Source organism: Protopterus annectens, chromosome 4.part0 (genome assembly GCF_019279795.1).
Source record: "Protopterus annectens isolate FY-2018-M chromosome 4.part0, PAN1.0, whole genome shotgun sequence".
Lineage (NCBI taxonomy): Eukaryota > Metazoa > Chordata > Ceratodontiformes > Protopteridae > Protopterus > Protopterus annectens.
In genome coordinates, this window is record NC_056733.1 from 590041566 (window position 1) to 590113654 (window position 72089).

Here is a 72089-nt window from a genome sequence, read left to right on the forward strand (position 1 = left end):
TGTAATAACAGTACTTTATATAATAATGACTACAGGGCCGGCCTTAGCTGAAATGGCGCATTAGGCGAAGTAGTACTCCAGCGCCCCTTAAGCCCAACCCACTCCATACTAATGCACACCCCTATAAGCCACACCCACAGGTAAGCCACTCTCTAAGAAGGCCACTTCAGTCTTTTCCTTCAATTATTTAAATGCAATCATTCACATTTCAAATTATCCTGGCTAAGCTAATGCATTGCCCATGGAATAAACTCTTTTTTTTTAACTCAGGGAATGCGAACTTGCAAAGTTAAATATGCATTATTGAATGTTGGATTTCAACTGATGTTAGAAACAAAGCCAGCATTAGAATGCTTAATATTAATATTTAAAAATCACCTGTTTTTTTTTCTTAAAATTGAATGTAAATTTGAGAAAGGCAGTTGTATTGTGTAAGTGTTTGATAAAATCATAGACATAAACTTCCACCCTGTCCCATAACATAACAATATTGTCCAGGTATATTAAATATAACTTGCAATATTGACAAATAAAAATCATAATTAAAATATTAAATACTTCCCAAGTATAAAGTAGCATGTTTGCATAAAGTGGGTCATATCACCCCATGGATATTCTTATCATTTGCTTAAAGGTTTCCCCTTCAAAAAAAAAAAAAAAAACAAACATATAATTTTTGTCCAAAACCATGGAAATGAGATCCATATTATGCTAATTTCTCTCCATCTAATAACATCACAAGTTAGAAGGCCTTCAGGAATAATCTGCTACCCTCCTCCATGGGTTTACAGGTAAAAAGTCCTATAAGATCAGTTATGAGGGAAACTAAATCTTCATTCCATAGGTTATCCTTTAATTTCCCTTAAAAAATACAACAGTCCTTTAACATATGAGTATGTTTGTGAAAAACAGGTTTTAGGATTCTAAAGACTTCACTATAATAAGTGGTCTAAATGGTGGCTGTTCAATACCTGATGCACTTTCAGTATCCCCAAATTAGTGGGGGGTCACTGGTTTGGAATTTTTCAAAAACTTACAGCTATTAAGTGAAATCTTCCTGTCAATAATGTAATCATCTAATTGTAAATCAGTTTTTCTATATGAAATATGAATTAGTTTTCTAGACACACAGGTGTAAGTCCTTTCATCTTGCAAAATATTAAACATAACACCAGAATAATTGATTGCATCAGAGATGACAATACCACCTCCTGTCAGATTTCACAATGCAAATTGATTTGCCAGTCTTAACAGAACCTAGAACAGTGTAATTCCTAAGAGGTTGAAGGTGGTAACATTTAGTTTTCTTCCTGCTAATATATAAAAATCATCCTCAAAGGCTTTTTAAATGCCTGAACAATAGGGTACAAAGCATGATTAAATACACTTTTCTTTTGAAATCCTGCACCCCTATATGTATCACCAGATACTTCTCTCTGTGTACTTCATTAAAATATACTGCTTGATTCAATTTTTTGATGTACAGTTTAAGTTCCAGCAATGACTCAGTTATAGAGTTCATAGATTAGTACTAGGTTAACTGCCTTTGTGGACCATTTTAAGCCTAGCCAATTACCCCACATAAGAATCAAACCCTTCACCTTTGGTTTATAAGGTAAATGCCTTAACCATTATGCCAACCAGAGGGATATCCAAAATTGTCTAATAAAATAGACAGATGGCTATAGTTAAAAATATTAAAAGTATTATGTGATAGCACACTGCCATCAAAATCAGATTTAATTACTTCCTCTTCCCTCTTTCCTTTCCTCTGCCCCTGTCCTCCTGCCTCTCAAATTCTGGCAGGGGATACATTGGAGTCCTTGACATATCAGGTGTGATTCTATGTTTGAGGTCTTTTCATTTGGTGGCCTGAATGAGTCTCCAACTACTCCATCTTCTGAAGTGGAGGAAAATCCCTGTGATTATTTAAATTACAATCATAATCAACCTCTTCCCCCATTAGCACTTGCCTCATTCTCTCCAGGGAACTGATATTACTAATAATATTATCATTTCTACTGTAATGTTTAGACCTTTGCACATTCTCACCATCAATCTCATGATGTTTTGTATTTTTAATAGGATAACCTACCTTACTTTCATACTGTTTAACATCCTTATCAATTTTCATTTTATGCTTATTAAGAATAACTGCACTTTGCTTATCTACTTATCACATACATTATTGTACAGTCATGCATAATTGTCAAATAATAAATCATACTTGATTTTGCATGTAAATGTTCAATTTCATAAGTTCAAAATTGTGACAATCAAACAAATTCACAAAAGCAATGTAAATAAGGCTCACCATTCCCATATTATTAGGAAATTTAGTAGTACATAGACCTTCAGATACAATCTTACATCTCAAGCACTTAGTCAGGTAAGCGTTAAACATCTGGGGGAGGCTTCCTGCAGCACAGACAGTTGGGTTAATAACTGTAGGGGTTCTGCATAGTACTAAGCAGCACAATATGGACTAATATTTGGACTAAACATTTTTATAATTTTTGATGCTTTGGGTGTGATGTTCAGAGTCATATGAAGTGTTAGGTTCTACAGAAAGTTTAAAGACAGGAAAATTAATTGAGGGTTAATTACCCCAGTATTGATGCTGATTTATTAGGGAGGTTCAACATTATAACAGAAAATGCCTTCTTCCTGCCTACACAAGGCTAAGGGAAGGACTTTTAATTAACTATTTTTAAGCTCTATTTATGTGCTAATTTTTGGTTAAATTTAGAGGGTCTGGCCTTCAAAGGAGCATATGCAATTAAAAGACTGATCATACTGCTTAAATGCTTTAAAGATTGTTCAAAGACTTTTTCACAGACAGATACGCAGTCTGACAGTTACTTCACTTTTGTACTAGCGTTTATCAACTAATTCAGCTAATGGATTGCTGAACAGAAGTTACACTTATCGTTAGAAGCATTGTGTTACAGCATAACAAAGTCCAATGCTTTGTTGTCGTTTCTTGCAGGCATTGCTGTCTGTGTGCACTTTGTAAATGTAAGAAAGTAAACTAGGAATTTCAACGTGAGTGCAACAGTAAGCATCAACACATAACTCACACTTAATAACAAGGAAACTGCAATTCTGTTGTTCATTAACTGACTACTAACAGTACTCCAGTGCTTCGTTAACAGCTACTTTTATATTCCACTTGGGATATTAATGGCATCAGTGGTTCACTTAAGCACCTCAAGTACCTCATAGGATCTAGTGTGAGCAGAAATTACTTAAAAGACAATTGTAAAATGATTGAATAATACAGTATTTATAGATAGCTATGGTCTATGGCAAGAATTTGGGCTTTTAGAATTTGTCATGTCTAACATTCTAAAGCTCAAATCTTCCTCAAACATGTCTGATAAACTTATCTGTGTCTCTCATCAGCTAGCTCCTATGATAACTACATTATATCATTTTCTAGCTTTTCTTTTCTTGTTATATTTTATAGACTAAAGTTGCAAATGCACTAGTCTGTTGTCATAGACTGTAGCTGGTGTAACACCGTACTCTCTGAATACTTATTCATATATATATATATTTATATATAAGCTGAAAGACACAAACAAACTGATTCAGTTTAACTGAATGAGCTTTTCATACTGCAGTAGCGTTGTCACCCCACAGTAAGACGTAGTCCCGTTCGATTCTCAGCTAAAGCGTCTTCTGTGTGGAGACATGCATGAAGGGGCGTACCTTCGTTGAAGGTTGTGCATCAAGGCTGGGCTCCTTAAGGTAACAAACTCGTGTACCGTAATTTTTTTTTTTCCGAGCCAACCTGCAGCTGTAAGTAAATGGGAGGGCGCTCACCCCTCTCTCGCTATGGATCAGACTTCCTGAACAAGGAGCCAAGCGAGAGGAATTTTATTAATTAAAATAAAGAAATAGTTAAAAGTAGCTCCCTTTCTGAGGCTGGCCTGTACAGCGCCCTAGGCGGTCGCCTAGTTCGCCTATGCCTAAGGCCGGCCGTGAATGACTACTTACCATGTGCTTGTCTCATCCTGGCCAATCTGCTGGCATGTGACCTCATATCTGAGACCCTCTCTCTGCAGCTGTGGAAAAAGGGAAAAAGAAAAAAAAAGTAGTATGAATACCAATTTCTACCATATTCAGCTTGAATATTTACAAGAAAGACATGAAAAGCATACATACACATCTCTGGGATGTGTCCTGACTGACACTCCCTGATCAAGCGATCAAGGATATCCCTTTTTCTGTGTCTCATGTCGTTATAGTGGTGACGACATTGTACCCCAGTATGAGGGATACTAGTTGCACTGGTAAGGGGCCTGGCCAAACTATCCCAGGCTTCTGACTTTTACTGGGAGTTGGTGTAGTTCCCTTGTAGCAGCTGGGGCCAATGGTCCTTAACCAGGAGTCCAGTAAAGACCCTGGATTCCTGGACACCTCATCACTGTGCCCTAAAATGCACTCCTTCACAAACATCTGCCATTGCTGCATAAGGAAGATCTCAAACTGTCTATAACACAATTCCCACCTATTCACCTTTAAATAGCACGTTTTCCTACCAATTGTGCTTACTGAGAGTACGCACTGTCTACATTTTGATACATTCAAAAAAGGCGCACTGCTTACCATCACGCAAACATGGCAAGGCAAGTTCATTGTTTTGTGTGTGGCTAAGCAGTGTGCACCTTTTTCAAATGTATCCATAAATAACTTGCAGCCAATTCTATTTCAACTTTGTTTCCTTGCATTACCGCTTTATATGTATATGCTGCAATATCAAACACTATAAATAAAGTTTGCATACCCTGGACTAGAACTCAGGACCATCTGCACTGCAGTCCAGCACTCTACACATCACCACAAGATTTGTTGCATGTAGTCACATATCTTAGTAGTCATTGTTAAGTGGATGGTATGCACTTTGCGCAGCCCTGCTTACCGGGTTTGTGTGATGCCCAGCTGTGCCCACCTATAGCAATTGAAAGCATTCAGTTTCTATTTTTGGATGTCTGTGTTATGTCTGATATATGGGTGGTCCTGGAGTGCAAATGTAAGCCTTGTCAAATGCCGCTGCATGCTGCACAAACATGGTATTACACACACAAAAACAAAACACAGAAAACTCAACTATATACATATAACTGATTCTGACAGTCTTTTCATGGTTTTGGTTGTTATTTTTATGGTGTTCCTCATAAAATATGTGTTTTTAAAATAATCATTCAGGATGGAGGGCAATAAATACAGACAAATAGTGTTGTGTAGGACTAGGAGGTTGGGAGATATGGGGGGTGGGACACTGGTGCTCCCCTATATATGGATTCATTATCCGTGTTGTTCTATGAGGTTTTGCAGTCAACACTACTGGTGCTTGCCATGAAACCTCACTTAGGCACACCACCCAACATTAATATGCATTGGGTGTTGCCAAGAGCACATCATGGCCATGTACATGGATACACGGAGTTTATTGAATCCTGCCGAAGGTTTTATTTAATCTAGAATTGTGTTGCAGTACTAAAAATGATTATGTTGGAAAACTGGAGTTGATGTTTCTTCTGGAGATTCAACAGATATTATATTCAGCTCATTCACTCCAACGGGGCTCAGGAAGTTTGTACTGTAACTTCCAATGGGCAGAGCCTAAGCCTTTTGACAGAATCAAATTATGCTCTCACATTTCAAACAAATGTTCATATCTCTGGAACCATAGGGATTATGAAAGAAATATAAACGGCAAACTTTTCGGCACAAACCATTTTTATAGTGCTAGAATTCTTTAGGTTCTAGGTCTTATACCAAATTTTATAAGTCACAGTAAACACAGTAACCATTATTTTTGTAATATTTTCTAAACAACATATAATATCTAGGCAATCACTCAAGTTACACACATACTGTCAGCAGCATTTTATTCAACTAGCTGAGAGCTTTTATATGAGGCTAAGGAGTTCTGTTTGGGTTACTTGGTTGTTGAGATATTTAGAAAAGTGTGAAAATTATATCTATATAAATTAATATCATAAAAGCAACAGTTAATATCTATTCACCTGCACTAGACATAGGTCAAATATTAATGCAGTTCAGTTTGCCACTGTGTAACCTTTAAGATGAAATCTTTTAAAATATTGTCCATAGCATGGTTTTTGGAATTATTGATGCAAATATGAACAAGTAATATTTGACGCCTAGAGGCGTCAGTAGGAGTTAACTGCAGATACACCTGGAAACATCACTCGGATGTAATGAGTTAGTATTTAAAGCAATATTAATCAGTCTCTGAATATTAATAGCAGTTTCAGGTTTTGGAAACTGCTACTCTCTGGCAGTTATGTTTCCTTTTGTTAGTGGGGAATTCATAGGAATTTTTTCAGGTACTTGGGTTGATTTCTTTGGTGGAAATATTAAATACTTTACTGCATATTTGCCTTTGCCACTAGGAACTCTGTGCAAATTTATAATATTGTCAATGACAGAGGTTTGTACTATAGAGTATTGGGTTACGGCAGCAGGCCATGCCTTTGTTTTTAAAAATGCACTTGCAGCTTCTGGTATTTTGAATTCTAATTCTTGCCTTCTGTTATGACGATTGAAATAGCATGGTATCTGACTTCATTCTTTACACTTATACTGACAATTCTTTAAAGGACTTTCTTTGATCTAAGAATAACTTTAATGAAGAAGGAAGAATTCTGGCTAGAAAATCCAATATAATTGCTCATTGTCATTTCATAACATGAAGTACAATTTGTTTCTCTTTTTAATCTAAGAGTCTAGATAATCAATGTTTTCCCATTCTTGATTGATAAGTATGAGGTCTTTCAAGATTTAAAATTCTTAGTCTGAGGTAAATGTGACTGAAAGAATTGCTATATTATCTTAATTTTCTAGTCATTGCTTTAAAAGGATTGTTCAAGCATTATTTCTCCAGGACCTTTTCTCTAAGTCATCAGATGTAGTATAGTATTTGACAATCAATCAGTTCTGAATATTTCCTCATTCACAGTTAAAGGACATATACTGAAGGAAGTTCCCATGAGTGATGCTCTAGCTGTAAATCAATTTATGTCTAATTGTTGTTAACTTCAGCCTTTACACATCTTGAAGAATACTGGTAACTATAACAGTTGTAGTACCTATTGTTTCAGAAACCATCTTAAGCTTTGAATTTCTACCATCCAGTTTCTTCTCGCCACACAACTTAACAGGACAACGTTGTCTAGAAGTAGCATACAATGACAATTATCTCTCCAAAAAACAATATTCAAACTTGTTTGAGCTGTTTTTTGTGGGTCTATATTAGATCATCGAAGTGTTAATACTTTGAATGGTCTAATATTGACCTGAAAACAGCGAACACTTAAAATTGCGAAGCTGCAGATAACCACATTTTTTCCTAGGGAAAGAATTTGGTTGTCCGTTACTGTGGCTTCGCTATTTTCAGCACTGTGGTAGAAAGTTACGGGTTGGGTTCAGGTAAGTGTGCGATTGTGCGGACGTTAGGGTTAGGGCAGGGTATGTGAGTTAGGGTTAGGGCGTGAGTGAGGTGAGTGTGCAATAGTGATTCACTTTAGGGTTAAGGCAGGGTATGTGAGTTAGGGTTAGGGCACGGGTGAGATGAGTGTGCGATAGTGACAGACTTTAGGGTTAGGGCGGGGTATGTGAGTTAGGGTTAGGGCGCGGGTGAGGAGAGTGTATGATAGTGACGGACCTTAGGGTTAGGGTTTGGGTTAAGGATAGTGGATAGATAATACTGTATGTACAGTTTAGTGTAGGATTACATGTAGGATTTTAAGTGTATGTGTGTGGATTGCTGTTTTTTTGGTGTGCTTGTGTTGTGTGTGTGTTTCTCGGAACAGTGATTTTTTTCTCAGGGAAAAAGATTCGCTGTTCTGAGCCTTCAATGTTTTTAGAGTTTGTGGTTAGCAGTTCGAGGTTGTGGTATTCGATGTTGAGCTGTTTCGATGAACTGATATACAATAGACCCGTTTTTTGTATGAGAAATTAGGTAAGAGCCAAACAATTTTAGACTAAACTTGCTAATAAGACATTTCTGGAGAGATTCAGTGTATGTGAAGCAGGTTCTTCACGCTGGTTACCCCAAAAGTGCTACCATTCACACAGGAATAGATAGTATTGAAATATGCAAACATTTTTCAAAAAGAGATAACCTTCAAAACTCAATATCTTGATTAAAATCAATCCTCATAGATAGTTTAATGTACAAAAATCAAAACGATAAGTTTTAATTGACAAAAAAATAAATAAAAATATATGATATGCAAAAGAGCTGCCAATCTGTCTTTGTTCTTGTGCAAACCCTGTCTACCAGAAGTAAAGCTGGTAGCTTCAGAACAAACATTCACTGACTGACTGACAAAAACTGGCATTCATGCATTATTAAAGCATTGCAGCTGAAGCATGTTCAGCTTTTAGTAGGACTGATAATGATGCAGAATATTAGTACAATGAATGCTGAACAAAAAATGCTTTATATCTTGACACTGTTTAATTGTTCTAGCAAATGCTGACTGAGCAATTAAAATGAATGCTTGTTTGTTCAGAAGAACAATGTCTTTCAATGAATTTCTTATACTCAGTGAACATGATTTTCTTGTTTGCAAAAAAGTGGTGATGCTGGACTGTATTTCGTTTAGGCTGTCAGTACACTTCCATCCTTTGCTACCTGACTTTATCTTCCCATTTTCTTTGATTTGCTACTTGTTTTTCCTAGAAATGGAGGATGGTAGTTATGCATAGAGTTTCTGGGGGACTATTTATATGTGATTCTGGTTTTTGCAAAATGTATATCATAATTGCCTTTGTCAGATAATCATTGAAATGTTACAGTTTGAAGTATACCATCATGGGAGCTCTTTGAGGCAGATAATTGTTTTAACTCACGGTAGAATCCTGAAGGTGGTTGCCTTTCCTTCTTGTATAAATGTATAAACATACCCATCTGTAACAATGTAATGACTTGAAGATGGCATCCTGAAGAACAGGAAAAAGAATGTGAATTGTCTGGTATGTGGTACATTCTGAAGGCAGATATGAGCTGTTAATAGTTGAAAATGATGATGCCTTGTATCTATCAGGAGAAATACAAGCAATCAAATGATACATTAGCTTTATCAGTGTGAGGTAGTGCCTTTGATTTCTAACCTAACTTCTTGTTAATTCTACACCTACAGGAGAACAAAACTTGAAAAAATTGCGGATTCTCTGATAAGGTTAGCTCCTGGTCTAATAATTACCTTCTTAACAGAACCCTCACTATTGGCATTGACAACTGACGGCCACATATTAAAACCCTTTCTACTGCCACCCCTTTCCTGCTAAAATGGGTATTCCTCAGAGTTCTGCTTTTGTGTGTGTTTTTTTCTCATTGTTCATTAATGATTTACCATGGGAGCTGGCTAAGCCAGACATTATTCATTACACTGATGATATATACTTATAACCATGGCTTCAAAATCACAGTTTGACATTACTGAATCTTTATAAAATAACTTTAAACTTCTCTGAAACTTGATAAATGTCAATGGACAAATTCTAAAAACTAAAAAGTCTGCTTTAATATTGATTTGAACTAGTAGAAATGCTGGCATTAGCATCTCCTGTATGCATCCAGGATTGCGAACAGAAGTCTCTACCAGTCGTAACTTAACAAAAGTAACTTGACCTAGCACTTTATCAGACTTTATCATTTATACCACATATGGAATTTCAGTGAAAAATGGTTTTTATTCAAGGTAAAGTTGCCCACAAAATGTCCTATCTTTTAACAATGATGCTAGTTAAGCCATAGCTATTAAAGCTCTTTTGCCTGTTTTTGAATACTCCCTTCCAGTCTTTGCCTTGCAGTCCTCCCAAAACAGTCATAACATTCTAAGATTTGTCCATCTTAGGCCTTACTGTGAACACCACTGCTCGACATTAACCAAAGGCAACTGGTTTCCAGCTGAAGAAAGGGTTTCCGTACTCCTGAATAACCGAATGTTCATACTTTTAAATGGCTGCCACAGTCAGCCACTGAAGAACTTCCTTCTTATTAGGAGTTCAGCCTACATACTCAAGAACAGAGACAATAATCTCCTTGTTAGACCTCCTGACAGTCTTGCTATAGCAGGAAAGGCATTTGTGAAATTAGCATCATATTGGCTCCATTCTTATAGTCATTATTTTCACTTCATCTGTGTATGACATCAAGGCATACATATCTCAGCCTCAGCATATTTTATTCATGCAGTCTTCTGTGATTTAATTTCTGATATATCACCTATTATATATAGTCCCTGGACTGTTCATAGTTGTATACTAGGCTAATGATTACTGGGCCATTATAAGCCTAACCATGCATCCCAACAGCATCCTGCAATTTTTGAGGCTTTGGGGCTATTTTAAGGGGTATACGTAAGACAGGGTATGATTTACAGACTGCCTCTGTTCATTAGAAACATAAGTGCTAGACCTAAGGTGAATTTCTGATTTTCCATCTACTGGTCCAGGTTATGCTTGAATAAGGTTAGTGAAGAACTCTGCTTCACATGGAAGGGAAGCCTGTTCCAGAGGAGGGGGATTACCTGAGACACATACCTGTCCCTCAGACATGTCCTATTTATGTTTTAAGCAAAGTTCAAGTCCCTAGATCCAGTAGTTCTGATGATACTGGTTTTGTGGATGTGCAAAAGAACCATCAGACTGGGATCCAAGGATGCCTTGTATTTCAGGCACAAATCTCCTCTCAACAGTCTGTAGGAAACAAGTATAGAACCAGGGCTTTGAGGTGATCTGCATAAAGCATGTTGTTTACACCCTGCATTTGTTTTGTGAGGAAATTTCTGTGGACATTCCACTTGCTGCATGTGCCTGGTTAGGTACATACTGAACGGGGTGTTACACTCAATGATGGGTCCGATGATGGCTGAATATAGAGGAACGATGACCTCCTTGAACCTAGATGCCATGCCATAGAATGATTTCCTCACTACCTTAGATGCATGTTGGTTGAAAGCCAGGCTGCTAGCCACATATGTCCCTAAATCCCAGACTACTGGGTCCACTCTTAGAGGCGTTTTATCAATGAGGTAGTTTCCTAGGGTGGCCAACTTTCTAACAGGTAGTATTATGCATTTCTTGGCACTGAGTTTTAAGCTATGGCTTTAGCATCAGTCATTTGTCTTAGTTCTTCATGTGGGATGTTAGTGCCTTGGAGGAATTCTATGACTGCTCCTACTTTGTAGTCATTAATGAACTTGGTCAGCCAGAGACCTTTGATATTGACTCTGACTTTCAAGAAGTAAATGCCAGAAAAGAGTACTCCCAGCACAGAGTCCTGAGGAATTCCCATGGTGACTGGCCATTTTGTTGAGGTGGCTTCCCTTATCCTAACTTTCTGGGTTCTTTCTGACAACCAGTTGGCTATTCAGAGCATAACATAGGGGTTAATGCCTAAATCTGTGACTTTGTTTACAATGACTGAGCGTTGTATTGTATCAAATGCCTTATCCAGGTGAAGGTAGAAAATATGCACTGTTTTGCCCTCATCAATTGCCTTAGGGACTTTTTTAAAGAAGTCCACCATGTTGAGTAGGCAAGATCTGCCTTTGACATAGCCACACTGGATTGCATCCAGTGTCTCAAGGTTTTCTAAGTCATTATTAATCATATCCATGGTAATTCTTTCCATGGCTTTGCAAGGAGACTATTCAGATTTATGGGTTTCTAGTTCCCAGAGTCCATTGATGGACCACCTTTTGCTGAGGGATAACCATTGCAGTCCTCCATTCATGTGTTACAAAGCCTGTCTGGCAACTATAGTTAAACATTAACTCCAAATGTTAGGATAGGCCATGTTACTTAATTGTAATTGATTATTTTCTTGTATAGTTATCCTACATGTCTCAGCTTTTCCCTTATGTCATTTTATATGATGTTTATTGTATATATTTTCTGGACTATTTCTCAATTGCTTGTGATTATTGTCTTGAAAAAATCTGGTATTACCATACACTATGAGGGAAATTGAAAATTAAGGCACAAAAATGATCTTCGTGTGTCTTTTGGGGTCTACTACAGTAAACCGACAGCTCACAAGACCGACACCGAGATCACCGACACCACAAAACCAAAAGTTCAAAAACACGAAAGTTCACATGCCCAACAAACCACAATCCCGACAGTCAACAAAACAAAACAAATTCCTTTTCCGAAAAACACACACACAACACAAGCACACCAAAAACCTTACAAACCTACACTAAACCTTACATACACAACTATCTATGCACTAACCTTAACCCAAACCCTAACCCTGAGGTCTGTCACTATCGCACACTTACCTTACCCGTACCCTAACCTTAAAGTCCATCACTATCGCATACTTACACAGTCACGCTCGTTTCGCATGTCGGTGTTTTCAGCATTGGGACTTCGAACTGTCGATTATTTCCGTTGTCAGTCTTCCGGTGTCGGTGATCTTGTTGTCGGTCTTGTGAGCTGTCGGTTTACTGTAGTAGACCCGTCTTTTGTTCTTAAAACTGAAAACCTGTAGTGGCATTCGTACTTCCATGCTTCACAGATGCATAAAGAGAATCTTGAAATTGTGCCACTGTTTAAATGAGCAAAGTGTGAACAAGCGGCACTGGTTTAAGGACTTCTCAGCATTGTGAGGGGAATGTCTAGTATGCTCTCACATATCTGAATTGGCAATGACTGACATGAATCTATGTTTTTATGCGTGAAAAAATCCATATGTAAGTAAAGACTTGAATGTTGTCATGTATTTTCTTTTTCTTAAACAAGAAATGTCTTTATTGAATTATCACTTATGACACAGACAATCATACATTTATATAAATGAAAGCAAACCATATTGACATACTTCCTGTTGCAAACATTATTCAACACTTATAATCTTCTGTACTATCATTATCAGTCAAACATTACATATCTCATTCAGTTCCTGCCTTCTCTTAAATCTCATTCCTCCTCCAAAACATTATTCCACATGTATTGTTCCCAAAATCCTCATTTTTCTATGTAATTTGCTCCTACCCTTTTCTAAAGATCCTATTTTTAATTCTTTATCTCTGTTACTATATTTAGTACTTGTAGTTTGGTTGGTTTAGACTTTGATTTCCATATTTTAGTAACTGCTGTTTTTGGCAGCCATCAGAATTAAACTCAGCAAGGCCTTACTATGTCTAGGTGATTCCAAATCTGTTTCACAGCTCAATTTGCTCACCCAGTATTTCTGACAGAATAGTGTGCAGGAAATTTTTAGTCTGCTAACTCATTACACTCCCAAAACATATGTTCCCAGTTACCTTTTTCTTCCCAATCACACCTCCAACATTTTCAATTCACCTGAGGAAAAATTGTTTGGAGTCTGCTTGGGCTATAAAATACCCCTATGCAAACAATTCAAAGCAAAAATCCTGAATCTTCTAGACTTTGTTGCATATTTGGGATGCCATACATATATACTCCCATTGTTTCTTTGTGAATTGTTTATCCAGTCTCTCTTCTCATTCATTTTTGACTCCCTCTGATTGATTCTTATAGTTATCATGCAATATTTTATATGCTCTACTAATTATCTCTTTTTAACAGCAGCTTATGTTCCGGATTCTACTAAAAATTCTACCAGTGCTAGTCTTTCACTTGGGACCCCCCCATTCCTTTTTCTTTGCCTATACTCTGATATCAGTCCTTGATAGGGAAGGCAATCTCTAGCAATGAATTATTGGTTTCTTTCCATTCTATTACCTTTGCCTCTCCAATTACTTACTCCCAGTACCTTGGATCCTTTGCCAGTTTCTCCAGAAAATTCCAGTCCACTCTTGCCTATTCTGTGTACCTCTAATTACAGTAATCTCTACTGGCAGAATCTCCTTTCTCCATTCCTGTGTTGGCTTAGTTCTTAGAATACTTTCTGCTACTTTATGAATATAATATTCTGCATGGTTATTGCTATTCTCAGTAAGGATCTGCATCCAAAATCCCAGCCTCTCCTTATTTCTTGAGCTTCCCCCTGTATCATCATCATCCCTTTCCAAGTTGACTTGTAGTTTTCTGCTTTGGCTATGTATCCTTAACTGCATAGTTCTGAAATACCCCTTCAAATCTGGTAATCCCAAACCACCTTGTTCTGTTGGAAGGATCAGCTTATCCTATTTGACTCTTGCCCTCTTCCCCTTCCAGATAAAACCAATCAATTCTTAATTGTTATCCACAACTTCTCCTAAAATATACCTACCTGTGTATAAAACTAAAGGGACTAAAATATTTTCATTGGTTGTATCTTGCTATCCATATCCACAAAACAGAACTTCCAGTTTCTTAGTTTTTGTATTATCTTATGTTTAATATCTTCCCACATATCCTTAGCTGCCATAACACAATCCTTTTTAATCCATACTCCAAAGTACTTAATTTTATCATGTCTCCATAAATATGGGTATTGCTGAACCAATTCAAATCATGTCATGCATTGCAATCAAGAGTTGCAGACCATGGACCTGTGTGGATCTCTCAAGACTTTCATGAGATCATGCACTTAGTGTGGTTCAGTGCCCCTGCCCTTAGCTTATCAAAGCTTTTATTCACTCCGTGGATGCCCTTATAGAGAGACCATGTTATGGATGTCATAAGGTTGGAAAGGAAGAAGATAGGACAGTCAGAAATAGGGGAGAGAGCAGACAAGGAAAACACAAAATGAGTACATTAACAGGGTTGTACAGTACAGTGGGATAGAATCAGTACTATGGGGGTAGACCCCCATTGTAACAATTTTTATAAATGAGGGGATTGGGAAAGGAAAAAAAGCAATGTGTATAGGAGGGAGGGCTCAGGAAGAGTTAAGGATGGTAAGACGTCCACAGTCCAGACTTTAACAGCAGATCAGGAGTACCTTTTTTGTACACATGGGTGTTGATTTGATGCTGATGAGAATGCTGCAGGCATCATTTCAGGTGGTGTTAACACCAGTACTTTCAAATACCTACAACATCCACACTCAGGTAGTTCAGAAGGTTCAGAAGGTTTGTGTTTGGTTGGCTCTGCTAATTTCAGGCTAGGTCTACTGGCATGGTATATGTGTACATGTAAATCTTAAATGTTTCCTCATCAGATACTCCATCAACATCAGGCATAACACAGGCTATACAGACAGTGCATGACAAGTGTGGACATCATACTTTTAAGAAAAATATTATGTAAGTGTCACAGGTGGGTGATGCAGTGGCACAGTGGATATGTTTTCACCTCACAGTGTGAGGTTTCCCGGTTAAATTCTCGGCTGGGGAGCCTTCTGTGTGGAGTCTGCATGTCCTCCCTGAGTGCGTGTGGGTTTCTTCCCACATTCCAAAGACATGCAGTAGGTGGACTGTAAACTGTAAACTGGTCATAGTTGTGAATGTGAGTGTTAGTCTGTAGAGTGGAAGAACTATTGCAGCAGGGCTAGCCACCCAGCAGTGAAAACCTTGGCTCTAGATGATTGTTACTGGTGAAGTGACACCCTGACCCCATCTACAAAAAAATGGGAAAAACAGGTTGTGGATGAATGGATGGATATAAGTATCATAGGTCACATTAACCACTGTAGTGCAACCCTGGAGTTGGTATATATAGTAGGGGAGGGGTGGAGGGCACCACCCCCCACAACGGGGGGTGTGGGGGGCATAGCCCCCCACATATTTTAAATGTGTTACACTATATACATGCATACTTGCAATTGCAATCTGTTACTCTTATCCAAACATGATATATACTTGAAATATATGGGGGGTCCACCCCCACATGCCCCGATGTGGGGGGTGGTGCCCCCACACCCCCCTACTATATATACCAACTCCAGGGTCACACTACAGTGGGAACAAGGCCACATACCATTTTCGGTGAATTGTGCTTTCGATGATTTGTGTTCAGTGATATGTGTTTTGGTGAAATGTGCATTCGGTGAAATGTCCTAGATCCAGGAATTTATATTATTTATATAATGTTTATTTTGCCACTCTGTATGTGGTTTTTAGGCCATACAGGCAAGTGATATAGACATCATGTGTACATTCTTTATGGTGATAGGGATACAGTGGGGTTATGAAATTAACTTTTTCCCCACTGTAGTGTGATCTCAGAGTTGGTATATTTAATTTATGGGGGGTGTGGAGGGAAGAGCACCCCACATAGGGGGTGCAGGGGGGCTTGCCCCCCTGCAGAAACATAGTAAAAAGTGTATTAGTTTGGTGTTGTTATAGGTGGAGGGGATATTATTTTCATGTGATTTGTAGTGTTAGATGTTGTGATGCAAAGTTTTGATGTTATGAGATTTGATGTTATAGGTTTTAGATGTTCTGGGTTTTAGATGTTGTGGTCTCGATGTTTTGAATTTAAATGTTATGAGTTCTAGATGTCTTGAAGTGTAACCAGTTGCATGCATGGCATTCATGTTGGACTCCACGCGCTCATTAATAAGGACATACCAGATGCTTATTTGAGACACAGCTGGAGGTGAATGAGGGACAGTTCATATGCATTATGGGTTAGTATCCTAGGAAAGTGCTGCAGGCATTCATATGGACTCCCAAAAGAAGAAGAAGAAGACAGTCAGGCCTCATCAGACTTCTACAACACATGGTAGAACCTTTCAGTCAAGGTCTAGGCCCTGCAGCCCTCTTAGGTCAATATCAAGAGGTTCCCCTGCATCCAGTAGATTTCATTATCCCCAAGATCACATGGCTGCACTTACTTATGATCTCTTGAACCATCAGCCACACTGTCTTTGGTGCACAGTGTATATGACACATTCGAAATCTAAGTTAAATTTTGGCCATTATTTGCACAGAACTTACTCACCAGGAAGTCACTTTCACACAGCACAAATGCTGCAGTTTTTCCTCGTGGCTGAAAGAAAGGAGAGAGACAGCAACAGAAAAAGAAAAGTCAGCAACAGTGATGTATCTTATTACTGAAAACCAACTAACTTTCTTTTAGTAGATAAAATACACATTCAGAAAATAACCCTGCAGTGAAATACTCATTGAATAACCCTAAACACCTTTCTTAACACCTGCTCTTTCATCAAAGTCTGCCTATATAACTAGCACTTGTGCCATTGAGCAGTGAACATGGCAGAAAGTACGATGGTTAATACCTACTGAAAACAAATGTTTGTAATATATCGAGAAGTGTTTGATGTACAGTAAAAGTTGGCTATGTACCACTCAGCATAGTCAACAAATAACACTGAATGCATAAAGTATTGTATTTGTAACTCCTCACTGTCACATAGTCTATGTCATGGCTTACAGTAGTGGAATAGATGCTGCATCTTTGCCTGTACAGCTGTGTACTGTGCATGAGTCTGTTGGAGGGGCTGGCATGCTACTGCTGTTGGTTGGCCACATTCATCACTGGTAGGACAAGTAATATTGGGCACTGCACTGTAGCCATTGTCATCACTGGTGGGACAAATAATATTGGGCACCGCACTGCAGCCATTGGACATTGACTATGACAGTTGTGCACCAAACTGACAAATGATAATCTTGTGCAGAATGCAGCAGGTGGTCAACATCCTGCATGCAATAACAGGCTTATACTGAAGGGCCACCTTGACTTTTCTAGGCAATGGGAGATAGGCTTTAAGCACTTGGTCAGTGACTATCTGCATCTGGAAGAGGGCAATGCTAATGTGCTCCTCAGTAGTTCAGTGAGGGGTAGGGACTGGTGTCTTTATCCAAGATTTGAGTGGGTAGCCTGTGTCACCTGGAAAACAAAACAGGGAGGGAACACATAACAAAACAGAGTGATTACTCAGTACTGCCTATGCAACTATATAGACAGAGAAATAAATATGGTTAATAAAGACAGAATAGTTTACACTTATCAGTTTGGTGACCATGAAGTATCCTACCATGAAAGAAAGGTAGTACATTGAGGGTGTGTGCCAAATATGAGAATCTTGGGCACTTTCAGGATGCTGAGTTGACATTTTGGTGGTGCATCTCCATGCATTACAAACTATTTGGCAGTTAATAGAATGGTAGCCCTTCATGTTCCAGCACCACTTACCCCCCAGTCCAAATGGGGGCTTTATAATAACATGGGTGCAATCTATTGCACCAAGGAGCTTGGGAAACTGTGCCATTCCCCCAGAAGGTATACATGGTACAGGCTCAGTTGTGTGGTGACAATAGGAAACAGATATGTCAAGCAAATGTGCCAAAATTATGTTTAGGAACCACTGCAGTATCCTCAATGCAGAGGCCTGTGAGATACACAAGGTGTACCTAGTTACAAAGCCTTTGGCAAATAGAGTAAAGGATGTATATTCTTTGGTATTCACAGACATAGGAAGATCATGCAATCCTCCTGTTCCCCCTTGTGGTTCATTCAAAGTCACCAAAGCTCATATTATAGTCCTGTTATATCCCTGTCCATGCTAAACCTGTCTATTAATTCCTGATCAGCAAAGTTAAGGTATGTTATCCTTTGCCTGTATCATCTTTTCCTGGGCTGGCAAGCATGACTCCATACATCAGGTTTTGGTGCAACCAAAATAAGCAACTTAAAATGGGACACAGGAAAGCCTGCAGAAAAAGAAAGCATCAGTGCGTGATATACTTGCACATCAAAAAGTTACTATGAATTATAGAAAGGTGGAAAGAGCACCTTATTTGCATACGTTAGTAACAGACTTTTCACACATTCCTCATTTCCTTCTCATTATTTCTTCATTTGTATAAGATTTTCTCTAACTAGTTCTAACAGCTTCACTTTAGACTAGCTGTTTTCTATGAATCAAGCCTGAGCTGAGCTTGTTCACAGCCTGTGCAAGAACCTGCTGAGCTTAAATGTAATTACTATGAATACCACCCCAGTCTAGCTATGTATCTTAGAAAACAGAGGGTTTCCTTGATGCCCAGTGGTGACACATTGTGAGTACATCTTCCTGCTTCCGATATCTGGACAATGAAGGCTATTTAAAATGATAACACAATTACAGATAGAACTAGGTTCCAAGTGGCAAAGAGTAGATTTTATCTGGACCTTTATTCTGGCAAGATCATCCAAATGAATGTAAGACCTCTGAAACATTACCTCTCAACTGTCCAGATTTTCACCTCATATTACTGGTCTTTTACTTGTAAATTTTGTGTTGTTTTGGCTAATCACAGAGAGTTGAAGTCACTAAATAATGATACACATTTGAGTTTCAGACGTTATATTTTTCAGAAAATGCGTGCTAACACAAAACTTATCATTCTAGCAACTTTTTAAGTTTATAAGTTTATAAAAGCAATATTTAAAATCTGTTATTAGTTTTGGACCTTTGTCCCCCATTATTAGCGCTTTGTTCAGATTTCTTGCACTAAGGGGTTGAGAGGTGATATATATTATATTTATATATGCTAAATTGTCTAACTTAATGGGTCACATTCCAAGACTTTGGGGCAGCATTGCAGGCATCCAGTGTCAAAGCAGATCTTTACATTAAACTGCAAAATATGCCAACTGTCTGTTATATAATAAAAAGAACACAGCATACCTCAAAAGAAGGAGGTCAAATGCAGCAGAGAAGTACAAATAAAAGCATTGCAAAATCCTTTCCCCAAACAAGTACAGCACTGGAACAAACATTCCATGCAAAAATCTCCAAATGTGCCCAAATAATATACCACTCCATTGGAAACCAAGAATAATAAACCATAATCACAAAAAGGGTGCTAACATTTATGTTGTCATGGTATCCAAGGCACACAGTAAACAAACAGACTTTACAAAAACTCATGCAGCTATAACTATAATGTTAATCAATGAAAAACTTCAGACCATGTACCTTAACTATGTAATTAGTATGCATAAATGCTAACCTGCACATTGCTTCATAGCTGCTGTAAAATCAAGTGCTGTATGCTGTTGTACTGCAATAGGTGACAATCAGTAATTACTGTATGGACTCGTATTTATCTGGTACACTGGTGTACTGGGAATGCAATGTTTTACAGCTAACTTCTAATGTGCAGATGTTTGAATATGGTGACTTAGTTATGGATAAACCTGGAGAGCAGTAGTACGGTCTCATCAACAAGTTATTAACAGGTAATTATAATATATAGGTAATATAGGTAATATATTTTAGGATATCTTCAGCAGCTGGGTGGATGAGGTAAGAATAATATCTTCCCAGAGGAACTTAGGGAGCATGACTTAGCTCTCTTTAGATGTGGTGGTCAGTAGATGACAGCAAAACAGGTGGCAGTAAGAGGAACTGTCCACATTATGAATGCTAGGGACATAGCCATACAGTGCAGGTGTGCCATTAATATTTTTTGGACATAGGGCTCCATGTTGCCGGACAAGCCAATGGGGTGAGCAACCATCTACATCCATAACTAATGCAGAGGAGTTCCTGGTCTGGTGTGACTGGGCAATCATAACCCTGCATGACAACTCCAGGTTAATGTATTGAGGTTAAGTTTTTTTTTGTTGCAACCCCCCCATGTACGTAGACAGTATTTAGACCTTTACCATTTGTTATGCGCACACATTTATACATATCCAAATGCACTGGGTAGTAAGGGTTATGTTGCTCACCTTCCAGGGGTTGAGGTGCTAAATGTGTGATGTGCATGTTCATGTAGTTAAGTTTACAAATTGCTGTTATGCTTGCTGTATATGAGTTACATCACGCCATGTGTCTGGATGCCATTTTAGGGCATTTGGACATATATTGTGCTGTTGCTAGACCAAGCAGTGGCTATGGTTTCTTTAAAATGTCCTCATGCATTTATGTAGCATAGTGCATGGCCCATGCACATATATATTTTGACAGTTTGGCTATTCTTAAATTTGCTAGGGTGCTTGTTTTGTAAATGCTATGTACAGTACCTGATATATCCTGTGCCACTGTTGTGCCCAGTGATGCTGTTAGTATTGTCACATCAATACTTAAAAGCCATTGGTTAACTCAGCTGTGCTGATGCAGCCAGTTGAGGGTGATGTCGTGGACACATTGTACACAGCCATTGACACTTGGGAAATGACTGGCCTACATATATCAGATACCTCTAGTGCACTTGTAATAGCCACCTAGGTGTAACTCAAAACAAACATGGATTGCACATGTGAATTCTATGTCTAGCACCTTTGATGAGAAGGTGCAGGAGAATCACACAACATCATGAACTTCTTGGTTTGGTCATACAAACCATGATTGCTGAGGCTGTCCTGTCTATTGCAGATGACACACACAGGGAACATTAAGTGGCTGGATTAGGCAATCTGTTTGTGAAGAGCCATGTCCTCTTGAAGTGAAATGAAAACAGTGCAGAATAGTGTCATTATGAGCTGCCTGTAGTCCTATAGGAGATGACACATGTCACTGTGTTACAGACATACCAGTTATCCAGCTGTTTCTTTTTTTTCCAAACACCTTTATTGAATTATCACTTGTGACATAGGGTAATTTACATTCGTATAAAAGTAATCAAACTATATTAACATAAACATTATACTTCACATATATTGCTATATATTATATAACCTAAGCAATATTACATAAATTATTAAATTCCTGCCTTTTTTTAAAACAAGAATCTTTATTAAACCATCACTTACTACATAGGCAATCATACATTTATATAAACGAAAACAAACCACACTGACACAATCTTAGTTGCAAGCATTTTACATCATAAACCATACTGACACACTCACTGTTGCAAACATTATACGTCACTTATAATCTACCCAATCTTTCTCACTCAGACATTACATAGCTCATTTAAGTCTTGCTGCCTTTCAAACCTCATTCCTCCCTTGTGTGTATTGTTCCCACAATTCCCATTTTTTCCTGTGTAGTTAGCTCCTACCCTTTTCTAAATATCTCAGTTCCAGTTGTTTTATCTCTGTTACTATATTCACTACTTCCAGTATAGTTGGTTTAGATTTTGATTTCCATTTTCTAGTAACTGCTTTTTTCGCAGCCACCATTATTAGACACAGCAAGGTGTTACCATGTCTCGGCAATTCCGATTCTGTATCATAGCTCAGAAAAATCATCTTCCTTGTCAGACCAATCTGCCCACCCAGCATTTCCAACAGTGCATCCCACAGGGAATTCTTAAAGTCTGCCAACTGACTGCACTCCCAGAAAATATGTTCACAATTACCTCTTTCTTCCCCCTCACATCTCCAACATTTGCTGTCTGCCTGAGGAAAAATTCTCTGGAGTCTACTTGGGGTATAAATATATCTATGTAAACATTTCCAGGCAAAAATCCTTCTAGATTTTGCTACATATTTGGGAGACATAAATATGTATTCCCATTGTTTCTTTGTGAATTGCTTACTCAGTCTCTCTTCCCAATCCTTTCTAACCTCATCTGATTGATTCTTATAGTTATCATGCAATATACTATATGCTGTACTAATTATTCCTTTTTAATGGCAAATTCTGTTCTAGATTCTATTAAAAACTCTACTAGTGCTGGTCTTTCATTTAGAACTTCCCTATTTATTTCTCTTTGCCTATACTCTGATATCAATCCCTGACAGGGAAGGCAATCTCTAACCTGCAGTCCAAATAAATTATTGGTGTCTTCCCATTCTAGCTTCTTTCCCTCTCTAGTTATTTGTTCCAAATAACTTGGTTCCTTTGCCAGTTTTCCTCCAATAAATTCCAGCTCCCTCTTGCTTATTGTCTGTATCCCAAATTGCAATCATCCCTATCTGCAGAATCTCATTTTTCCATTCCTGTGTTGGTTTAGTTCTTAGAATACTTTCTGCTACTTTATGGATACAATATTCTGTATGATTATTGTTATTCTCCTTAATAGCCTGCATCCAAAATCACAATCTCGCCTTGTTTCTTGAGCTTCCCCCCTGTTTAATTATCATCCCTTTCCACTTTGAATTATAGTTTTCTGCTTGTGCTATGTATAGGTGTCTTAACTGTGTAGATCTGAAATACCCCTTCAAATAGGGTAATCACAGTCCACCCTGTTTTACTAGTAGAATCAGTTTATCCCACTTGCCGTCTTCCACTCCAGATAAAGTCCTTCAACTCTTAATTAATTGCTACCCACAACTTTTCCTCTGGTTGATAAAAATATGCCTGACATGTGTATAAGACTAAAGGGACTAAAGACATTTAACTTCTTGTATCTTACTATCCATATCCATATAACAAAGCTTCCATTTTCTCAGTTTTTGTATTGTCTTTTGTTTAGTCTCTTCCCACATATCCTTAGCTGACACATTAAAATAATTTTTAATCCATACTCCTAAATACTTAATTTTATCATGTCCCCATAAATATGAGTATTCCTGAACTAGTTCATGTGTGGGTACATAATTTATCGCTATTGCCTTTGTTTTGGTTTCATTAATTTTGTATCCGAAAAAGATCTAAAACTGTCTCAAAATGTTCCACAACACTGTCATGTCTTTTTCTGGTTTTGTCAGGTATAAAATAATATCATCTGCAAATAAAGCCAGCTTTTCTTGACTTTCATACTAATTATATCCTTGAATTGCTGAGTTCCTTATTTTATAATAAATGGGAAAGAGGACACCACTGCCTGGTTCCTCTACTCAAGCAGAAATTATTAATGAGGACCCCACCCATTTTAATTTTCACTTCCAATCCCTCATATATCCTACATCAAGATCCACCAACAACAATGGTATTTTCTTACATTCTGCTTCACTCTGGATCATCAAAATTCTGTTAATGCTGTCAAATGTTTGTCTCCCCTCCACAAAACCACATTGATCCATATCTATCAGTTTTGGCATTACTTTTGTCATTCTTTTAGCCATGAGCACTTTATACTCATGGTTTAGTATTTAAATGGGCCTGTATGAAGCTGGATCTGATGGATCTTTACCCTCTTTAGGTATTACAGCTACCACTGCTTTCTTCCAGGGTGGTGGTACTTTCCACCTCTTAAGATACTGTTAAACAAAACCTTCCAGATCTTTATCAATTTTTTTTCCTCATAGCTTCCAAAATTCCACAGGAATACCATCTGTTCCTGGGGACTTTCCTATAGATTGCCTCTACATCACAATTTTTATCTTATCTCATACCCTAACCATTAGTAATTGACCCTCATCTACCTCTAACCTTGGCATATTTAATTCTTCCATAAACATTCCCATTTGCATCTTTTCTTGATTTTCATATTTCTCTGCTTTATAGAGACTCTCACAGAATTTCCAAAATATATATAATACCTCTACAAGATCTCTTGTTACTTTCTTTGTTATAGGCCCCTTATGTTTGGCAACAGCCCTTTCTACTTTCTGTTGCCTTAGTCATTGTGCTAAAAGTTTTTGTGCTCTAGTGTTATTATAAAAAAACAGTTGTTTAACAGCAATCTTTCTAAGCTCCTGCATATTATTGAGGTAATCCCTTATTTTCTGCCTAGCATTCTGCAGTTGATTCTCTTCTTGATCTGTGAGATTACCCATATTCTGCAGTACTTTAACATTTGTCAGTCTCTCTAGATAATTCTTATTACTTCTTAAGCATAGCTCCCTTTCTATTTCCACCATATCTTTAAACTCCATCTTAATTTTATCCCACTCCATAGCTATATTTTCAGAAGAAATTTCTATCCTCTCTCACAGCTTCTGAATAATCTCCACTACCCATTCTTTAAATTCCTCTCTTTTCAACAGATGAGGAGAAAGCACTAATGTCACATTTTTATTTCATTGCCATGTGCTTTTGTTTTAGCTGTTATTGGTGCATGATCTGAAATAGTTACTGGGTGAGTATCAAGACCTTCAATTAAATGCACAAGTTCCTGTGAAATGTAAATTCTGGGTAGCCTAGCCCAGTTTTTATATCTTGGGGAATAATATGTAAATTTATTCTGAACACCTATTCCTGAATTCACATCCTCTATGCCAAATATTTTCATAAATTTCTTCGAAAATCTACCCTCCTTTGTTATATTTTCCCCTTCTGGTCCCTCCAGACACATCTTCATTACTGCAAATCAAGTTCTAGTCTCCACTTGTAAGTAATATTCCTTGCTGAAAACGGATTATTTCTCCTAGAATTTTCTTAAGCTCCATTAGAGCAGTTTTAGATGGAATGTAAATATATGCCAATGTAATCCTCCTCCCTTGCCAGTAGCACCTTAGTACTACAAATCTGCCATTATTGTCTTTTTTATCTTCTTCTATCACTATTGGAGCTCATCTTGCAGTTAATATAAGCACTTATTCTTTTCCTTTTTTTCAGGTATTCTGCTGAATAACCATCCTGAAAACCTTTCTTTATCAAATTCACATGTTCAGTTCTTTCTAAGCATGTCTCCTGTAACATAGCTATTTGCACTCTACATTTTTAATATAGTTCATTACTCTTTATTGTTTGTATTTATCTATGAGGCTATTTACATTTAAAGACAGTAAGGAAAGCATCATTGTATTAAAAAGTTATTATTCCCACCTTTTATGTATAACACCTTTTTTGTTAAATGTCTAGTTAGAGCTTTTATGTTACATGCATACACTGTTTGGCAGGTTGAACTTTTACACAGTTGTTTCTTGTCATATCCATTTGAGCCTATTATATATTTATGAATGTATTTTTCATTTATTGTAGGTTTTATATACACAATTATATATATATATATATATATATATATATATATATATATATTTATGTATATATATATATATATATATATAAAAAATAGTCATAAGGGTTATATTTATATATGTATTTAATTATGTTAGGTTAGGAACATTAAATAAATGTATTACATCAGTTCATATTGCATATTACTGCAGGTACATTTTATATAATAGAAAAGCATGTATATATATATATATATATATATATATATATATATATATATAATGTATCAGCATTTGATTGAATAATGAATTGAATTATTGGATTATTGATTGCATTAGTAGTAGTATAAATTGGCATAAGCAGCATTTTGAATTTGCCTGATGAAGGCTGGAGTAACGCAGCCGAAAGCGCTTTCCATTTTTTTGTCGTAATAAACAGTGGAACCTTTGGTCAGTTGTCCGTTCTTGCTTTTGTGCTACTGGACTATTTTTATACATTTGAGCCTATGTCACATCTTATAAAACTTATTGGTTTATCGAAAACCCTCAAAAAAAACAAAAAAACACCCCCATACTCCCTAAAACCTATCAACTTAATACTAACACACAAAACTATGTACACCTTCAAATATTGAAGTTTTACTCTCTAATAGGAACAAAAGTCCCAAACTGACAGCCACATGGACAGACTTGAATTAACCTAAAAAAAGGTTATCCATGCTAAGATGCATGGTGCAGCCTGTGCTTCTACTAAGTGCTGATTAGTTTTGTCTTATCATTATAACTCTCCCAACTGGGAAAACTCCTAAATATTTTCAGAAAACATTAACTATCTTGGGAAAGCCTCTAAATACTTTCAGAGAACTTTATCTACCTTGGGAAAACCCCTGAATGCTTTCAGAGAACATTATCTGCTAGCCAACTTCTCTTTTCTTTTTCCCCCAGCCAATCACTCTCCACCAGACTCTAGCCAGTTTCTCTTTATTAGATTGTCACATGGAGACATGAGAACCAGGCAGGCAGTTTCTCTTTATCAAATTGTTTCCAAGGAAACATGAAGACCAGCTGCAGAATTGTTACTGAGCATACATGTATTTGCTAGAAAAAAGACTCATAATATTCAATGTTCTTTTTCGTTTACTTGATCTCCCTTAAAACTTATTACTAAATTAATCTACGACCTTTAATCCAGTCATTCTCCCATGCACGAATGAGAAAAAGCACATTATTGTTTTCATTTATCATGCTGTTTAACCAGGCTTTTTTACATTGCAGTGCCTACATTTCTTAAAATTAAAAAAGTAGAAAGAGAAAAGAAGGGAGAAAGAAAAGAAGAATAGCAGCACCTGTTTACAAAAACCATTACACTTACAAATATCTAAAACAATTCTTTACTTTATAGCATGCAAAGAAAACCACATGCCACAAAAATGGTACTATTTAGGGAAAAAAACTCTTTATATAGAGTTAACTTTCTCCCTCCTCTTTCTCTCCCCAAACTTTTCTGAATATTAATGACATGAAGTAGGGCATATCCTTTAGAGTCCCCCACAAATCCAAGAAATTCTGAAAAAGTCCAATATTTCCAGATTTTCTTGTTCTGTCATATTTCACAAATTATTGCATTGCAATCCCATATTAATTTACTGGTTTTATTACTGTTCATCTCAGAAATCCTGTCCCTGCTTCATTTCCAATGCACTCTCAATTCTTCTAGTCAACTATTGTGCTCCCTTCCTTCTCTCCAACATTTTCTGTTGAAAAAATTGTAAAGATTTCACAGGTACAATCCCTCTGTAGTCTTTATTACCAGAAGAACAAGAAACAGAATCTCCTGTTTCATTGCTTACTTTTTGTTGGACAAACTTTTGTATTTCCTCCTTACCATGTACTTCATCAAAAAATTATTTTGTCCCTCCAGGGAAGAATACCTTGAAGACAGCTGGGTACAGCATTTTGAATCTCACACCTGCATCTTGGCATTCCCCGAATAGTGGAATAAATGTACTCCTCTTCTGTCTGGTGTACAATAAGTAATCTCCACAAACATTCTGCTGTCTCCCACTTTTAGTAATTTATCCTTCTGCTACAGTTTTGTCAGAAACAACTCCTTCTGTTGGTAGGATTGTATCTTTACTATTAAAGGTTTAGATTACTTTCTTATAGGTTTGGAGTATATACACAATGTGCCCTTTGAACTAACAAACCCTGCTGTGGAATACCAGTCCAGTTGCTTATTTGTGCCTTCATAACATTAGTGCAGTCTGTTCCTTTCAGCTTTTCTGGTATAGCTGAAAATCCCTGGTTTTCCATACATGCTATGTCCTCTAATTCTGTTATTTTTGAAACATCTCTTCCTGAGCAGTTTCATCTTCAGACAGTCTTTTCATCATTTCGACCTCTGATTTTTGCAGTTTTATAATCTCACCTGAATATTTGTTTAAAGCTTCTTCCATTTTTCCAGTCTTTTGGTGTTTGTGTTAATATACTCCATCAGTGTTTTGTTTATTTTAACCAGGCCTGCATGCAGTTGTCTTATATCTTCCTGGTGGTTATTGGAAGTCATGTCTGAAGGTTACATTGCTTTTTGCTAAACAGCTACAGGACCTTCCCCAGTCAGTGCTTCTTCCTCACTTTTTGTAGCTGTTTTTTTCCAGGACTTCTGTGTTTCTTTATTTCTGGCATCCAGGTAGTGCACTTACTAGCCAGTTACTGCAATTTACCAATAAACACAAGTCTACTGGCCTTCTCTGCTGAGTTTCTGTTTTCACACTGGCACTGGGAGAGCTAGAAATAAGCTGTTACTCAATGTGCAGCCATCTAGGAAGTCAGTTATCTAGCTGGGTTTGTGATGTTTATGAGCTGCACATTCTCACATATCATGAAGTAAATCATTCCCCTCCAAGGTATGTTACAGGCCTGACAATAGATAAAACTTTTACTTGTGTTATTTTTCTTTTCATGGGTTTTTGAATTATCCTTATCACACCTAGATATGGCAACACCATGAAATGGAGATGCCCCTCTGAATCCCACATCTGAGCCCCTAAGTCCTGTAGTGTGTATTTCAGGCTTGCTATAGGTCTAACACAGATGAAATCTGTCAGCAGCAGAACTAAGCCTGATCTGGGTGGGGGTATATTTAACTGGCTTGAGGTCATTGTATATCACTGTCATCACAGTGTAAATGCACTCATTAGTGATGCTCAGAGTGGGCCCTTTGTACTACCAATGGAAGTCCAGTCAACTATCCTAATGCATGTAATTCGTATTGTCTTATGTATGCCCAGTTTCCTATTGAGATGATGATTTGATCTTAATTTGCTTATGTGCTAAATGGGTAAGTGAATTAGTCCTTTGTAAACTCTTTTCAGCCAGGATAAGGGCCACAAGAACATGGGTAAATATGCAGATTAACAGTTTTGTGTAACCGATCAACCAGTAAGTTTTTGAGAGATGGGAAGAAAGTTGAGCACCTGGAGAAAACCCAAATAGACACAGGGAAAACATGAAAAACTCCATAAAGATAGTGACCTGAGGTAAGGATTAATCTCCAAAGTCTAGAGATCTGAGGCAGCAGTATCACTGTAACTAACATATGTGTTGTATTTTATGGTTATTATTTCTGGTGCATTAGGTGAAAGGGGCATGCACTGGTCAGAGTGCGTGTGTGGTTGCCTTGTAGACATTGCTAAGCCATCAGCATCTGAACATATTGAGCTTGCCTACTTACTGCATACTTTTGCCAGTTCTCCACATCATTGTCTTTGATGTCATCTTATTCCTTCCACTGATGTTTTGTTTCTGATGCCTGGGGTTGTGTTGGAGGGACTCCAGCACATCTGAATGAGAAGCCACTGTGCTTGGCTGTTATCACATTTGGACCAATATTTTTGCACTTGCTCTGTTTCAGTGATATTTAATAACTCTGTGCTGTATTTATTTATTTTGTTGATTTTATCACTGTTTTCCAGCCTGCATTGTTAAAGGAACTCCATCTGCTTGTTACTATACTGCGCTTAAGTTGTTCTTTGCCTTGCTTCTATTCTGATATATGTCGCCATTTTATTCTTAAAACTTGGTGGCTTTTGAGTTGCCTGCTTGTACTATAAATTTGATATTGGACACTCCTTTCAGTTCCATCTCACCAGCTCATTCTACTGAGTACATGAGATCATTTGGGAAGGTCTATCCCCTTAATTTCTTAACCTTGAACTATATTCTGTTTCCTTCCTTACTACTTAACAAAACAATTACACTTTATTCAGCTCCTTTCACTGTATTTGTTTCTCTTCCTACTTTATTACTTTATTTTGCTTTTGCTACTTGTTCTTAAAAGTGTTCAATTGCATTTATTCTGTTGCAGTTATTATTGATTGTTGGTAGCCTGATTAATGTTTTTCTAAGCCTTAGTGTTGGTTTAAGGAATTGGGCTTCAGGCCAATTATTTTACATTAAGAAGGTTTGTGGTCTATACTCTTGTGGGAGGAGAGGATAGTCTCTGCCCTTCTGAGCTGGGACTTGCTGGGTGAAGGCTTACTGTGCCTGTTCTAAATGTCTTTGTTTTGGTTTAAGCTCTTGGGTTCCAAACCAGTTATTTTACATTAGGAAGATTTGTGGTCTAAACTCCTGTGGCATGAGAGGATAGCCTGCACCCTTTTAAGCTGGGAATTGCTGGTTGAAGGCTCATTGTGTCTGTTATTCTGAAAGTGTCTTAGTTCTGGTTTAAGCACTTGGGCTCCAAACCCAAACTTATTGCGCCTGTTGTTTTAAGTGTCTTTGTTCTGGTTTAAGCACTTGGGTTCCAAACCAGTTATTTTACATTAGGAGATTTGAGGTCTAGACTCTTGTGGCAGGACAGTGTGGCCTACACCCTTCTAAGCTGGGAATTGCTGGTGAAGGTCTTATTGTGCCTGTTATTTTAAGTGTCTTCATTCTGGTTTAAGTACTTGGGTTCCAAGCCAGTTACTTTACATTAGGAAGATTTGTGGTCTAAACTCTTGTGCCAGGAGAAGATAGCCTACACCGTTCTAAGCTGGAAATTGCTGGTTGAGGGTCTATTGTGTCTGTTATTCTGAAGTATCTTAATTCTGACTTAAGCACTAGGGCTTCAGAACCAGTTGTTTTACATTAAGAGAGTTTGTGGTCTAGACACTTGTGGTGGGAGATTCTGGCCTACACCCTTCTAAGCTGGGAATTGCTGGTGAATTGCTGCTTTATTTAAACTGTTTTTTGCTGTTGTAACTGTGATTTTATGCATTTTTAATTTCTAGTATTTCTGCATTTTATAGCCTAGGCAAGATTCAGACTTGCTGAATCTAGACTGTTTGGTATCATTTGAGCATTCAAACCAGCTAATTATAAGTGCCTGTTTTTGCTCTTATATTGCATTTTTAATTTGTATTTGCATTCTGCTGTCTGTTTGAATTGTCTGAACTGTTTATTGCTACATTTTACTGTATACTATACTAGTTCAGCTGTAACATAGCCCAGTTCCAGGTTTGCTGTTTCTGAGTCTGTTTTGTAACTTCTGAACATCAAATTAAAGTAATTCTTGTTGGTGAAGGTCCTTCTGCACCCTTGTGTGAGGAGTGTGCTGTCTGAATCCCATCTAATCAAGGGTGATTGGACGAGAGCTCACAAAGAGAGTGCCCTTATTGGCTAGTTTGAGTTATAAGGGTTATTTCTTGCTTTATTTAAGCCCCACATTTGCACTTGTTTGCGTGTAGTTCACCATCACGCACTGCAATATAGCAGTGGTTATGGTTGGTGGTTATAGATGCAAATGTTTTGCTTGTTAAATTTTCCCTTATCACTTTGCTTGTGGTCCTTCAGAGGTTTTTTGTGGCCCTGCTCTACTGTCACATGGGACACTAAGCCTATCCTCAGAGGTACCAACACACCTTTAACCCACTATCCACTCCTAAGTGCGACGTCTTTTCCTGACTATATAAATTTACCAAACACTATGGATGGACAATTTCCCACAGTTTCACCAGCCAACTTGGTTGACATGGGCATCCTGAGGCAGTGTAGCAACTGCCTCATGTTCACTGACAACCCTCTACTCCTAGTGCACACAAACTCAACATGTGAGAGATGCAGCTATATTAAGAACATTGAATCCATGCTCTCTCACACACCAGTCAGTGAATATGGCAATGTGCAGGTTGTCAGCATGCATACCTCACCTCCTACTCCATCCAAACACACATCACGCATAGTTACATATGCAGAGGTCCTCACCGGAAACATACCTATATACCAGAGATTTCCCAAACGCAAACACAAGTGCGCTTTGCATAATACTTCCTCTGCAGAACACAATACACATAGTAACTCATGCACCAGTGTCTCACCTGTCAAGCCCTTAAGGCAAAACACAAAAACAAACATATTAGTCAAAGGTGATTCCATTGTGAGACACAGAGATGTCCCTCTCACCAGATTGGATAAGGAAAAAGTCACAGTCAGTTCTCTGTCAGGTGCTAGGATCTGCCATATCACACATGCACTCAAGTCTCTCAACAAATACAGTTATGACTCCATCATAGACTATGTTGGTGTCAACGACTTGAGATGTACCTCTCTGGACAATATAAAGACAGACATGACTGAGCTCTTGGATTATGTATCTCAGGCAGGTATACCTCTAGCCTTAAGAAGCATTTTACCTTCACCGAGGATGATGCCTTACTACAAACAGAAAATGATTGACTTCAATAATTGGCTTAGTTTCTGGTATCATTCTAAGGGGATCCAGTATTTGTCAGTCTGGGATGACATGATGGACAGACCTCGATGCTTTGCCAGAAATGATCTTCATCTGTCACCCCTGGGATTTTGGCTAATGGCTAAGACTCTTGTTACCCCAATAGTGCCTTTTTTAGGCAGTGTCTCAAGGACAAAATTCCTGATGTAAAAACTCCATCTAAAAACAACCTCAAGGTTATGCTGCTAAATGCTAGGAGTCTTAACATGAAACTGCACTCACTGGAAGCAGTCCTCACCTTGAAAGATGCAGACGTTTTGCAGTCACAGAGACCTGGTTCAAGGTTGTGGAGAGCATCCCAGTCATATCAGGTTACACCTCCTTCTACACGTTCAGACCACAAACTGAAGGCATGAAAATTAAAGGAGGCTGTGTATCAATATCCATTAAAGATAAGTACACCTTCAAATTGGTTAAACAGTATGATTCCCTGAAGATACTTCAGGTGCAGTTAACTGTTGACAGGACACCTATTCAAGTCATTGCCAGCTACAGGACCCCCTCCATGAATCATGACACTCACTCTGCCTATTTGGATCTACTTGAGTCTGTTAAGATACATCCGAACACCAAGCTTTTGGGTGACTTTAATTACCAATCCATTGACTGGGTAAATTACTCGTGCTCAAACTCATTTGCCTAAAGGTTCCTCAACTTTGTTAATTCCAATGCCCTGGACCAACCGATTGACACCCCTACAAGGGGTGCCAACATCCTGGATCCAGTGCTTACCAATATGGGGGACCTCTGTAGCACCCCCACTGTGAGGTTTTCTCTGGTGAGATCTGACCACAAATCAGTCTCATTCAAAGCAATTATTACACCTGACACCCCCACCCCCAAGAAGCAACTAAATCAAAAAACTTCTCCAAAGCATCCTCTTAAGGGATGGTATAAATAGCTTCACTACATCTCCCCCCTTAGATGGAACTGGTAACTATGTCAAGTTCTACACCAGTGCTTTATACAAACCCCTGCATAACTGAATTGACTTGGCCGTACCTGACAGGACCAAAACAAGCTCCTTAAGGAAGAGCAAACCTGCTTGGTGGACAACTGTCATAAACAGGCTTTACAATAAGAGGAAGAAATTGCTGTTTAAGAGTAAGAGAGAGTGAGCCCTAAACTGGAAACCCTCCCTCTTCAGCTTAAACAAGCTAATAAGGCTTCTTGTGAAGTCCTCCAAAGCAAACTACAAATCCAAATTCTCTTCGTCAACTAAGGACAACCATAAGGTGTTCTTTAGTTACATCCATAACCTAAAAGGAAAGGCCCAGATTTGTGCTGAACAAGTAGTTAATGATACCACATATACTGAAACTGTAGACATTGATAACCTATTGGCTGGCAGGTTCTGTGAAAAATTCACTTCCCTATCCCCGCCACATGTACCCCATTACATCCCTACCACCTGTCCCCTACAGTGTATCTCTAAAAAGCAGGTTGTAAAAACCCTCTCTAAGGCCAAAAATGCAGCATCTATGGGACCTAATAACATCCCAGGGCTACAAGGGCTCCAACAAGAATTAGCAACACCATTGAGTACTCTTTTTCAGTCATAGTCTTAAGCACTGGCTTCATCCCAGCTGAATGGAAAATGGCCACCGTTATTCCATTGCACAAAGGTGGTGCTTCCACTGACCTCGGTAACTATAGACCTGTTAGCCTGGCTAGCTTTATCTGCAATCCCATACAGCAAATCATCATGGACCTTATCAACAAAGATATAGGTAATCTCCAAACACTTGACCCTACTCAGTCTGGATTAATCAAACGGAGATCATGCCTGTTAAACCTGTTGGACTTCTTTGAGACAGTCACCATGGCCCTGGATGAGGGGAAATCTGTGCATACAGCCTACCTAGACTTAGCCAAGGCTTTTGACACTGTTCCCCTCTCAGGCATCACTGACAATCTCACCCAGTTAGGTATCAACTCTTGTATCATTAGACGGGTCACTAACTGGCTCACAGATAGAACACATATAGTCAAAATAGGGGAATCCACCTCCAACAGCAGATCTGTAACCGGTGATGTTCCACAGGGATCAGTCCTGGGACCTCTACTGTTTGGAAAATATTTCTCTGACGTACAAGCAGAAACTAAAGGTCTGTGGCTGACAAAATTTGCTGATGATTGCAAACTGGGAGCAATCATAGAATCTCCAAATGATGTCAACTTCCTACAAGAGGGTCTTACACAAACAAATGACTGGTGCCAAAGTCATGGCCTTAAACTCAATGCAATAAATGTATTATCATCCCTTTTGGTAAGATCGATGTTCCTGCTAACTACCACATCAATAGCAACACCTTAAGTATGCACTCAGTGGTGAGAGAACTGGGCACACAGGTTGACAGCAACCTTACCTTTGATCACCATGTCTCCACAGTGGTAAGAAAGGCATTCTATATTGCTCATCTCATAAGTAAGGGCATTGCCTCCAGAAAAAAAAGAAGTTATAACCACCCTGTACTCTTCCCTCATCAGGCCAATAACTGAGTACAATGCCCTTTCTGGTATGTACCTTTCCAAGCACCTGTAGCAATTAGAGAGACCACAAAGGTTCCTCACAAGTAAAATTCAAGCTCTTCAGCATCTATCCTACTTGGATCATCTGAAATCACTCTCACTTTATTCTGTTTCATACTGACTACTCAGAGGTGATCTCTGCCTTTCATATAAGGTAATCTGTGACCCTGCTTTATTGGAAATGCTGCATACCTACAAGTCAAATGGTACAAGGGTTACTCGCTCTAAAGATGTTAACCTGGTATGTGACATAAATAGAACCTGCTGGAGGGGCAAATTTGTCTCCCAGAGGTTATCACACTTTTGGAACATTAATAGAACTTGCTGGCAGGATAGATTTCTGTCCCAAAGACTCTATCATCTGTGGAATAGACTCCTTCTCCATGTCAAACAGAGTACCTCTCTGTTGATTTTCTTTTGGCTTTTCCCAGTTAGGGGTCACCACAGCAGAACTCCGGTCCGTTAATGATTGTCAGTAGATTTTTTACAGGTGCCGAGGTGCCAGCTTGATGCCCAACCTTCAACAAAGGCACACCCATTTACACATGTCTTTCGAAGGCCACTCAACCACGGGGAGGACATGTAGACTCCACACAGAAGGCGCTTTAGCTGAGACTCGAACGGGAGACCCTCTTGCTGTGAGGCAACAACGCTACCGCTGCACCACCATGGCTTTCAAGCAGAGTACCTCTTTAAGAGGAAGTTGGACAACTGGATGGGAAACAGAAAATACACCCCTGGGATCCCACCTGTGTCCCTGCTGGACAGGGGAAAACAGGTGCTGACTTTGACGGAACATGGCCGAAATTCTTTGCTAGGCTTATAAGGGCCTCAGGGACAATAGCCTAGTATCATCCTATGAACCTATGAACCTATGAGTATTGTTTAGTAAACTGCAAAATTCTCCAATTAGTCCTTCCTAACACTGAATCAGGACTCACATAGACCCTCTGTGAGTTTAAAGAACTCTGGCACTAATAAAATCAGACAGATTGGGCAGAGGTCCCACAGGCAGATTACATTTATACAGTAATCTTAAGGCTGACCTTGCTACTGTTTCTTTCAGTTCTGGCAAAAAACAAATGTAGATTAATCCTGTGGCTTTGCTTCTCTTTGATAGGGAATCGAGGCTCCTAATCAGATATGGCAAAAGATAACACACCTACTATAATTTCTGTGTTACAGCCCTTAACTACTGCCCTTGCATGGTGACTTATTGAAGTTGTGTACTCAGTATGTTATAGGAGAATATTCAGTCTGCCACTGGCAGTGACATAAAGGATATGATAAGTAAACCTACATCCACAGCTTATAACCTACATGAGCATATTCTGGAGTGTGAATACAGTGTGGTGAATGCAGCTTCCAGGCTTCAGTAAATAGAGCAGCCTTAAAGAGATATACATTGCTTAAAACTGAGGCCTATCAAAAAGTGTTAGGCTCATCTTCTGGATACCCCATTAGCACTGACTAATTATATGACAAGCAAGCTGATATAAATATCTAGAAAAATGAAATATAATAAGATCAAGAAAAAAAGGCAAAACTAGGATGGTTATAAAACAGCTGTTCAATGTGCCTACCCCCCACTATTCAAGGAGTGTTCTTCTCTGCAAAAGACAGATTTGCTAGAATGCAACAGTTAGTTAGACAAAATTCCTACAGAGTTATGCTTCATTTTTGCCCATGTCTTTTTATACAAACTCCCAGCAGCATTAAAACAAAATGTTTCAGTGATGTCAGTCTGCAAATTATAATAATCCCTTCCCTACTCATACTGCAGTTTTAGTCATAATTCATGCCCTGTAAATGTATTATTTCTGGTCTATATTAGAACAGCGAAGTCCGGTAAGAGCGAATACCATTTGGGTGACACCAAATGTGCAAAAACGGGAAATATCGCAAGAATGAATGGAGACTGCAGTAGGGAATTCTTCCCTTTACTTCAATGTAGTGCGATCTCAGAGTTGGTATATTTAAGAAACAGGGGTGTGGTGGGTGCAGGGGGGCTTGCCTCCCTGCATAAAACAATTTATTACAGTTTGCCTGTCTCAGTTTTTGTTTTTTCTTATTCGAAAATTTAAAACTTCGACCATATGATGTCAACCATATGGTATTTGGAGTTTGAAGTTTTCGTTCTGATAATATAGACCCATTATTTCAGATAATAACATCCAACACCACCTTCAGGAGATGGAAGGCTTTAATAAAAAATAAAAAATGTGAAATAAAGAGGTAAGGAATGAATGGTCTGAAGAAGCAACTTTACACCGTGAAAGCTCTTACCTCTATATTTTATGTTTTTTTATTTTATTAAAGCCTTCCATCTCCTCACAGTGGTGTTGGATGCTATTAGTGTTTTCTGTTTTTGTTTTACACCACTGGGTTGCTATTGGAGAGTTATTTCTCATTTGTATTTATTGGATATTATTTCAGATAGCTCAGTTCTCAGACAATTTCAAAAGATTGCATCAGGACCAGATTAAGGGAGAATAAATGTATAATTTGGTCAAGGTCTCCACTTTTGCTACCTTCTGGAAAACTAGCATGCATGTAAGTCATTAAATGTAAAGAAGTGTGGCAAGGAGTTATTGTAGTTTTTGCTACAGGTTAGCAAAATGCACCTGTAAAAGTGTTGTAAACAACGATTATGAGTATACAGCAGCTGTTTACAGGCTTGCATACCCCATAATGCAGTAGAACAGCTATAATCATGCAGCTTTACTTGTGCGGGCTGGCTCTTTAAGTGAATATCGCCTGAAGGGCAGACCACATACACAGTGCTTTTGAATCACTGTATCTTAATCATAGTGCTGAATTTGTTTTTATTTTAAATACCTTTATTAATTTTACATATATTTGATAACATGGGTACACATACATTAAATGAAAAGAAAACAAACCATAGTAAACATGTTTCTTTTTCATGCATTACACATTTTCTTTTTTAAACAATCGTCATTCCCTTCAACACTGCATAAATTGCTCGTCATGCCTTTCCTGAAATTTCACTTCTCCTCCTGAACATTATTCTGCATATTTTATACCCCCAAATTCCATTTATTTCTATGACGTTTGCTCCTTCTCTTTCCTAAAGATCCCACCTCCAATTATTTTATCTCTTTTACAACATTCAGTACTTCAGTTACATTTGACTTAGATTTTTTATTTCCATTTTCTAGTAATTGTTTTTTTTGTGCAGCTAATAGCATTAAACACAGTATGACCTTACTATGTCTAGGCAATTTATTTTATATATTCCAGCTCAAAAGAATAATTTCCTAATTTCCTTAGATACAATAATTGACTCCCTATCATTTCTGACAAAATACTCCAGTAAGGAATTCTAAAATTCTGCTATCTTATTACTCCCCGCAAAAAAAAAAAAAAAAAAACATGTTCCCAATTACCCACATCTTTCTCATCACACTTCTAGCATTTGTTATCTACCTGAGGAAATATTCTACAAAGTCTGCTTAGACTATAAAAATACCTATGTAAACCCTTTCACTTCTCCTTTTGAACATTATTCTGCATATTTTATACCCCCAAATTCCATTTATTTCTATGACGTTTGCTCCTTTAAACCTAGATCCAGGCCTGCTGAATCTAGCTTTGTTTATATGCTTGTTGTTTGTTTGCTTGTTATTTCCCTGGAACGCTAATTCCACCTAATACGCGGCTTCTCAGTGCTTCTGTGGATCACTAGTGATATCTGCATTGCTTACTGTACTTATTTCCTTGTTTCACTTGAAAGAAAGTTACTGTTTGTCGTTTTTGCATTTAAGTTACCTGTAACACATTGCACTTAAGTTACCTGGCAGTTGCTCACTAAAGCAATTATATAAGTCAGCACTAAAAATTAAAAGCACTACACCCTCACTCCCCACTGGCCCTGGTTTTCAATTATTAAGGAATTCCCAATATTATTCTAGCATGTCCAAAGGTCAGTTGTCAATCTCCTCTCCGGTCCAGCTGGTGAATCTGGGAATATTGAGGCAGTGTTACAACTGCCTCATGTACACAGACAACCCTCTCCTCCTCCAAACAAATTCCAACACATGTGAGAGATGCAACCATATAGCCAAACTGGAGGCTAAGCTCTCTCAACTCAGTACTGGCATAACCAGTCTGGAGGAGAAGGAAACCACACTCACTACAATTCCAGTCTCACACAGACCTACCACGACAGCAAACCAAACATATAATCACACAAAAACATACTCAGAGGCTCTAAATAAAGATCTGCCGAAGCACCAGAGACCTCCAAAGCAGACACCCAAGCAGCCGCTACCCCAAAACAAAACAAGTGCAACACATATCTCACAAAGCCAGTGTGCCGAACAGTCACAGCCCTTAAACAAAACACGTGCAACACATATCTCACAAAGCCAGTGTGCCGAACAGTCACAGCCCTTAAGACTAAACAACACACCTGATACACTTGTAATAGGTGACTCTATTGTCAGGCACACTGACGTCCCGCTCACCAGGCTGAACAAGGAGAGGGTCACGGTAAGCAGCCTGTCGGGCGCTAGGATCCGCCACATAACACAAGCACTCAGGTCACTCCAAGGCAAGTACAAATATGACTCAGTCATTGTCCATGCTGGTGTGAATGACCTGAGACGTACCTCCCTGGACTGCATGAAAAGAGACATAAAGGAGCTCTCTGAGCATGTAGCCCAGGCCGGTATGACCCTGACCTTGAGTAGCATCTTACCCTCACCAAGAATGATGCCACAATATGAAGACAAGATGATCAATTTCAACAACTGGCTTAAGTACTGGTGTCATTCAAAGGGGATCCAATGCCTGTCAGCTTGGGATGATATGCTCGACAAGCCACGATGCTTCGCTAGGGAAGGCTTGCACCTGTCACCCTGGGCTTTCAGATATTGGCAAAGGCTCTTGCTACCCCATAGTGCCTTTTTAGGCAAGGCTCAAAAGACAAACCCACCTCCATAGGTATCACAAGGGATAAGAAACTAAGAGTAATGCTACTCAATGCCAGAAGTCTAAACCTCAAGATGCACGCACTAAACTCTCCTTAGCATGGAGAACATCGATATCTGTGCAGTAACAGAAACCTGGTTCAGGGCTCCCGAGAGCACCCCAGCACTACCAGGTTATACCTCATACCATGCTTTTCGCCCCAAAACTTGGACCGAACCACAAAAGGAGGGGAGTATCGATATTCATCAAAGATACCCACACCTCCAGGTTGGTGGCAAAGCACGAAGCATCAGAGACTATCCATGTGCAACTAACAGTGGGTAAAACTGCCTTCCAGTTTATAGCCTGCTACAGACCACCCTCCCAAACCCAGGAACCCCACTCGGCCTTCCTGAGAACACTGGAAAATATGAAGGTCTCTCCAAACACCATTATATTGGGCGACTTCAACTACCCAAACATAGACTGGGAGCATTACTCTAGCTCCAACACCCTAGCCCAAAGGTTCCTAGAATTTATAAACTCAAATGCTATGGAACAACTTGTTACCACTCCCACAAGAGGGGAAAACATACTGGACCTGATCATCACCAACATGGGGACTCTATGCTCCAGACCAGAAGTGTATCCCTCACTGGTAAGATCAGACCATAAACTAATCTCACTGGATATTCACATCCCGGCCCCACCCCTGCCCAGAAAACCACAGTGAAAAACTTCTAAAGCAAATTTCACACTCCTCAAAACTGAGGTGGAATCCTTCAAAGCCCCGGCCTGTGGAAAATACGCCCAGACCGCAGAATCCTTTATAAACGCATTCTATGAACACCTTCAGGAATGCATGGATCATGCGATCCCAAATAAAACCAAGACCCAATCCTCCAAAGGCAAACGCCCTGTCTGGTGGACCTCAGCCATAAACAAACTATACAATAGAAGGAGGAAGCTACTAAATGATAGAGCAAAATCCCAAAAAGGGAAGGCATCACTGATCAGTATTAGCAAAAACTACATGCACACATAAAATTGTCTAAGGACAGCTTCGAGAAAAAATTGCACAGGACACTAAGGATAATCACAAGGCTTTCTTTAGTTATGTTAGGAACCTGGGTGGTAATTCCCAGATATGCTCAGAATTAGTCCAAAATGACAAAAATACACGAACCCACAGACATTGCCAACATCCTAGCTGACAGGTTCAGCAAACTTCTCCCCACCAAAAGGGCAAATATCTATCCCAGCAGAGTGCTGCCCCTGACATCTCAGATGCTCAGGTAAGAGCCGCCTCTCCAAAGCAAAAACACAGCATCAATGGGACAAGACGGTGTCCCGGCTGCGCCCTACATGAACTCCAAGAAGAGCTAAACCCAAACATAAAACTACTGTTCAGTCTCAGCCTTACTACAGGATATGTGCCCAAAGAGTGGCGACAGCAACAGTGGTCCCTCTCCATAAAGGTGGTGCCTCAACGGATCCTGGAAACTATCGCCCCATAAGCCTGACTAGCTTGGTCTGCAAAGCTATGGAAAGGATCATCATGGACCTCATAAATAAAGATATTGGGAACCTACAAACACTGGATCCTACCCAGTTCGGCTTTGTTAAGGGCAGATCCTGCCTCTTAAACCTGGTTGATTTCTTTGAAACAGTCACCAAGGCCATTGACGAGGGAAGGTGGTCCACACAGCCTACCTGGACCTCGCAAAGCCTTCGATACAATACCCCACTCGGGCATTATAGATAAGCTCACCAGCTTAAATATAAACCCCTATGTCACTAGATGGATTGCAAACTGGCTCAAGGACAGAATCCAAATGGTTAGAATTGCTGGAGCCATGTCAGACTCCAAACCAGTTACAAGTGGTGTCCCACAAGGCTCAGTCCTGGGACCTCTCTTGTTCGGTATATATTTCTCGGAGGTACAGGCCAACACGGAAGGACTGTGGCTGACCAGGTTCGCAGATGACTGCAAACTGGGCACCATAATCCACTCTCCAGCCGACACAAGCATCCTCCAAAAGGGCCTCATAGAAACAGACAACTGGTGCCAGAGCCATGGCCTCAAGCTAAATGCCAAAAGTGTATAGTCATCCCCTTTGGCAAAAACAAAGTGCCCACAAATTGCCGCATAGGTGGTAATCCATTAAGTACAGAAGAAGTAATTAGGGACCTGGGGACCCAAGTAGATTAGCAATCTCTCATTTGACAACCACGTGGCCAAAGTGGTTAGAAAAACATTTTATATAGCCCACCTAATCATGACGGGATTCACATCTAGATCAGGGGACGTCATCGTGCCTCTTTACTCATCCCTCATCAGGCCCATAATTGAGTACAATGCCCCTTTTGGGATGTACCTTACCAGACACCTGCAGCAACTGGAAAGACCCCAAAAGTAGCTCACCAAGAGGATCAAAGGGCTCAAACAGATGCCATATGCTGCCCGGTTAAAGAAACTCCAGCTCTACTCAGTGGCATACTGCCTGTTCAGAGGTGATCTGTGCCTGATGTATAAAGCCATGTCCAACCCGAATTAATGGACATGCTGCACCTCAGAAAATCCAAATCCCATCGAGCTATGCGCTCGAGAGACTTGAACCTCAGCACTGAAATAAATAGGACATGCTGGAGGGACAGATTCATAACCCAGAGGCTCCCTTCACTCTGGAATAAAATCCCAGTCCAGGTTAGGCAGAGTCCCTCATTGACTCTCTTCAAGAGGAATCTTGATGAGTGGATGGGAGATCGTAGGTTTATCCCGGGTATCACTTCTGTGTCACTGTTAGACAGAGGCACAGTATACTGACCTCGAAAAAGGGCATAGCAAAATAAATTTAAAATGCGTGGCGAAAGCCAAACACATTCTGGCTAGGCTTATAAATGCCCTAGGGCAGATAGCCTAGTATGAACCTATGAACCTATGAACCTTTGCAAAAATCCTAAACCTTCTACACTTTGTTGCATATGTGGGAGCCATACAAACATCCTCCCACTGTTGTATATTGCCTTTCCATTCTCACTTCCCAATCTTTGCTAACCTCCTCTGATTGATTCTTATAGTTACTGTGCGATATTGTATATGCCCTAATAATCATTCCCTTTTAAGCAGCAACTTCTGTTCTACTAAAAACGTAACCTGATCTGGTCTTTCAATTAATACTCTGCTGTTCCTTTCTCTTTCCTTACACTCTGTTACCACTTCCTGATAGGGAAGGCAGTCTCCAATCCACAGTCCAAACTTCTGCTTGGCCTCATCCCATTCTATTACCTTTCCATACCTAGTCATATACTCCCAGTACGTTGTCTTCTTTGCTAATTTTCACCCATAAATTCCAGCTCTTCTTGTTTAGTGTCTATATCCCTACTTGCAGTCATCCCTATTGATAAAATCTCCTTTCTCTATTCCTGTACTGGCTTGGTTCTTAAAATAGTTTATGTTGCATTTTAAATATAATATTCTGAATGGCTGGTAAAATTCTCATAAAGGACCTGGTTCCAAAAATACTACTCTCACCTTATTTTGTGAACCTCCTCCCAGTTTCAGCATCATTACGTTTCACTTTGATCTATAATCTTTTGCTTGTTTTATGTACATCAGCCTTAACTCATATACATAGTTACATACATAGTAGTTTCATAGGTTCATAGGTTCATAGGTTGGTTCTAGGCTATCGGCCCTAGGGCCTATACAAGCCTAGCCAAACAATTCCCCGGCTGTTTCTTCCCACAATATTTACTTCCCTAGACCCCTGTCTAGCAGGGCGACTGACGTGATCCCCGGGGTGAATTTCCTATCTCCCACCCAATCGTCAAGGTTCCTTTTGAAGAAGGCCAAGGAGGCATTCAGCTTGACATGTATGGGCAGTCTATTCCAGAGTCTGGGGAGTCTCTGGGTCAGAAACCTATCCCTCCAGCATATTTTGTTCATTGTGATGACAAGGTTTAGATCCCTGGAGCATGTGGCTCTGAGGGATTGAGATTTCTTTAAGTGGAGCATGTCCAACAGCTCAGGGTTTGACATGGCCTTGTATGTTAAGCAGAGATCGCCTCTAAGTAGATGATATGCCACAGAGTATAGCTGGAGTTTTTTTAGACGGTCAGCATAGAGCATCTGCTTTAGGCCTGTGATTCTTTTAGTGAGGTATTTCTGCGACTTTTCCAGCTGTTGCAGATGTCTTGTTAGGTACATACCAAATGGGGCATTGTACTCTATAATGGGTCTAATGAGGGATGAGTACAGTGGGACAATGACCTCCTTTTTTCTGGATGAAAAGCCCTTAGTGATGAGGTGTGCCACATAGAAGGATTTCCTGACTGTTGTGGCGATGTGGTTATTGAAGGTAAACCACTGTCCACCTGTGTCCCTAAGTCTCTCATCACACTTTCAGTGTTTAGTATACTGCCACCTATGTGGTAATTTATGGGTACATGTTTTTTCCCAAAAGGGATAACTATACATTTCTTGGCATTAAGCTTGAGCCCATGGCTCTGGCACCAAGCATCTGTTTCTGTAAGACCCTTTTGTAGAATATCCACATCATTTGGGGATTCAATAATAGCTCCCAATTTGCAGCCATCTGCGAACTTTGTTAGCCAGAGTCCCTTAGTGTTGGCCTGTAATTCAGAGAAGTAGATGCCAAACAAGAGCGGTCCCAGGACTGAACCCTGAGGTACTCCACTTGTCACTTGTCTGGAGCTGGATTTGGAGTCGGCTACTTTTACAGTCTGGGTTCTGTCAGTAAGCCAGTTGGCAACCCATGGAGTGATGTAGGGATATATACCCAGATTAGTAAGTTTATCTATGAATTCAGAGTGGTGGATAGTGTCAAAGGCCTTGGCGAGGTCCAGATAGGCTGTATGGACCACCTTACCCTCATCCACAGCTCTGGAGTCTGATTCGAAGAAGTCAATCAGGTTCAGGAGACAAGATCGGCCCTTCTCGAACCCAAACTGCATGGGGTTCAGTGTTTGAAGGTTGCCAATGTCTTTGTTTATAAGTTCCATGATAATGCGTTCCATGCCCTTGCAGATCAGGCTCGTCAGACTGATGGGATGGTAGTTCCCGGGATCCAAGATGGAACCCCCCTTGTGGAGTGGGATAACTGTATCTGTGTGCCACTCAGTGGGCACGAAGCCTGAGGTGAGGCTATGATTAAACATGACACTTAGGTGAGGTGCCAGTTCATTTTGTAGTTCATGTAGTACACAGCCCGGGATGTCATCTGGTCCCATGGATGCTGTATTCTTAGTTTTGGAGAGTGCAGTTTCTATCTGTGTGGCCATGATTACCGGAATTTGGTAATCTTTTGGTATTGAGATGGGCCCTTTAGGGGGTGAGAGAGGGGTGAAGTTGGCACTAAATCAATCTGCCAGGATATTGGCAATATTTACAAAATGTAGAAAGGTATCCCAAACACCGAATAAAGCAACCAACAGCAAAAAATGAACAATAGAAGTAAAAATATACGTTGATCACACATAGCTGTACAAAAGGTCCTTTAATGTATGAAAAAATAAACAAAAGCATCAGGAAATGGGCTGAACAATAGCAATAAGAACAGAGTGATTGGACCAGCCATCTGTTCTCCCATAATAGCTGCACCATTATTGGTGGAAGATGCTTCTACACCAGTGAATCTACCAATAGCAACGAACAAGCCATGGATAATTACAATGAATACAACGAAGCATACTGAAAGTAGAGCTATGTGTGCTCCAGAAAATGAAGCTTTACCAGTGGTTAAGCAGAAGCAAGTTCCGCTAATTAGAACTGGCCTTGACAATACACAACAAGGGGCAGTTACCTCTTGTTCATCGCAAGGGAATTTTTTATTGCAAAATCCACTCCCCATCAGAGGGAGGTCCAGGAGCCGGATTATCAATGGAAGAACATGGCACCCACACAGTGTGGACGAACACACCAGGATTAGAAAGAGGGCCAAACAGGTCTAGTTTTCAACATTTCCTCTTACCCTTTAACTGAAACGCATTTGACTTTATTAAATAGAGGGTTGAGTTTTGTTCCGGCACATAGAGCGGAACTAGTTGATGTATTGAAAGACCTTAAATTATTTGGTAGAACTTTGACATTAAAAGCTATGTTTCAAGAGGATTTTCATGAACACAATGTCTTTAAGAAACCTAGTGTGTTTATTCCACCTGGTAATGCAGTGATTGATTTGTTTGTGAATGTGTGTGAAAAACAAATCAGAGATATATTGGCTGAAGACAATAGTGATAAGTTTTACAATTTAACTGCAGCTGAACAACAGGCCCTTAATGAACTTAAAGGTATAACATGTATTGAGATACGACTGCTGACAAGGGAGGGGGTATTGTCGTTTTAAACAGAGATTTGTATATAGCTGGTATGCTGAGCCTCTTGCAGGATAGGAATACCCATGAATGTATAACTTCACAGATAGTCACTGCTGTTATTGATAAAACAACAATTTTTTGTTTTTGATTTACTTGTCACAGGTATGGTATCAGACCCCCTCTTTGAATATTTTAAGGTTAATTCACCTATTATTCCCATAATGTATGGACTACCGAAAGTGCAGAAAAATCTGTCTAGTCCTCCCATGTGCCCAATTGTGTCAGGTAAGGGTAGGGTAACTGAGCCCCTCTCCATCTATGTAGAAAAGAAATTGCATCCTGTCTTAAATGACTGTGTTACTGTGCTTAAAGACATGAAGGATTTTTTAAGTGAGCTAGGTATGCATGTACAGTCATTAGATCGCCCCTGTTGCTTTGTGACCCTTGACATAGAGTCACTCTTTACTGTGATCCCTAATGTTTGGGGTATAGAAAATATTCGAGATCTATTGACTAGTAAGAACATGTGCCCTAGTAAAGTTAGACTTCTGTGTGCATTGGTGGAGATTATTTTAGATAACAATGTCTGTATGTTCAATGAGCAATGTTGTTTACAGAAAGAAAGTTGGTGTAGCTATGGGCATGGCTTGTGCCAACAGCTACGCCAACCTTTCTTTGGTACAATGGGAGATGAACTCTGTCCTCTCTGGTAATGACTTTAGTGGTTCGATTAAATGGTATAAAAGATTTGTGGATGACATTTTTTTCCTGTGGCATGGTGCTGAGCAGGACTTAACTGATTTCCTATATTATCTCAACAATGTTACAGATTTTCTTAAGTTCACATGTAAATATTCTCGTACTGAGATTGAGTTCCTAGATGTTAAGGTTACAACGGATGCAGTCAGCACACTTACAATCTCCCTATATAGGAAACCAGTCAGGAAAAACAATGTCTTACATAATGGGAGTATGCACCCTAAACACACCAAACGTAATGTACTGAAAGGGCAGATTTTTCATGAGCTTTTACAAAAAACCTTGCTTGTTTTAAAAAAAATGTTTATGGAGAGGGGCTATAAAGAACAGGATATAGACAGACAGATTGGTGTAGCTTGGACAAAGAGACAAAGCAGATGCAGACCCTATTATAATGATGGACATGTTGTAGCATCTGCATCAGTTGGTAACATGGAATGCACCCACCAGGTTTTAAAGGATGGAGCAGATAAGGCTATTAGAATGCCTTTGACTTTTGCTAGTAATGTGCAGGTAGTATGTGATATTGTTAAGAACAATTGGGACATTCTTTCTATGGACAAAGAATAAGATGGCAAGATAAGTGATACACCTGTATTTTCTTTTAAGAAAAACAGGTCTTTGAAAAATCATCTATGTTATAAGGCAGTGGATGGCCGCAAGTATACTATATCTGATAGACTGGGTACCTACATTTGTAGGAGATATATGGCATGCCATTTTATATATTCTAGGAGGCAATTTACACATCCCTTTACAGGATTTAAGATTGAGGCTACATTCTATGTGGATTGCTGCACCAATAATGTGGTATGTTTTGTTTCTGCACAGAATGTTATGCCTTCTATATAGGTAAGACCAATCGTCCCTTTAAAGACAGGATATTGGGACACCTTAGAGATGTCAGGAATGAAAAAGAAAATAATGCATTAGCTATGCATATAAGTAAAGCAGGCTCTAATCACAAGTTTAAGTTTTTTATTTTAGAAATTGTCTCTGAGAATAAGGGGGGGGTGATCTTAAAAACAGTACAGAAAAATGGATCATTCAGCTACAAGCTGATAGACCTCCAGGTTTAAATAGTTTGGTGTTCCTAAAACCTTTTTTAAGGACCAGACCTTTGAAACATTAAAAAATCTTTTATTACAATTTTTTTATTGATTTATGTGTATTATACACGTATATATTTTATAATGTATATTTATATATTTTAATGGACTTTTGCCACTTTATATTTGGATAAATTATGTTTTGTACTAAGAGACATTAACATTAACATTAACATACATATTAGTTTTTAAGCAATATATCTTTAAATATGTAGCTTTGGCTTAATGGCTGCAATTTGATTGGTGCTTCTGTAGTTAGAGCGTCTTTTTGAATGAGATTTTGTATGTGTTTTTTATAAGTCTGATGAAGCGGATTGTATCCGTGAAAGCGCTCACTTTTGTTTATTTTTTCATACATTAAAGGACCTTTTGTACAGCTGTGTGTGATCAACATATATTTTTACTTCTACAACTTATATTGGCAATATTCTTGGGATCAGTATATTTGATGCCATTCTGTTGTAGCTCAGAGCAGATCTGAGCATTGCCATTTAGATGCTTGACATAACTATAGAATGCCTTGTGGTTGTCTTTGGAATCTCTGGCAATTTTATTTTTGTAACCAGCTTTATTTTATTGATATTCTGTGTGTGTTTAGCTTCTAGTCTAGAGGGCTTCTCTTGCCATATAAGTGTTACATCTTGTGTTATTTCTGCTAAAATATCTGAGCTTTGGCTGGCTAAGATCTACCTGCAATCAGCTGGCCGTATAAGCAAACTTAAGTACACTTCTATCTGCACGTTTTCTTATAGTACTGCATTTTATTTATTTTTTTCACTGAATATTAATTGAATTGAAAATTGTGGTCTCTGTGTCTCTACAGTTAGTTTCCCAGCCCCCCTCCCTGGTTTTGTTTTGGTGTTAATCTTGGTGGCTTTGAAATTGCCCGCCCCTCTTGTAAATTTGTGTTTGGATACTCCTTCTGGGCCCATCTCATTTGCTCACTCAACTGAGTGCAGTGAGATCATATTCTGATTTCAGGCACTCCTACTAGTCCCATCTCTTCAGCTGTACCCACTGTGTACACAGAGTATTTGGGAAGGACAACCCCTGTAGCCTCTTAATCCTACTCTGTTCTCTCCCTCAAAAAAAAAAAAAAAATATATATATATATATATATATATATATATATATATATATATATATATATATATTATACTTTATTCAGCTGTTCTTATTGTAACTGTCTTAGTTTGCTGTTCTGCGTGCTATCTGTTGAGTTGCTCTTACTCGGCACTTATTACTGCTTGTTAGTAGCCTTCTAATTTACTGCCTTCTGCACTTGTTTTTAGTCATTTGTTAATTTAATTGCATTTATTTAAAGTTAAACTGTATTTGCCATAATATTGCTACACACTCAAGTGTGTTAGCCTGCACTGCATTTGAAATGTATTTACTGCTGTTTTAGCTGCTTTTCTGTAAAAAAAAAAAATCTAAGCTTGTTCACTGTCTTTCCTGTAACTAGCCTAGTCCAGATACAGACTTGCTGTATCCAGGACTGTTGGTAAGCTTCTGAGCCCCCCAAGCCTTTCTGTGTTGGAGAGAAGCCTTCTAGCTTATCAGTGGGAGTGGTAAGCACTAGGTAGCCTATCTTCCACAAGAGGAGTGGGTTTTGGACCAGAAATTGTAGTTTATTGGCTGTTTGGGCAGTTTTTCCATCTCTTTCAACTTTCTGGATTAAAGCCTGCATTTGCGTTTGTTCCCCGCCTTTCCTGTAACTAGTCTAGTCCAGGTATAGATTTGCTATATCCAGGACTCTTTGTAAGCTTCTGAGCCCCCAAAGCCTTTCTGTGTCGGAAGGAAGCCTTCTAGCTTATCAGTGGGAGTGGTAAGTACTAGGTAGCCTATCTACCACAAGAGGAGTGGATTTTGGCCCAGAAATTGTAGTTTATTGACCATTTGGGCAGTTTTTCCATCTCTTTCAACTTTCTGGTTTAAAAGCCCACATTTCCATTTGTTCCCTGCCTTTCTTGTAACTAGTCTAGTCCAGGTACGGATTTGCTGTATCCATGACTCTTTGTAAGCTTCTGAGCCCCCCAAGCCTTATGTGTTGGAGGGAAGCCTTCTAGCTTATCAGGTGGGAGTGGTAAGCACTAGGTAGCCTATCTACCACAAGAGGAGTGTTTTTTGGCCCAGAAATTGTAGTTTATTGACCATTTGGGCAGTTTCTCCATCTCTTTCAACTTTCTGGTTTAAAAGCCCACATCTGCACTTGTTTCCCGCCTTTCCTGTAACTAATCTAGTCCAGATACAGACTTGCTGTGTCCAGGACTGTTTGTAAGCTTCTGAGCATTGGCAAAGTCTGTTCTTCAATTTTTCCCTTAGATCTGCTAGTTCTCTCCTCTCCTGCACATTTATTAGCTTGTTAGTTTAGCACTTTACCAGACTTCTTGTAGCAATTATTGTAGTACACAAAAGTGCTACCAGCTCTAAACGTTCTGCAAGGAAACAGCTCCAGTACTTATTATTAATGCCCACCCCTCCAGGCATGTCTAAAGGTCAGTTTTCTGTGCTTTCCCCTATTAACCTGGTGAACTTGGGCACCCTGAGGGAATGTAGCAACTGCCTCATGTACACTGACATCCCTCTCCTCTTATCCCCCCCAACACTCAGACTTGTGAGAGATGCACTTATATATCCAAACTAGAAGCCACCCACTCTCCAGCCAAGACCGGAATAGCTGGTCAAGAGGAGGAGGTCAACACTTGCACCACACCACATGGAGCACATAGTCCTCCAGAACACACACCAGCATTGCCTTCACATAAAAACACAAACCACACACCCACCTTTGCGGAGGCTCTCAATAAATATCTAACCAAACAGCAGAGACCTCCAAGGCAGAAATGCACTCGACCACTACATCACAACACTAATCACGAGACACATAACTCTCCTAAACAGTGTGCCATGCAACCAAAGCCCCCAAGGCAAAACAGCATGCCCAATACACTAGTCATAGGTGAGGCACACTGATGTCCCACTCACTAGGTTGAATAAGGAGAAAGTAACAGTCAGCTGCCTGTTAGGTGCCAGAATCCGCCATATAATGCAAGCACTCAGGTTCTTCAACAACAGGTACAAATATGACTCTGTCATTGTACATGTGGGTGTGAATGACCTGAGATGTACCTCCCTGGACTACATGAAAAGAGACTTGGAGGAGCTCTCAGATTATGTAGCCCAGGCAGGTATGACTATGACCCTAGCCATGAGCAGCATCCTACCATCACCCAGAATTGATACCACAGTACTGGCAGAAAGAGATTGATTTCAACAATTGGCTAAGTTTCTGGTGTCATTCTAAGGGGATCCAGTATCTGTCTGCCTGGGATGACATGCTTGACAGACCTTGATGCTTTTCCAGAGATGGCCTGCATCTGTCACCCCTGGGGTTCTGGATACTGGCCATGGCTCTTGCCACCCCTATAGTGCCTTTTTTAGGTGGTGTTTCAAAGACAAAATTACCACCATAATAGCTACAAACAAATGCAATTTGAGGGTCATGCTGCTCAATGCTAGAAGTCTAAATCTCAAAATGCACTCGCTCGAAGTACTCCTTAAAATGTAAAACATCGACATTTCTGCTGTAACAGAGACCTGGTTCAAGGCAGCAGAAAGCACCCCTGCACTACCAGGCTACAGCTCATTCCACACCTTTTGGCCCCAGAACTTGGACCGAAGCTTCAAAGGCAGTGGTGTCTCCATATTCATAAAGGATGTGCACACCTCCAGACTGGTAGACCGACATAACGCATCTGAGATACTTCAGGTTCAGTTAACAGTAGGTAAGACAGCGATTCAGGTTGTAGCCTGCTATAGGTCCCCAGCCATGTCCCAAGATTCACATTCCACATTCCTAAGCACCCTGAAGAATATTAGGGTCCAACCTAACACTCTCATACTGGGTGACTTCAACTACCCCTCCATTAACTGGGAAAACTACTCATGTACCAATACACTTGCCCAACGCTTTCTGGAATTCATTAATTCCAGTGCCCAGGACTAACTCGTTCTTACCCCCACTAGAGGTAGCAACATCCTTGACCTGGTCATTGCTAACATGGGTGACCGTTGGTCCACACCAATAGTCAAAACCTCTCTGGTTAGATCCGATCACAAGCTAATCACCTTGGAAATCTACATCCCTCCCACCCCCCAACAAAGGTAACCACCATGAAACACTTCTCCAAAGCTAACTTTGGGCTCCTAAAAACAGAGGTGGCTAAATTCACGCACCCATGCAAATGGAGAATAGTTGCATGACTGCCATATCATACAATAATGCACTATACAAACATGTACACAAATGCATGGCTCTTGCCATACCCAATAGAACTAAGACGCTCTCCTCAAAAAAAAGGAAGCCAATCTGGTGGTCCCCTGCCATAAAGAAACTCTACAACAGAAGGAGGAAACTGATACGGAATAAGGTGAAGTCCCAAGACTGGAAAGACTCCCTTATAGCCTCAGCAAAAGGTTGCGATCCCTCATCAAATCCTCTAAAGCTAGCTGTGAAAACACAATTGCAGCAGATAGTAAAGACAACCACAAGGCCTTCTATAGTTATGTAAAGAATCTCCATGGCAATACCCAGATTTGTTCCGAGCTACTGCACAATGGTATCTCCTATACCGAGCCAACAGATATTGCAAATTTACTGGCGAACAGATTCAGTGCTAACTTCCTGGTCTTCTCCTGTTTGGTATCTACAAATTAAAATCCACACACTGCTCAACCAGGTAAAATTCATCAAATAACAGAAGAAACCAAGTCAGTTAGTTAGCAGCACAGCAAACACCTTTTAATCCACAAAGATAAAATCCACAAGTAACGGTTAAGCTCTTTCATCTGACATACCAGACATCTTCAGAACCAAGTTACTCAACCAAATTAACAATTAAATAGCAGAGCCAGTGCTTACATGCCCTTCCTGTAAGCCAATACATTTGCTTTCAGCATGCTGGTCTTAAAGCACTTTTACAACACATTTAAACTGTATTTAAAATGTTCCTAAAATACATGAAAACATATTGCTAAACACAAAACATTAAACTTGTTGTGCCCTTCTTTTTAACTCACTAACAATTGAAATACTCTCATTTAGTCCTGGTGGATAGGTAGCATCAAATTTGAGCTGCCATTTCATTTCCTTATGCAGCAATCTATTTTCTCCATTATCTGCTTGGTATCTACTTCTCTGACATCCAGGCCAACACGAAGGGACCCTGGCTGACAAAGTTCACAAATGATTGCAGGTTGGGAGCTATTATTAACTCCCCAAGTGATGCTGACATCCTACAGAAAGGCCTCAATGAGACCAATGACTGGTGTCAGAACCATGGCCTTAAGCTCAATGCCAAAAAATGTATCCCCTTTGGGAAAAACCCAGTTCCTCTGAATTAACATATTGATGGTAGTCCACTGAACACAGAAGGCATTATAAGAGATCTGGGAACACAGGTTGACAGCAACCTCTCTTTTGACCACCACGTTGCCACTGTGGTCAGAAAGTCCTTCTATGTGGCACATCTCATTGCTAAGGGTTTTGCATCTACGAAGAAAGAGGTCATTGTCTCCCTCTACTTTTCCCTCATTAGGCCAATCATCGAGTACAATGCCCCATTTGGCATGTACCTCACTAGACACCTGCAACAACTGGAGAGGCCGCAAAAGTACCTCACAAAGAGGATCCTAGGCCTTAAACACTTGTCCTATATGGACAGACATAAAAAAAACTCCAGCAATTCTCTGTCTCATATCACCTACTTAGAGGCGATCTCTGCTTGACTTACAAAGCCATGTCTGACCCAGCTCTGTTAGAAATGCTACATCTAAAGAAATCACAGTCCCTCCACACCACACGCTCCAGAGACCTCAACCTTACTACCACAATCAACAGAACATGCTGGAGGGACAGGTTCATAACCTAGAGGCTGCCCATGCTATGGAATAGACTTCCCATACATGTCCAGCAGAGCACTTCACTGGCCCTCTTCAAGAGAAATCTTGATGAGTGGATGGGAAATAGAAAATTAATCTCGGGGATAACTCCAGTGGCTCTACTCGACAGAGGCACTAGGAACTAAGGTTGGGTGGCACGATGCCAGGGAAATCCTATGGGCTAGGCTTGTAAAGGCACCAGGGCCATTAGCCTAGTACTCACCTATGAACCTATGAACTGTGTAGCATTATAGTATTCCTTCAAAACTGGTAATGTTAAACCACCTTGCTCTGTGGGGAGAAACAACTTATCCTTGTTAACTATTGTCCTACAGTACAGAATTTGTTGCATGCAGTGGCATGATTTTACACATTAAATACCAGAAAACTGCTTTAGTTAAACAAGAAATGCAAAAAATCTGCTTTTCTTAATTAGCCGAAAGATTTTTCCCACATTTAAGTTTCCCTCTGACTTTCACTTCTCTACAATTGTGATCCAGCCTGTCAGCAGACTGGATGGTTTAACTCCAGCAGCCTGTATATGTTCTTAGATTCCTGAGCTTTCTCTGAAAAATCAAGTTAAAGAACATAAGGCAAACCCATGTAAGTATCTTTGGAACAGTACATAAATGCTGTTAAATGCTGCAAATAGCAAATTGTTCATCAAAATATCTTCTTTAAAATGATAGGGGTTCCAGTGTGTAGATTGCGAGACAATTGCCCGTTTGCTACAATGCCGGAAGCAAAAGTCCGCAGCACCGCTAGACTGTAGAGCGGTGCGGCCAAAAGAGAGCTATGCAGTGGGACTACACATCAGCAGTTAAACTGCCACATAGAGATGATTCCTAACTAACTAAGCGGGCTGTTTCCTGACAGTGGAAACAGCCTTGCTATACAAGTGATCGTCCATTAAGCAGGTCCACCAACACAAACATGAAAAAAAAACATACCTGCTAAATGCTGATGCACAGAGGTCCCAAACACAACCCTAACAGGAATCCATGGAGTGGGAAGCTGCAAGATGTGAACGTCCAAAGAAGCTCCAGCTGATAGATACAGCGATACATGTGCATTGTCAGTAGCACAAGCACATTCACAAGGCATCCCCGCAACGGAAATAATATGCCCTGTTAGAGCCTCCCTAGTGCATACCTATCAACCTCTTGGACATCTGGACAAAGTCATAAATAAAAGTGGGAGAAAGGGCCATAATGAGGGACAAACCATAAATTCTGCTTTTACAAACATAGAAAGTGGATAGAATAACAGGTTTTGCATTAGCAGGACTTTTCTGAAGGGTATGAAGTCTGAAACTCAGTTGTCTGTCATTATTGTCTAACTTCTATATTTATCTATCTACTTACCTCTTTATCTATTTATGTAGATATGTTATAGGTTCATAGGTTCATACTAGGCTATCTGCCCTAGGGCATTTATAAGCCTAGCCAGAGTGTGTTTGGCTTTCGCCACCCATTATAAATTAATTTTGCTATGCCCTTTTTCGAGGTTAGTATACTGTGCCTCTGTTTAACAGTGACACAGAAGTGATACCCGGGGTAAACCTATGATCTCCCATCCACTCATCAAGATTCCTCTTGAAGAGAGTCAATGAGGGACTCTGCCTAACCTGGGCTGGGATTTTATTCCAGAGTGAAGGGAGCCTCTGGGTTATGAATCTGTCCCTCCAGCATGTCCTATTTATTTCAGTACTGAGGTTCAAGTCTCTTGAGCACGTAGCTCGATGGGATTTGGATTTTCTGAGGTGCAGCATGTCCATTAATTCCGGGTTGGACATAGCTTTGTACGTCAGGCACAGATCGCCTCTGAGCAGGCGGTATGCCACTGAGTAGAGCTGGAGTTTCTTTAACCGGGCAGCATATGGCATCTGTTTGAGCCCTATGATCCTCTTGGTGAGGTACTTTTGGGGTCTTTCCAGTTGCTGCAGGTATCTGGTAAGGTACATCCCAAAAGGGGCATTATATTCAATTATGGGCCTGATGAGGGATGAGTAAAGAGGCACGATGACCTCCCCTGATCTAGATGTGAATTCCTTCATGATTAGGTGGGCTATATAAAATGTTTTTCTAACCACTTTGGCCACGTGGTTGTCAAATGAGAGATTGCTATCAACTTGGGTCCCCAGGTCCCTAATTACTTCTTCTGTACTTAATGGATTACCACCTATGTGGTAATTTGTGGGCACTTTGTTTTTGCCAAAGGGGATGACTATACACTTTTTGGTGTTTAGCTTGAGGCCATGGCTCTGGCACCAGTTCTCTGTTTCTATGAGGCCCTTTTGGAGGATGCTTGTGTCAGCTGGAGAGTCGATTATGGTGCCCAGTTTGCAGTCATCTGCGAACTTGGTCAGCCACAGTCCTTCCGTGTTTGCCTGTACCTCCGAGAAATATATACTGAACAAGAGAGGTCCCAGGACTGAGTCTTATGGGACGCCACTTGTAACTGGTTTGGAGTCTGACATGGCTCCAGCAATTCTAACCACTTGTAACTGGTTTGGAGTCTGACATGGCTCCAGCAATTCTAACCATGTGGGTTCTGTCCTTGAGCCAGTTTGCTACCCATCTAGTGACATAGGGGTTTATATTTAAGCTGGTGAGCTTATCTATAATGCCAGAGTGGGGTACTGTATCGAAGGCTTTTGTGAGGTCTAGGTAGGCTGTGTGGACCACCTTCCCCTCGTCAATGGCCTAGGTGACTGTTTCAAAGAAATCGACCAGGTTTAAGAGGCAGGATCTGCCCTTAACCACGCCGAACTGGGTAGGATCCAGTGTCTGTAGGTCCCCAATATCTTTATTTATGAGGTCCATGATTATCCTTTCCATAGCTTTGCAGACCAAGCTAGTCAGGCGTATGGGGCAATAGTTTCCAGGATCCGTTGAGGCACCACCTTTGTGGAGAGAGACCACTGTTGCTGTACGTCACTCTTTGGGATCATATCCTGTAGTAAGGCTGAGATTGAACAGTAGTCTTATGTTTGGGTTTAGCTCTTCTTGGAGTTCATGTAGGACGTAGCCCAGGACACTGTCTTGTCCCATTGATGCTGTGTTTTTTGCTTTGGAGAGGGTGGCTCTTACCTGAGCATCTGAGATGTCAGGGGGGCAGCACTCTGCTGGGATAGATATTCGCCCTTTTGGTGGGGGGGGGGGGGAGTTTGCGCTGAACCTGTCAGCTAGGATATTGGCAATGTCCATGGGTTCGGTGTATTTTTTGTCATTTTGGACGAATTCTGAGCATATCTGGGAATTCCTACCCATGTTCCTAACATAACTAAAGAAAGCCTTGTGATTATCCTTAGTGTCCTGTGCAATTTTTCTCTCAAAGCTGGCCTTAGATGATTTTATGAGTGCCCGTAGTTTTTTGCTAATACTGATCAGAGATGCCTTCCCTTTTTGGGATTTTGCTCTATCATGTAGTAGCTTCCTCCTTCTATTGTATAGTTTGTTTATGGCTGGGGTCCACCAGACAGGACGTCTGCCTTTGGAGGATTGGGTCTTGGTTTTATTTGGGATTGCATGATCCATGCATTCCTGAAGGTGTTCATAGAATGTGTTTATAAAGGATTCTGTGGTCTGGGCCGTATTTTCCACAGGCCCGGGGGCTTTGATGGATTCCACCTCAGTTTTGAGGAGTGTGAAATTTGCTTTAGAGAAGTTTTTCACTGTGGTTTTCTGGGCAGGGGTCGGGATGTGAATATCCAGTGAGATTAGTTTATGGTCTGATCTTACCAGTGAGGGATACACTTCTGGTCTGGAGCATAGAGTCCCCATGTTGGTGATGATCAGGTCCAGTATGTTTTCCCCTCTTGTGGGAGTGGTAACAAGTTGTTCCATAGCATTTGAGTTTATAAATTCTAGGAACCTTTGGGCTAGGGTGTTGGAGCTAGAGTAATGCTCCCAGTCTATGTTTGGGTAGTTGAAGTTGCCCAATATAATGGTGTTTGGAGACCTTCATATTTTCCAGTGTTCTCAGGAAGGCCGAGTGGGGTTCCTGGGTTTGGGAGGGTGATCTGTAGCAGGCTATAAACTGGAAGGCAATTTTACCCACTGTTAGTTGCACATGGATAGTCTCTGATGCTTCGTGCTGTGCCACCAACCTGGAGGTGTGGGTATCTTTGACGAATATTGATACTCCCCCTCCTTTTGTGGTTCGGTCCAATTTTTGGGGCCGAAAAGCATAGTATGAGGTATAACCTGGTAGTGCTGGGGTGCTCTCGGGAGTCTTGAACCAGGTTTCTGTTGCTGCACAGATATCAATGTTTTCCACGCTAAGGAGAGTTTCGAGTGCGTGCATCTTGAGGTTTAGACTTCTGGCGTTGAGTAGCATTACTCTTAGTTTCTTATCCCTTGCGATACCTATGGAGGTGGGTTTGTCTTTTGAGCCTTGCCTAAAAAAGGCACTATGGGGGTAGCAAGAGCCTTTGCCAATATCCGAAAGCCAGGGGTGACAGGTGCAAGCCGTCCCTAGCGAAGCATCGTGGCTTGTCGAGCAGGTCATCCCAGGCTGACAGGCATTGGATCCCCTTTGAATGACACCAATACTTAAGCCAATTGTTGAAATTGATCATCTTGTTTTCATACTGTGGCATCATTCTTGGTGAGGGTAAGATGCTACTCAAGGTCAGGGTCATACCGGCCTGGGCTACATGCTCAGAGAGCTCCTCTACGTCTCTTTTCATGTAGTCCAGGGAGGTACATCTCAGGTCATTCACACCAGCATGGACAATGACTGAGTCATATTTGTACTTGCCTTGGAGTGACCTGAGTGCGTGTGTTATGTGGCAGATCCTAGCGCCCGACAGGCAGCTCACCGTGACCTTCTTCTTGTTCAGCCTGGTGAGCGGGACGTCAGTGTGCCTAATGATAGAGTCACCTATTACAAGTGTATCAGGTGTGTTGTTTAGCCTTAAGGGCTGTGACTGTTCGGCACACTGGCTTTGTGAGCTATGTGTTGCACGTGTTTTGTTTTGGGGTAGCGGTTGCTTGGGTGTCTGCTTTGGAGGTCTCTGCTGCTTAGGCAGATTTTTATTTAGAGCCTCCGAGTATGTTTTTGTGTGTTTATGTGTTTGGTTTGCTGTCGTGGTAGGTCTATGTGAGATTGGAATTGTAGTGAGTGTGGTTTCCTTCTCCTCCTGACTGGTTATGCCTGTACTGAGTTGAGAGAGCTTAGCCTCCAGTTTGGCTATATGGTTGCATCTCTCACATGTGTTGGAATTTGTTGGGAGGAGGAGAGGGTTGTCTGTGTACATGAGGCAGTTGTAACATTGCCTCAAGATTCCCATATTCACCAGCTGGACCAGAGAGGAGATTGACAACTGACCTTTGGACATGCTAGAATGGTATTGGGAATTCCTTTATAATTGAAAAAAAGGGCCAATGGGGAACAAGGTACTCAAGGGGAGTTTGTGAGGGTGTAGTGCTTTTAATTTGTTAGTGCTGACTTAGTGAGCAAGTGCCAGGTAACTTAAATGCAATGTGTTACAGGTAACTTAAATGCAAAAACAACAACCAGCAACTTTCTTTCAAGTGAAACAAGGAAATAAGTACAGTAAGCAATGCAGATATCACTAGGGATCCACAGAAGTGCTGAAAAGCTGCATTTTAGGTGGAATTAGCATTTCAGGGAAATAACAAGCAAATAAACAACAAGCATACAAACAAAGCTAGATTCAGTAGGCCTGGATCTAGTCTATGCTACAGCAAACAAGGTGTACCAATTTCAGTAAGAAACAGTTCAGATATGCAGGCACTATAAGCCTTCAACCAGAAATTCCCAGCTGAGAAGGGCAGAGTCCAGCCTCTCCTCCCACAAGAGTGCAGACCATGGACCTTCTTAATGTAAAATAACTGGCCTGAAGCCCAAGTGCTTAAACCAGAACTAATACACTTTTAGAATAACAGACACTGAGCCCTCAATCAGCAGTTCCCAACTTAGAAGGATGTAAGCTACCTGTCCTGCCACCGCAGTGCAGGCCACAAACCTTCCTAATGTAAAACAACTGGTCTGAAGCCCAAGTGCTTAATCCAAGATTTAGTATGATAGCTACACTTTAATCAAGTTACTACCAAGCAGTAATAAATACAATTGAATACTTTAAAGAATGCCTGGATTAGTGCTCAAGTTATACAAACAAAGCTAGATTCAGCAGGCCTGGATCTAGTCTATGCTACAGCAAACAAGGTGTACCAATTTCAGTAAGAAGCAGGTCAAATATGCAGGCACTATAAGCCTTTAACCAGAAATTCCCAGCTCAGAAGGGCAGAGTCCAGCCTCTCCTCCCACAAGAGTGTAGACCACGAACCCTCTTAATGTAAAATAACTGGCCTGAAGCCCAAGTGCTTAAACCAGAATTAATACACTTTTAGAATAACAGACACTGAGCCCTCAATCAGCAGTTCCCAACTTAGAAGGATGTAAGCTACCTATTCTGCCATTACAGTGCAGACCACAAACCTTCTTAATGTAAAACAACTGGTCTGAAGCCCAAGTGCTTAAACTAAGAGGCTTAGAATGAGTTACACCAAGCAGTAATAAATACAGCTGAGTACTTTTAAGATGACTCAAAAGCAAAATAAAGTAGGTAGAAACACAAATACAGTAAAAGCAGATACATTTTTTTTGTTAAGTGGAAAGAGAGAAAGGAAAGAGAGAAAGGAGTAGCAGAAACTAAGCTGACTGGCCTTCTCAAATGTTCTCCCTGTACTGGGTAGAATGAGGTAATGACAAGAGACTGGGAGGAGGGTCCCAGATCAAATTTACACTAGGGGCGGGCAACTGCAAAGCCACCAACTATAAAAACACTATACCAACAGGGAGGGAGGGGGGAAACAAACTGCAGAAATGTGTCTCACAGCTGAAAAGCAGCAGTGAGTCTTTAAATGAAAGTTTTAAACAGCTAAAGGAGCCTCTAAAAAAAAAGAGTTTAACTGCAGCAAGTTATCAGAAACAAACAACCCAACAGATGCTTAATAAAAGTGGACAATTTCCAGTTAATACCGCACACACAGTGAAACTAGCTAGAAAAATACACAGTACACAAAGTGCTATAAATAACAAGGGAATAAAGAACAAAATAAAAAAAAAACAGGATACTTAATGTTATATATTATAGCTCTGAGTTTCCTCAGTGTCCTTCCTTCGATAAGCTCAGTGATTAGTTATGTAAACTAATTAAATAAATAAAAATAACAGTCATCCACAAGTAAAGGAAAGTCAGAAGCACAACAGCAGTTTGTCCTACAAGACAGAAATACATACATACAAACAACAACAGACAGTCCTGAGTAAGACATATCCCTGCAATAACAAGTGCATTAATAAACAGACGTACATACATACAGACAACAGGCATTCCTGAGTAAGACATATCCATGTAATACCAAGTGCATTAAAAAAATAGTGTTATCACTGCTGCACTACCCCTTATACATAACATGCCCATAGACAAACCTACTGGTATCACACATACGGCCGACCTGTGGCAGGTGTGAACAGGACAACCCTGGCAATTAATGACTACCTAACAGTACAGAAGCAACCACTGTAGGAGGGAATACTGACACATAGGGGAGGGAAAGCACATATCGGATACATAGGAGTATAAACCCACCTCACTGTCAACAGCTGATTGCACACTACTGAAGCTACATGTGTGTCACATGGGGGTTGCCAAACTGATCCTATTGTTGCTGCAGATGGAGAACACACATATGCAAAGGCATGTAGGCAGAAAAGGGTGCTACACAGGGAAACATCCATTAGCAATGTCTGTCTCTGAATCTGAGACTGTGCACCACACCCTGAATGGTCAGCTTCAATAACTGGGAGTTAAAGGGGACCTGTGCTTTACATGCAGATCCGGTGGTGTAAAAACAAGCTGGATAGACACCTACAGGACTACAGTCAGTTGTCAATTCCATGACTGTGTGAATTGGACATAGAGAATCCCTAGCAGGAAAGTTAGTAAGAACAGGGTGGTGTGTATACTGCTACAAAGGGCTATTGTGGCAGACAGAGGCTATTCAGAAAGGTACAACACAAGGCGGTGTACTGCAGCATAACCATAGTCTGATAGTGGCCTATACATACATAGTGTCAACATACCGTACCCTGCTACACTGGATGTAATGGATGCTGAGAGGCCAAGCACGAGTGGTGTTGTCATGATGTAATCTGTATATGAGTATAGCCCAGGTCAGCTTAGCAACAGATACTGGACAGTGCCCAGCCAACAAGGCAAACCAATGCTGGTAGTGGAGGGATACCTGTACCACTTAGAGCAGGAAGTCCTGTCCAAACGGTATTGGGCATGTATTGAGCAAAGAATAAAGGCCTGCAGGGGCCGTGCTATCACTGTTCACCCGGATGAGGGGGAAGAACTGCATAAATCACTGCCAGACCAGCATGGACCAGATGCAACCACTGCCCAGGTGGCTGTGCTCTGGCAGAACTATGGCAGAGGGCAGTAAACAGCAATGACAAAGCTAGTTACGAAAACAAAACCACCACTGATTCTAAAGACAACCACAAAGCATTCTATAGCTATGTCAGGAATCTCAATGGCAACACTCAGATCTGCTCTGAGTTACAGCACAATGGCACTAAACATACAGACCCAACTGATATTGCCAACATCCTGGCAGATAGGTTCAGTGCTAACTTTACCCCCCTCTCACCCCCTAAAGAGCCCATCTCTATATCGGAAGAATGCAAAGTTCCTGTAATCACGGTTGCACAGGTAAAAACCACACTCTCCAAAGCCAAGAACACAGCATCCATGGGACCAGACAACATCCCAGGCTGCGTTCTACATGAACTACAGAATGAACTGGCACCCCACCTAAGTACCATGTTCAATCATAGCCTCACCTCAGGCTTTGTGCCCGCTGAATGGCGCACAGCGACGGTTATCCCACTCCACAAGGAGGGAGCCACCACGGACCCTGGGAACTACCACCCCATTAGCCTGATGAGCCTGGTCTGCAAGGCCATGGAACATATCATCACGGAACTTATAAACAAAGACATTGGTAATCTCCAAACTCTGGACCCCACCCAGTTTGGGTTTGTAAAAGGCAGATCATGTCTCCTAAACCTGATAGACTTCTTTGAAGCAGTCACCAAAGCTGTAGACGAGGGTAAGGTGGTTCACACAGCCTATCTAGATCTTGCCAAGGCTTTTGACACCATCCCCCACTCTGGAATTATAGATAAACTCACTAAACTAGGTATAAATCCCTATGTCACAAGATGGGTTGCCAACTGGCTGACTGACAGAACCCACACTGTGAAAGTCGCAGACTCCAAAGCTGACTTCAGACCAGTGACAAGTGGAGTACCACAGGGTTCAGTCCTGGGTCCTCTCCTGTTTGCTATCTACTTCTCTGAAGTACAGGCTAACTCAGAAGGTCTTTGGCTAATGAAGTTCACAGATGACTGCAAACTAGGAGCCATAATCAAAACTCCTAACAATGTGGACATCCTACAAAAGGACCTCACTGAGACAGATGTCTGGTGTCAAAGCCATGGCTTCAAGCTCAATGCCAAAAAGTGCATTGTCATCCCCTTTGGTAAAAGTTCTGTACCCATGAAGTACAACATAAGCGGTAGTATACTTAACACCGAAAGTGTGATAAGAGACCTTGGGACATAGGTGGACAGTAATCTCTCCTTTGATAATCACATTGCCACAGTAGTCAGGACATCCTTCTACGTGGCACACCTCATCACAAAAGGTTTCTCATCTAGAAAAAAAGAGGTCATTGTTCCCCTCTACTCATCCCTCATTAGACCCATTATAGAGTACAACGCCTCTTTTGGTATGTACCTCACAAGACATCTACAACAACTGGAAAGGCCACAGAAATACCTCACAAAGAGGATTACTGGCCTCAAACAGATGCCCTACGCAGACCATCTCAAAAAACTCCAGCTTTACTCCATCGCATATCACTTACTCAGAGATGATCTCTGCCTAACATACAAAGCTATGTCAAACCCAGAGCTGTTGGACATGCTCCACTTAAAGAAATCTCAATCCCTCCGAGCTACACACTCTAGGGACCTAAAACTTGTCACCACAATAAACAGAACATGCCGGAGGGATAGATTTCTGTCCCAGAGACTTCCCATACTCTGGAATAAACTACCTATCTATATCAAACAAAGCTCCGCATTAGCACTCTTCAAGAAAAATCTTGATGATTGGATGGGAAATAGGAAATTCACCCCGGGGATCAATTCTGTGGCTCTGCTCGACAGTGGCACAGGAAAATAATTTTCTTGGGTGGCACAAGCCAGGGTACCTTTTTGGCTGGGCTTGAATAGACCCCAGGGCTGATAGCCTAGTACCTACCTATGAACATATGAACCTATGACATGCCTAGTCTGATAATACAGAGTATCCTTGGCACAGCAGATGACAATGTACTACAGGAGATGCCTTGCCGTGCCACCCTGCATCATAGCATCACCAGGGTATGGCAGAGGGCATGTGCATCTATGTCCACACCTCCAGCAACACTTGCAGATATTGATGTCAGCCAGTACCCACTCTGTAGTGGCAGCTTTATCATACACAGACAGTCAGATATGGATGGGAAAGATTCCTTGGTTCTGCTAACTACAGAACAAAATCTGTTGGATTTGTGCAGGTCAGACATCATACTCAGGGATGGTACCTTCCCAACATGTGCTGATATTTGCTGTTAGCTGTATACTTTACATGGATCTATTGGCACCCCCACCTCAGCACGAATTGCCCCCCTGGTGTATTGTTTTATGATACGGAAATTAGAGTCTGCATACAACAATATGTGGGACATACTTAAGGGTATGGCTGCAGATCAGGGATGCAACTTAACTCCACGGTACATTATGAGTGATTTTGAGAAGGCAGCAATCCACGCCAGCTGAAAGGCATTCCCTAAGAGTATTCTGAAGGGGTGCCTATTCCATTTTGCGCAGATCATTTGGCGCCAAATCCAGCATCACCACCTTGTGGCCTTGTATGGTACAGACACTGCATTCTCAATAGCCAGCTGCAAGCTGATTGCCCTGGCATTCCACCCAGTGGATGATATTGTCCCCGCATTTCTGGACATTGTGGCAACCTTACCCGACTGTGCTAAGCCTGTAGGTATATTTCTGGATCATCATTATGTGCATGGCTGACCAAGGAAATATGCATCCCACTGTTCAGTGCACCAATGTCTGCCATCTTCCTAACCTCTGAAGTTCTGGAATGTGTGTGATGTGTCTGACATGGACTTCCCATGGACAAATAACCAGGTGGAGGCATGGCATCATCGACTGAAAGTCTTACTTGGATGCCCTACAGTACAGCTTTCTGATCTTTTGTATGTTCTGCAATAGGAACAGAATCTGACAGACAACTGAAGGGAGTCACTTTTGAGGGGGATGCCTGTGACACCACGTAGGAAGGCTATTGTTGTAAAGGAGTGTCACCTAAAACACATTTTGCAACATAAGTGTGACTACAGTAATGTGCAAGATTTCCTACATGCTGTAGCACATTTCTACAAGTTGTGACTTTATTTGGTTCTAGTACACACCAAGCACTACACACATCACTTTATATGTTGTGTTAATAAAGGGTCTGCCCACAGTACACAGATTTCACAGTACCACTTTCATGCCCCCTTGGCATCCACTGGCAACCACTTGTACTACTAACAATGGCATATGTTGGCTTCCGGGGGGGTTCAGGGTGAAACAGTATGGGGGTTTGTGTCTGCCACGTATGGTTAGGGTGCAGGTTGACCACAGGCATTTGTCATTGCAGCCATAATGCCAGACTGCCATGTTTCAACATCCAGCTGTCTCACAGGAGGATATCACACTGCCTAGGTGCCTGAATCCATATGATAGATTAAAGGACATTTACAGTTTTTGTATCAATACTATAATACATTATAATGTAGAAAAATCCAGAACAATATTGTTCTCTAAACTTTCATGTGCAACTCTTAATATCTTGGGAAATGTACAACATAGACATATTGTGTTAGATACAACATAGACATATGGTGCTAGGTACAACATAGACATATTGTGTTAGCTGCACTTTTGCCAGAAGCATTTACATGATGGTAAGAAATTCCTAAATGCTTGCTAGCTGAAATATTTACAGAAATATAAAAATGATGCCTCTTTACAAAATTAACAATATGAATAGCACTCAGTCCCTTGGATTCATAAAGGGCTTAGGTCAAAAGGGGCTGTTTCTGTGATTGTGGAAAATAAGATTCAGAGACACATAAGCTGCAATCAGGAATACCTCATGATGGGCTAACTGGCATGCCACTGAATGGCTCAGTCTTACCAATTAGTGCTATTTATCACCTTCCTGCAGTAAACACCTCTGGCAGACCATGCATTAAGTTGGCACTAGCACCCCCATTATTCAGGCACATGCATGTGAGTGCCCCCTCCCCTCCCCCCCACACACACACAGACACACGCATACATCTTATATGCCCCTGAAATGACAGACCATCCCTGAAGTATCCTCTCATTTTTTCAATGGCCCTCATAAATTATGGATGATTTCAGTTTGGCAATGCTTTCATAGATTAGAGTTTCATTTTTCTTGTTGTTTAGGAACTCCACTGTGGTACTAGACCTGTTGCTCTGTTAAATTTTTAAGTGACACAAGGTAATATTTAAAAAGTTTCTGGTATCATCTAGTGTTCTTACTATCTTTGCCTGCAAGTCTTCAGCATGGCTGAATAGAGGTATGGTGGACCCCCCCCCCACAAATGGAAATGCTCCAAGCCTTCACAACTGTTCCAAATTTTGCCCCTGCTATGTTCTTTGTAACTCATAGAGTATTATGGTCAGTCAATAATGCCAGACAGTAAGAGTTTCATAAATCGTATAGCTCAGAAAATGCAGAGCAATGCAAGCCCTTGTCAGTCAGCTCTGAATCATTAATTAGCTGCTTTCTGTGACAATGGTACATGGTTTGAAGATTTTTCTCCCATTTTAATTTAACTTTTTTCAGTACTTAATGCAATATTTAAAGAGTACAACAGGTATCTAGGGGTTGTCTAGAGGACTAAAGCTCTCCTGCCACACTGTTTTTGTATGCCAAAGATACGTGGTTCAGCGCTTCTTCCCTGTTCATTTATTAATTTCTTTAAGTGTCTTAATGTAGTATTTAGAGTATTCTTGGTGTCTTTTTCCCCTTACCCTCCCATCCATGTATCTTTCCTGGTGTAACACTGTTGGTTTATTAAATGTTTAACTATTCTTTAACTTTTTAAGTGACTTTAGGGTAATATTTAAATATTTAAAAAATACCCTGGTGTCTAGTGTCCCCCACACCCATACATTTTTGTGCTGGAAAGCTGTTGTTCTATTAACTTTTTAACAAAGTTATTGTATTCCTGGTGTCTTGCGTTTACCCCAGTACTTCACAATATGTTCGTTAGTCTAAAAGAATTTAGAGGAATGACAGCTCCCCAAAAGATACACATACATTCACACAGTCATAGACACGCAAACACACACACACACACACACACACACACACACACACACACACACACACACACACACACACACACACACACACACACACACTTTAAGATATGAGTTATATACAAACACACAGACACTCCTGGGGAAGGCTGGCACAGGTTCTCCAGCTATGCCCCTTCCTGCCAGGCTATAAGGTAGTAATCACTGCCACCAACCACTAGTATCAGCTACTAATATGGCCCTTATCAAAGGGTGTCCAAGTATTACTGTGCAATATTGTTATCCAAATGGTAAGCATGACTGAACCTTTAAGGCTTATTTGAGTGGCTTTGTACAGTATCACTACAGACATGCAATGTACTCTAGAGCTTAAATTATCTCTATACAAAACAGCCACAGTTGAAATGTTTAAAAATATTTAATAATAAATAATAAAAACACAAAACAATACTTCTTACTACACAGTGCTACTCAAGAGTTCAGAGATCACAGGAAAATGCTTAAAATAATACAGTAGAATAGTTCTGACATTAATACAGAAAAACAACTAGTCTAATCTTCCTATATCCTAGCTATATCTAAGAGCAAACACAGTTCTAAAATAAATTTGCATATAGAGAAAAGCAGTGCTGGTGATGTTGGATGTTCTGAAGACAAAATGCCAAATGCGCTGAGTTTCTCTCTCCTTAAATTGATAGCACAGTACTACTGACTCATTTCAGATTACAGCTAACAGAGACTCAAGAGTTTAGCAGCCCTTTTGATCTTGCACCTGGTCAGGAAGCAACAGCAATAAAAAATGTTATACATGCAAATTCTAGCAATTAACTCTGATCTCAAAACAATAGCAAGAATTCCTTCATCCAGACATCTCGGCTCCGAGTTTTCAGATCACCAATTATACAATGCTTGGATTATCAGCTTTCCTCCAGCAGAGTGCAGTGTGGTTACATTTTTGAAGTTCAACATTTAACAAAGAGAACAAGCATGTGGCTTACATTAATATTTACAAATGACAGAATTATCTACAAAATCCTATCTAGCTAGGCTGGCAGCCTTTACACATCTTCACAGTAATAACAATAATAGTCACATAATATTTTGGTATGTTTCACACAAACAGCTCTCCTAAGTGAGAATAATCTTCCTTTAACTGTGATGAAATGGCAGCAAGGGTCAGTCAATTTCATCCACAGACTGACTCCTTGCCCTATTACTCACAGCCACTTTAGTGACTGTATACCCCCAGATTTCTGATTCTGATCAAATGAGTGAACAAATGCAAAAGTAATATCTAATATGTTTTATAGCTTGGTAATGTCAGACGCATAAACTATATCCCATTACAACCCTCTAAACACACACACACACACACACACACACACACACACACACACACACACACACACACACACACACATACAAACACACACTCGAGTAGGCCCTCACACACACAGATGTGCTTCCAGTTATGGCCACTTTAAAGACTATATTTATACCCCAAATAATCTATATCTTCTAACAGTCATTTAATAAAATCATCTGTAACTATTCTGACTGCCAAATGAAAATTAAGAGGCTGCTTTCTGTATTCTTTAACTGCACACAGATGACTTTTATATAAAGTTCCCATCTAGAAAGGATTAAGGCACTTTATATAAAAGGCTCTCAGTGAGTAGCCATGGCTTAGATAGCTAGATTAAGAAATGTACTAGCTTTAATATGGCAAATATGAATGACATTTCATAGAAGCAATTATTTGTCAATCAACATGAGCTTTTGTCATGACTGCTACTTTAAAAGTAGCAGATCAGTAAAAAGTAGAAACACTTATTTTATATTAGTAAGTCATTCAGGAATGTATCTACTTTTCCTGCTAGAAAACAATAGGAGAGTTGGTTCTTTTTCCTCTTTCTGGCATTTCAGTTACATTTATGTAGGTGGTATAGTTATTTGATGCCACAGCATAGTTTTCTCATTACTGCTGTGTTAAGGCCAGAGATGTGTACTTCAATAACTTAACTTTCATACATCTTATGCATAGTGAAATGTGCCAGTCTGAGGGAATTGCATGAACAGTTTCTAAAATTCAAATAGTTTCAAACAGTTTTACACTGACTTTGAGAATATATTACTCACCCAAGCATCTGAAATTTACATTTTGACTGAGATGACATTTTTAACATCCAGTCAGGTGAATTTGTGTGCCTTGTTTGTAAAATGCATGACAATATGGAACATTTCATACATAACAAGTACCTTAGTGAGCAAAAATGTGTATACATTTCAAATGGAGGCAACTGAATATATCTAAACATACACATGTTGGCATAATGGTTAAGATGTTTACCTCACAGACAAAATGTTAGGCTTTGAGTCTTACCTTTAGTCACTGTCTGGTTATCGGCTAGGCACGTAGTAGTATGAAGACTCATTGCGTAGTATTTACCTATGAACCTAATAAATAGTGATGTAACACATGGCGTAGACCAAAGTCATTCGCTATAGGTAAATTGATATGCTAAGTCCATAAAATGACTAACATCTTTCTTGACTTGTTTGTGCTATTATGTGTTTATTTAGTTTCTAAATTAAACAGGAATTCTTGAAGTTGACTCTTTTTTTTTAAGCACACAACATCCTGCTGAGGATAGTCTCTATATAGACAAGGAAACATTCTGATTTGCATCAGATTTCTATCCTAAATGGCCAAAACGAGGTAGTTTTTTTTTTTTTTTTTTTTATCAAGTCTTCATCTGACAATGTTGAGACACATTACAGAACAGTTACGTGCACAATGTAAATTTCCTGTGTATGCTTAGTTTCCTGAATTATCTTGAAAATTTCAGTAAATGCACTAAGTTTTATAACTGCATGTTGCTCCTAGTCCTGTTTGTGAACTATCATATTTGCAGACTTTCCCTTTCACTTTCATTGCATGGTAAAAAAAAAAATTGCTGTTGAATGTGCTGTGTATTATGGCATGATGGATTTTTTGTAACTAGCATGCATATGTACTTTTGCTTTTAAAACCTTTGTTTAGATTCATACGAGTGACTTATGAGGATATGTGAATTTCCTAATTTAGTTAAAAGATGTGGTGAAAAAAAAAACAAAACAAAATCCAGCATACTAGAAAAAGGACAAGATATACTTTATGATATATGGTATGATGCAAGATGCCTGCAGAAAGGTAAGTTTCCCAAGCTAGTTATCCGTATCTTTGATCTAAGACACGTTTCAGAGTTAATGAAAAAGGTAGTGTTGCTTTCTATGCAAGTTTGTTCTAACTTTATATTTGCAAATGTCAAAAATATGCAAGAAATAAGTCTGATTATGTGTGCATGTGTATGTGTGTACATATATAAGTATATATACTTTTTCTATACACGGACATTCTTTTTTAACATCTTTAATGAATCAAAATTTACACAATGATATAGGTACCCACACATTACCAAAAATAGTGATATTTTTATTATTTTCATTCTGTATACATAAATGTTTTCTTTTTAAAAATTATACTAGAAACAATTAAGCATTAAACTATTTTAAAACTATACTATACCTTTTATGAATTATACCATTACACTAGCCAAACACCTTTCTCTGGAGATACTGGATCACATAGACATGGGTGATTTTGAAGGTGATAATCTGAATGTACTAGACAAACATAAACTCATATGGCAATTAAAGCTGAACTCTTTCAGAAAGCCTGAAGTAAATTACTACTGTTCACTTAAAACTGTACTAGAACATAGAAAATTACCATATTGTTTACAGGACTAATTTTATTTTATTTTATTTTTCCACTATCCATATTTAAGTGTTGATTTTAGTTTTATTTTGTAAGTATGCATGTCTTTGGCTTAAAATTCAGTATTTTTAAATTCAGCATTGGAAGATTTCAGTATAAGGAGACTCACTCAAATGACTTTTAAGTATTTTGAAAATTAGGTATTGTGGTCTCAGTCAAATGAAATCCAGTATTTTGAGTTTTCAGTCATGTGAAGTAGACCTATATATATATATATATATATATATATATATATATATATATATATATATATAAAAATATAGGTTTACTATCAAAATGTCGCCGTGCAATTGCACGGCTATGAAGTATTCGAACAACATATGTTCGAACACTTAATAGTACGGCAGGTTATGTGAGCGAACGTTATCATTGCGAATGGACTGTGCATTCGCAATTATAATGTTCGCTTATGTAAGGGGATCGTGGTACAGTGCGGTTACGGAAATACATCTTCACTGTAGTGCGATCTCGGAGTTGGAATATTAAGTTAAGGGGGGGTGTGGGGAGCATAGCCCCCCCACAGGGGGGGTGCAGGGGGGCTTGCCCCCCTGCATAGATGTGAGTTTAGGCTAGTTAGGTAGGGAGTTAAGGGAAGGGTGGGAGTGTTGCGACATTTTCGACAATTAACAGCTGTTTTCGACATTAGGGACATACGGAAATGTTCATTTCCGATGTTAAACTTCGAACATTCGTACACTTTTTTTTTTATTTTCGATTTTATGATAGTAAACCATATATATATATATATATATATATATATGTATGT